The sequence below is a fragment of the Diadema antillarum genome, unplaced genomic scaffold (assembly GCF_040938485.1).
Source record: "Diadema antillarum isolate AM-2024a unplaced genomic scaffold, OU_Dant_1.0 seq00000663_RagTag, whole genome shotgun sequence".
NCBI classification, from domain to species: Eukaryota; Metazoa; Echinodermata; class Echinoidea; order Diadematoida; family Diadematidae; genus Diadema; species Diadema antillarum.
The window spans coordinates 1,125,700-1,197,788 of record NW_027271575.1 but is presented as its reverse complement, the minus strand read 5'-3'; the positions used below and the strand labels follow the sequence as shown (position 1 = coordinate 1,197,788).

General features: G+C 37.3%; 1 protein-coding gene across 1 annotated transcript; it reads left to right on the top strand.

Annotated features, from left to right (window-relative positions):
* Positions 1 to 22,631: 22,631 nt before the first annotated feature.
* LOC139736809 (scavenger receptor cysteine-rich domain-containing protein DMBT1-like) lies at positions 22,632 to 59,026 on the top strand. The gene is made up of 13 exons (XM_071647473.1): positions 22,632 to 22,683; positions 24,403 to 24,711; positions 27,642 to 27,694; positions 28,839 to 28,959; positions 31,749 to 32,071; positions 34,297 to 34,531; positions 35,902 to 35,964; positions 37,767 to 37,907; positions 40,239 to 40,474; positions 41,642 to 41,762; positions 44,819 to 45,136; positions 48,209 to 48,517; positions 58,710 to 59,026. The coding sequence occupies exons 1-13, from the start codon at positions 22,632 to 22,634 to the stop codon at positions 59,024 to 59,026; spliced, it is 2,598 nt and encodes an 865-aa protein (XP_071503574.1).
* Positions 59,027 to 72,089: the final 13,063 nt, after the last annotated feature.

Genomic DNA, 72,089 nt, shown 5'->3' with positions numbered 1-72,089 from the left:
GGCACTAGGATCCTGATAGGTCTTGTGTTAAGTATACAGTGATATTTTGAACTCTCAGGAAACGTCAGAATTCACCTTTAATCATTTATCTTTAGTTTTTAACAGAGAAATATTGATATCTCCTTAAGAGGGGGGGGGGGAAGATTTACAATCATACTCTTTAGTTATAGATCTGTATGCCATGTTATGGCGAAATCATGGCTACGTAACATTCTTATAAGAAAGAAAGTGCCACACCACTTTGCGTTTGTTTGTTTGTTTGTTTTTTTTTTATTACCAGGTCCTCATTGACAATTACACCCAGCCATTCTACATTACCATGGAAGGTGTACGAGGGACTAGCTACACAGGTGACATCGCCATAGATGACATCGTGCTTTCTGAGGGATCCTGCGTACAAGGTATATTATTTATATTCCACATACCAAGAATCTCGCTATATGATTGGTCAAGAGCTCATTAAAGGTAGTTTTACCCATTACCACGTCTGAGAAGAAAAGTTCGTTACACTCATTATTGTGATAGTCCCTTTTATTTCACTGATCTTTTGAGTCCTCACAGCCCTAACGCATGATCAATTGATTTTTGAATACACACCAAATAACCATGCGTTACACTGCGGACTACACCTTTGACCTAGGTCAAGTGATAGTCCGAGTGTTACTCACTTTCATTTCGGTGCAATGGTGCACGATAATTAGGTTTACAAATTTGTTGTATTCGTTAGCTACGTCTAATGTTGACTCGAATTTCACCATGCGTGTAGGTCCTATGTAGTGTAGTTGCCTTGTTGGACTTTGGTGCTTCAAAATGTTCAACGTTTTTAGCAACAACATGATTGATGAGTGAACGTATCCTAAGCCCTAAAGATACCTATAGCAAGCTCTAAAGATATCTATACCTACACTGTCCCTCGAACAGGATATAAAATGGAGGTCCCGTGTATGAGAGAGTAACAACTCATGCACGTAAAAGATCCCGCTTCATTCATTCATCGCAAAGAGCAGGGTGTTTAACCGGTGAAGTGGTCCCGCCTCACATCCAACTGGACTTCATGGAAGACCAGCTTCTGGGTGAGGCGAGGATTTAGCTTTGAACGGTTTGCGAGATATTGGGAAACAACTAAATGAGATGTCAAAGAACATGCAATTCTAAGCGATATCAAACGTTTATTTGTTGACAATCGGTTTTGGAATTGCTGAGGTATCCAAAAACAAGGTGAAACAAAAAGATCGTAATAAAAGGTGTGGCCTGTAGTCTTTTATTATTATCACTTTTTTGTTGATATCTCAGCTATTTGAAAACCAATTTTTATCAAATAAGTGTTCAATCCTTCTTAAATGACATGCTCTTTCATATTTCATAAAATTATTTAGGTTTCTCATTATCTGCGCGTCGGAAAGATAGCTACATCCTGATCGCCTCAGAAATGTCAGTTTGTCCCATCACCTCTACCAGCGTTGATTATTAGCTGAATATGTGAATATATATTTTTTGTGAACAATATTGTACAGTAGGCATATCAAATGCTGTCGTTTGATTGCACTCCCCAGATTGTAAGTTCAATTAAAGGTTGTGTACAGTTCTGGTCGAGGTGAGGATTTAGCTTTTAACATCTTGCGATATATTCAGAAACCAGTCTAAGAGATGTCAAGGAGCATGCAATTCTAAGGGGTATCAAAAGTTTATTTGATGGAAATCGGTTTTGAAGTGGCCGAGATATCCCAAAACAAGGTGAAACAAAAAGATCCTAATAAAGTTGTGGCCTGTAGTCTTTTATTATCGTATTATCTTCATTATCGAAAGTTTTAGAAAAAATAATATACACCAGAATTACCAAATTTTTAAATGTGCACAAAATATTCACAAATTCCCAGTTTGGTTTCCGAGAAAAACATAGTACCATTCATGCAGTTCTTCATTTTATTGATAAAGTCGTTAATGCAACTGACAATCATTCTCATTTATTTAGTATATTCTTGGACTTCTCCAAGGCAAGGCCTTCGATACAATTAATCACAACATTTTACTCCACAAGTTATCGCACTACGGAATACGTGGGAAGGCCTTGGAGTGGTTCAAGACTTATTTAGCTGACAGAAAACAGTTTGTTTCCATTAAAGATAACAATTCAGTTATAAGAGATATAAAGTGTGGTGTTCCACAGGGAAGTCTTTTAGGGCCGCTGCTATTAATAATATATATCAATGATTTTTCGTCTGTTTCAGAGGTACTTTCCTTTATACACTATGCTGATGACACCAGTGTTTTTCTTGCCCATAACGATATCGATGTTCTTGTTCAACAAGTTAATACAGAATTGAAAAAAGTGACCAACTGGGTCAGAGCTAACAAGTTGTCATTGAAAGTTCAAAAAACAAAATATATGCTTTTCAGCAATACTGTTGATTCTTTGAATTCAGAAATAGTTCTGGATGATTGTAATTTAGAAAGTGTGTCATTTTTCAAATTTCTTGGTATTTTTGTAGATAATAAACTTTCTTGGAAAATACATATTGATCATATTTGCAAAATCATTTCTTGTAATATAGGTGTTATGAACAGACTAAAATTTTATATTCCTGAAAAGACATTACTTGTGTTATACTCCTCTTTGATACTCCCTTACCTTCATTATGGAATTTTAGCTTGGGGCAATACACATCAGACGCTGCTGAATAGAGTGTTATTACTGCAAAAGAAAGCCCTCCGTATCATTTCCAATTCTCCCACTCGTTCACATACAAATGTATTGTTTAACTGTAATAAGCTACTAAAAATTAACGAATTATTTTTATACAACTTAGGCCAATTTATGTATATGTATGATAACAGTTTACTGCCACCTATCTTTGGTTCTATGTTCCAAAAAAATAAATCATTCCATAATTACCCCACCTGACGCTCTAATGAGTTTCATTTACCACTTCTTCGAACGATTCTAGCAAAGAATACACTTATTTACACTGGACCTAATTATTGGAATTCCCTGAACCACGATATAATATCTGCTCCCTCTATATACTCCTTTAAAAGGAGATTGAAGTTTTTTCTTTTGCAATCCTATAATGACGACCCCCTGAATCAGATTAATTCATAGGCTTATTTTGTTACCCGTCCGCAAAATCTTTATTGCCGTTCTTTTTATCATTGTTACTTTTGCCTTAGCTTTGATTGTGATAAGATCTTTTTTAACTTATACCTCGCAGTTGAAGGGTTTGTTGTATATTCTTCTTTTCTTCTTCTTCTCTTTCTTCCTCAAACCTCCGAGGATCGTTGTCTCTGTTGCATACTCCTGTCTATTTTGTTACCTCTTCGTCGCGCTGTAGTCTTGTTTCCTGTCGTGTCGTCAAGTCAGTTTTCTTCCCTATAAGTAGTCTTGTTGCTGTCCCAGTCTTGTCTCATGCTCATTATTTTGTTTGTTATTGTTTTGTGTGTAACTGTTTGTCCGTCTGTCTCTTAGTGGGCTGCTAAACTTTTTATGCCAAACTTTTCTTGCTGCTTTGTTGCTATATTTAGTCAAATTTTGCATCGAGTTTTTAAGAGGGGCCCACACTCCACAAGCATTGTCTTTTTAGTGGGTCCCTTCGTTTTTTCACACAGTGCGTACTGACAATTCTTTCATTTTCGTTACCTCTGCAACAATTGCAATGTATTGATACTGTTAGTTTTTCCCATTATTGTTGTTTTCTTTGTACGAATTTACATGCATTGTTACTGTCACTCAAGAAAGTGAGATTTATGTTTGTATAACTTTATTGTGGAAAAACGAATAAATTCGAACTTGAACTTGAAAAATTATTATCACTTTTTTGAATATCTCAGCCATTTGAAAACCAATTTTCATCAAATAAACTCTGAATCCTTCTTAAAATTACATGCTCTTTCATACTTCATAAGAGGTTTCTCATTATGTCACTTACATGTAGGAATGTAAAAAACATGAATCCCCACCTCAACCAGTACTGTACAGCCCCTTTAAGCTTTCTTATTCATGGGACTTTTTTTTTATTTGCAGGTACACCAAATCAATAAAAAAAAGAGAGGGGATAATGCATATGCTACCAATACACATAATTTCTCTTTTTCCGACTAAATCATTAAAACACAATGTAGTCTTGTCAAAACCTTTTCAGTTTTCTTCGGAAACATTAAAAACAATTATTTTTTCTTTCTTTCTTTCTTTTTTCATTGACCACAGACATCCAGGATCTATTCTCTTTAAATAATTGAATAATTTCTCAGATTTTGAGTAATGTTAGAAAGTAAAAGTACATATTGAGGATTTGTTTTTTGTCCTCGTCTCTTTTCAAATAGCATTGACTGATTCGGTTACCACAGTGGACGGAAGTACTGGAATATCAACTACACCCCCGCTTAATGGTAAGATATATTGCATCATGATCAGCATGGAAAGATTATAAATATATGACACTCACTTTGAAATCACTTGAACGTCCGTGCCAACTGGACGCCATCTAGTTACCTGCAATTAGGAAGCCTAGAAAACTTTAAAGAAATTAAACATCTTTGTCGCTATGTTTTGTTGTCTTCAAAAACCATTTTTCGGTTTTATCAAGTATGTAAGTCGTATAAGTAAAGCTAGCAATTATGTGTGTCGAGAGGAAGTTCTTTACAGTGCATGAAGGCAAGTAAAAAAAAAAATCTGATAAATCCTGGTTTTTACAATATCCTTCACGTCTATAGCAAATTCATTATCTTGAAAAGAAAGGAAATCACCTAGCAGGAATTTATCACATTTGAGGCTAAACCGAAGGTGGCTCACGAACGTGATTTTTGTGTACACAGAACGGCTATAAAAGCCCGGCATGGTTCAGGTTTAAAAACATTTCACAGTGAGTGCAACCAAATAGCTGTAAAGCTAAATGCAGAAATTCTGATAGCCCACAAGGATAATAGTGAAATAGACACACGCACTGTCACTCACATAATTATACAAGTGTCATTCTCGCTGATATGTTTTGATGTCTCCAACATAAAGTGATCTCCGCTGCTGTTATAGATTAATGTATTTCGTTTCTGAAAACAGAGAAAAAAAAACTAAAGATTTTTCAGTGATGCATGATATTTGTAGCAAGAAAGTCATTATTTGGTTAAAGCTTGGTATTTTGTTGTGGTTTTCTTTCTTTCATCCTACTTCAAGGATCGAATTGCAATTATCCATATTCATTTAGACTAGAATTATGTTTATCGTAGATTTCCATCAGGAATATGTATTATGCTAGTATTCGTTTTCAGATGAAGGGAGACAGGTCTTTTCAAAACTACTACGGCACGACATGGACTTATACCTTGGTACTTCTTTTCAGAAACAGTGACGTTTTGTATTTTTTTTTTTCTCCCTTGTGGCCACAAATATCATGACGATAGCTTCATGCCAAGGGCATTGTTGTGATGTGGATTACAGCTTGAATTGCTACTCAGGTGGCTGTTGGTGCGACGAGATTTGTACAAGCATAGGGGACTGCTGTCCTGACTATAACGACATATGTGTGAATGAAGTTACCACAGTGTATGAAGGTAGGACCAGTTAATTTTTTTTCAAGGTCTTTACAATTATGAACACAATTATATCCACTTATATATCTTCTTTGACGCCAAACAAATCATCGAGTTTAGAATAATTGCACAAGAGACTAAGGGAAAACCAACTAGGTATTCTTATCGAACGAATGTTTTATTACTGCAACGTGTTGAAATAAGCTTTTACAAAATGTTGATTCATATATAGCTCGTTTTCATTCTATTGTCCTAAAACTGTCTGTTGTTAATTGTTTATATTTAATTGCATTCTTACAAAACCGATATCTCTTATCTATTAAGCTGTGCAAGAGTAAAGTGATTCAGTATTTTTTTTTACAAGCAAATGGTGTGAAAAATGTTTAATGTCATCGTCTATTCTCACATAGAACTAACTCAATGGATTGCCACAATCGACAGTGATAATGAAGCAACAATACCACCAATCGACGGTAAGATTTGATTTGATCAAAGCAAAAGATGATTGAGCGCGCTTTCCGTTGTAATTCAATTAACATAAGTACCAAACGGCACAATGTATCCTTGATACGTTTATCAGAAAACCTAGAATGGTAAATAAATTGAAGACTTCATCTGTGTCACGTATGCGCTGGCAATCAACACGTAATTGTCTTTTATAAGATGTCCATTCAAAATGTCATAATCATGTGACTTTGAAAATGAGTATTTCAGCTTATTTCTAAAAGAAAAAGACAAGGATATCACGAGGGTGTTTATTAATAGATTACATTAAGATAGCAATGCATGTTTGAGGACATTAACTTTTCCCTCTTTGTTGTGTTCTATTAAGACAAAGATATGTTACTTCTGAAGTGAGCAAAGAGAAGAATTCTAGTGTACACAATAATAGGAGGAAAGGTATGTTTTTGTTTATGGTTGGAAAAAAAGTGTTCAGTACCTATCAATGCAAAATCAAAAGGCAAGTTTCAGATTTCATGTTTCTTTTTGTTAATCTCGAAGAAAATTGTTCATTGAAAAAAAAACCAGCAATACACCAAATGAATCAACATTTGAAATAATTGGATCGTAGGTTTAAACTCTTCTTGATGGAAAATACATAGGCAAATGTTCGACCGAGGAAAATAGTTCGGGTCCAATACCTGACTTGATTTTAGGTCAACCCTGACTTGTAGGAGAGAAAGACGACACCGACGGGTGTGTGAAATGCTACCATACAACTACAAATGTTGTATCACCCCTAAATGTAATATCAACGCTAAATGTAATATCGACCCTAAATGTAATACGCCTTAACCCTAAATGTAATAACAACCCTAAATGTAATACATTTTAACGCTAAATGTAATAATCGAGTCAACCCTAAATGTAATACATTTTAACCCTAAATGTAATAACCGGAGACAACCCTAAATGTAATACACCTCAACCCTAAATGTAATATTGACCCTAAATGTAATACTTTTCAACCCTAAATGTAATATCGACCCTAAATGTAATACATCTTAACCCTAAAAATAATATCGACCCTAAATGTAATACACCTCAACACTAAATGTAATACACCTCAACCCTAAATGTAATAACAACCCAAAATGTAATACATTTCAACCCTAAATGTAATATCGACCCTAAATGTAATACATCTTAACGCTAAATGTAATACCGACCCTAAATGTAATACATTTTAACGCTAAATGTAATAACAATCCTAAATGCAATTCATGTCAACCCTATCATTCAACGCTTAAAGGGACATTCCAGACGATTTTCATAATTTCACATCATGTAATACATAAATCAACAACTCCATGTATAGATTTGTGGAATTTGTTGTTGTTATTGAGCAGAAAAACAATATTTTGAAAAACCTTAAACAAATTACACTGAACAAGGATGATGACATAGGAGGTTCACATATTTCAGAAATGTAGCAGTGTAATTCCATTACAATACCGCTTGCTTGCGAGTTCACCAGTGTATAATTTATGCATGCCTTCTTCTTTTGTTCTGCTTCCTTGAGCCCCAACTCATGCATTCTTATGGTGACTCTGCCATGTCATCATCCTTGTTCATTGCAATTTGTTCTAAATGTTGTAAATATTCTTATTCTTCATCCCAATTATCACAAATTCTGTAACTCTGTCCTCAGTATAACTAATTTATAGTTGTTCAAATGTAAAAATCTGAAAATCATCCGGTGGTCTCCTTTAATGTAATTACGACCTTAAATGTAATACACCTGCTTATAGAGAGCAGAGGGTAAGCAATATCGGGCAAAAGGTCAGGGGGTGTACGAAGAAGATATGACACAACTTTCTCTGGCACTCTTGAAAGAACGACAGCAGTTCCTTAGACTTGTTTTTTGTTGTTTACCCAGGTAAAAATCACACAGTCTTATTACATCCATTGTTTGCTGCAAAGTTAATTAGGTCCATGTGACATAGTTCTTAAATCTATTACCTTTATCATACAATCACATAAACATTTTGTATTCCAATCTTTATTCAGTGTTCATTATTGCTTAGAGTTTTGTTGAAAAAGAGAAAAAAAATGGGCAAAAGTTAAGTCAGTTTACCTTACTCATACATTAACATATCATAGGAAAGTCAATATATAAATGCTGACTCAAAGATGATAAAAAGACATCTACATGTATTTCTTTTTACTTTACTGACATTTTTCAATTTATTTCGTGTACCCTCCCCACGACCAATTGTCCCAGTTTCTTGTCACTAAATATAGTAGTGATTACTAGTAGTGAACAATGTCATGAGGCTAATATTTCGGACAGTGCTGCCATGTCAATGTGTGACAGATATTTCGTCATTGAAACATTACATAGATAATGATGGTTAGTAAAAAAATTGCGAAATCTTTCTAAATCTTTTTAATTTCTAATTTTCTCAATCTACTCGCTCTATCATCCCTGTTCATCAGTAGGTATATGTTTTTTTTTTCTTGCGCTATTATTCATTATCAAAATTTCCTTGCAAAGAATTTTTGCCCATTTGTTTTCATCAAAACTTTAAACAAACATGAATACTGAATGAAGATTGGAATACAAAATGTTTATGTGATTGTATGATAGAGGTATAGATTAAAAAAAAAAAAACCTATGTTGAATGTACCTAATTAACTTTGCAGCAAACAAAGGAATTAATAAGACTGTGTGATCTTTACCTGGGTAAACAACAAAAACAAATCTAAGCAACTATTGCTGCTCTTTCAAGAGTGCTGTAAAAAGTTGCGTCATATCCCCTTCATATACCCCCTGACCTGTTGCCCGATATTCTGCGTTGGTTACACTCTCTATAATGAGGTTTTTAAATGTAGGGTCGTAATATTACATTAAGCGTCAAGATGTGTCACATTTATAGGGTTGACATGAATTACATTTAGGATTGTTATTACATTTAGCGTTAAGATGTATTACATTTAGGGTTCTTATTACATTTAGCGTTAAGATGTATTACATTTAGGGTTGTTATTACATTTAAGGTTGACATGTATTACATTTAGGGTCGATATTACATTTAGGGTTGACATGTATTACATTTAGGGTTGTCTCCGGTTATTACATTTAGGGTTAAAATGTATTACATTTAGGGTTGACTCGATTATTACATTTAGCGTTAAAATGTATTACATTTAGGGTTATTATTACATTTAGGGTTAAGGTGTATTACATTTAGGGTTAAGGTGTATTACATTTAGGGTCGATATTACATTTAGCGTTGATATTACATTTAGGGGCGATACAAATGTTACTGTGATGCGTTTATGATTACAAAACTGATTTGTGAATTCAAGTTTGTTAAGTCGTTGGAGTATCCATGCCTTTGTTAATATGACAAGAGAAGTAGCACTTGGGGACTATTCTGACTTTCATTTGTGTAAAGGATACAGGATATCTAGCGAATGAGGTCAGATGAAATATTCTTCGTCGAGCCTTCTTTGATATCTTGAGAGACCGACTGTTTTGTTTAGCATGAAAGGTAATTAGATGTAATGTCTGACAGAGGAAATGGTTCGAGACATCTTAGCTGTTCTTGTCTTTTCTCATTTAGAAGTAACTGATTTAAATCCTACAACAGACGGGTATCATCAACCAACAACATCACCGTTGAACGGTAAGATATGTCTGAGATCTCTTGCATGGTAACAATTTTGACAATTTCTGTTATTATCACCTTAACAAAAAATCCAACTACCCACTGTTTTGTAATATGCAGTAATTATGTTAGCCTGCAAAAAATGTAAGTAAAATTAGAAAGTGTATATTACTGATATGTTGTGTTGTCTTACAAATCCTTAATAATACTTTTCCTGTGAGTGTTTAATGTATCAATGTCACTTTATATGTCCAGATATATATGAAGAAAAAAAATACCAATATTGCACTACGTTACTATCTCCCATGGTCAGGCAACATTGACTGTGACTTTGAATACGGTACCTGTGGCTGGCAGCAGTCATATAATGATGACTTTGACTGGTCCCGTAAGAGTGGAGGTACCCCCTCGTCAAGCACCGGACCAAGTGAGGACCATACAACCGGCTGTAAGCACTTGGAGTATCTACTGACTTTTTTGTAGTTACATTTTTTCTAATGTCCATTGCACTTTGGACAGAAGTGGCTGATCTGTTTGTTTGTTTGTTTGTTTGTTTTCTAAAAAAAAAATAAAACGCTGTCTCATTTTTTTTTTTGCATTTTCTGTTGCCTATATATTCCTTGCACTCGTAGAATAGTTTTACGTACATGAAAAAAAATAAACAAATACTATTTTTTTTTTATAATGAATAATATTCCAGGGCTCGGCATTGGCCCCGACCGACGCCAAAATCAACTCAAGATAGATTTCGGGCCGCCTAAAGCATAATGATGCACGATCCATATTGAAGTATCGTATGTTCCATAGCACCATCAAGTCACTGAATCTTGAAATCAGTATCATCTTTATTTTACGAATTGATAAGAAATCAAAATAACGGACTTCGGTTATAGGTCAGGATAAACTAATCTTCAGAATAAAGAGCCTTGTCTTATTTTGAATGTCAAAAATCCTTCGGGTAGTCGAACCATCGAAGTAATGATTTTTCGAAATATTGGACTGCATTCTCATATCTTGCTCTAACTATGTTCGTTTTAGTGTATTTATGTTGTGTTATAAACTTCCTTTGAATTGTAGTCGGATATTACATGTACATCGAAACATCTCCACGTTCTCATGGAGAAGACGCACGCCTAACGAGTCCAGCTCAGTATCGTTACGGGCCCCAATGTCTTATATTCTGGTATCATATGTACGGTAGCACGATTAATTCACTGAATGTCTACAAGTCAGCATCAACGACACCACGTTCAAATGACGTGTTATTCTCACTGACCGGAGCTAGCGGAAACGCGTGGTATGAAGCACAGGTGAGTTATGACAGGGATATTTATCAGGACGTTATACTAACGGTATTGTACTTTCACGGATAAAAGAAGATGTTTCATTCAGTTCCAATGCTGACACTATCGATGCAGCCCAGAAATAATAGTCTGTGTGAGAGAGAGAGAGAGAGAGAGAGAGAGAGAGAGAATGAAGTAGATATTAGCAAATGTGTCCGTGCATTGCAAAACCAACAAAAGGTCGTACACACTGATTTTAGTGTAAGGACTGCAAATAGGTGAAATGGGTCAACGCAGCCAATTTTAGTTTTTCATATTTTTTTGAAAGAGGAAATCTTTTTCTATAATATATCCAAAAGTTTGAGATTATAGAACGAACAGAAAATTGTGTATTTTGCCATTTTTTTTTCTAACACTTTCTTGGTGCAATAGTGCAATCAAATGTTCCTCGTAGATTCCTCACAAAGCATGTTTAATTTAATCAAAGCTTAATCTTATATTCCATTATTTTTGTCGCTCAAGTGGTTTTCATCCTATTTTATGTTTTGATTGTTTGTTTTTTCGCTTTTGGTGTTCCATTCATCGCACAGCTACCACAGGTTGGTTAAGTCTAAGCGCTTGAACAGACTCTGTACGTCAGAGCCTCTTTCTTTGTTCACAGTTTTCAGCGAGTGTGTGCTTTCTTTCCAATATTAGGATAAGCTGGGAGAGTCCATTTGAACTGAGTTATAAAGTTCAAGGTCTGTTCTTTTAGAATCTACACTTAACTAAAAACCCATGTCTGGCGACTTTTTGTTGGTGTTTTGATGCAGAGTCACATATTATGTCACAAATAACAGTCGTCTTTTGCTAGCAACCGCTGCTAACATACATTAAAACAATTCAATCTCTCTTATAAAGTATAAATGCGTCACTTGTTTGATAGTCTATGTGTTACAAACCTGACTGGTCATTCCTCTTCTTTAAATTTTTGGCAATGGAATCCTTATAGGTCATGTGTCAAGTATGTGGAGGTATGGGGAACTCCCGGAAAACGTCATAATTCACCTTTTAATCTTTTTTTTTTTCCAGAGAAATAATGTTAGCTCCTTATGAGGTGAAGATTTACAGAACAATGATACCCTTAGGTTATAAATGTGTGAGTGATGTCATGGAGAAATCATTGCTTGTTAAAAGAAAGAACGTGCAACATCACTTTGTGTTTGTTTGTTTGGTTTTTCATTACCAGGTGCCCATTGACAATTACACCCAGCCATTTTACATAACCTTGGAAGGTGTATGTGGGAGTGGCTACCAAGGCGACATTGCCATAGATGACATTGTGCTTTCTCAGGGATCCTGTCAACAAGGTATATCGTTTATCTTCCACATACCAAGAATCTTGCCAAGAGGATTAGTCAAGCGCTGATTAAGGGTAGTTTTTGCCAATCACATTGCCTGAGAAGAAAAATTCGCTACACTCGATATGGTGATAGTCCCTTCTGTTTCGCTAATCTCTTCAGTCCACACAATCCTAACGTGTAATCACTTATAGTTACTGTTTTGAGTATGCACGAGATAAAAGTGTGTAACACTGTGGACTATACCTTTGACCGAGGTCAAGTGATAGTCCGAGAGTAACGCACTTTTATTTCGTTGCCGCAGTGCGCGGTAAGTAGGTCTATGTATCGATTATTTGTTGTAATTGCCAGCTTCGTCTAATGTTGACTCGTGTAATGTACATGTACGTTACCGTGCGTGCTCGTAGCCTAGCTGCCTTGTTGGAGTTTTGCCTTGTTAGTGTTTCAGAATATTCAACGTTCTTACCAAGAACACGATTGTTCAGGGAACACAAAATAACCCTAAAGACACCCAGACCTACCTAGGATAGGTCTTGAATCTGTAGCTAGACCTAAACGTTAGATCTACAGTTTCCATGTTTTTTTTTTTGTTGTACTTAGTTTAACTGCATTGTAACCTCGTTAGCTGTGTTGTTCGTCCCCATTCTGTCCTGTTTCATATGTGTTTTTTTTTCTCTATAGACAGTTAAAATGGTTTCATTTATGGAATAAAAAGGGATATAGATGTGGAATGTAAGGCAAATTGTCAATTTTTGTTTTCGGGCAATGAGACAAAATAACTATCAAGTATCACTTCCTCGGCAATCAGAATGTGTACGCTATCTTTCCTCAGCTGCGCTTCGGAAAGATAGCTATTAGTACACACAGATCGCCTCGGAAGTGATAGTTTGTCCAATCACCTTTACTGCATACTAACCTTAACTATTTGCTTAATATGTACGAATTTTGGGAACTATTAAATATTGTACAGTAGGCATCAAATGCAGTCGTGTGATTGCATTTGTACTATCGCCAAGATTATTCCACAGATTGTAACATAAACAGTATATCTAAAAATTGTACATATACAAGCCTGTCGGGATGTCATAGATTAAAATTTACGTTTTTACATTGTACATGGTTGTTTTGACAATGGTAAATTGATCTGTGTAATCACACAGTCGTACTTCACAGTACGCTTCTATTAAGCGTATTCTACAAATCAATTTCGTTATAACAATGTCAAACCACACTCAAATTCAAGCTCATTCATTCCATGGTTTTATCTAAAATGATAAGAAATATTAAATTTCAGTTATATTTGATATGAACTGATTTATTGGTTCATGCGTTATCATTGTATATGCACAAAAATTACATGTATGTGTACACTGTTGCATATAATTATGCATAATCTTGCGAGGTAGAGATATGATAGAAGAAAGGAAAAAAGTTAAGGAGAGGTTTGTCTGCTTTCACTATAGGTTTACACAAAGTTAGATCATCTGGATCACTGCTCATTAAAGCATTTTGATATGAACTGATTTATTAGTTCATGCGTTATCATATATGTACAAAATAAATGTATTTGTAAACTGTTGCATATAATATGCATAAACTTGCGAGGTAGAGATATAGCAAAAAGGAAAAAAAGTTAAGGAGAGGTTTTTCTGCTTTCACTATAGTTTTATCATGTTTATCATAGTAACATCATGTGGATCACTGCTCATCAAAGCATGAAAAAATACTTTCTCAACGATGTACAGGTTAACAGCTGTACATTGGTGGTTCGTATGTCGGTGCATGAGCATATGACATAACATATTTTACAACAAAGCAGGCATAACATAACATTTCATAAAAGAATAACTAGTATGTCGTGTTGCGTCAGAAATGCTTTAACACTATTTGATTTTACTAAGGTTTTTGCTGTTGTAAATTATTTTATTTTATTTTGCTACAAAACTTATATGTATAATGATGTGCTAAAGGCCCTCCTCTCAAATCTGTAGGCAGTTGTTTCAAAGATCGTCAACAGTTAGCTGTAATTAATAGAATTGAAACTTGTGCCACAATGATCGATTTTAGGCCCTCTTATTTTTTATGTATATCTATGAATGATTTTCTTTCTCAACCTAACATGCAGTTAAGGTATAGTTTATTTGCAGATAAATAATCTGTCGTCAGAACTTTTGTATTCTTCTACAATTTCCGTTATCATTACCTTCATATAAGTATCTAATTACTCACTGTTTTGTAAAATGCAGTAATTCTTTAAGCCTACATAAAGAAAGGAAAATATAAAAGTCGATATTGCTGGTATGTTTTGTTGTTATAGAATTTCGTAGACATACGTTTCCTGTAAGTTTTTGATATATCAATTACTGTCACTTAAGATTACGTCCAGATAATTAAAAAAAAATACCGTTATTGTTTTTCGTCAGAACTTTTTTATTCTTCTACTGAACACCAAGCCCTGCTAGGATTGTGTATTTCAGTAATGTCAGATAAAAGCAACTTGTTTGAGAAATCGTATTTGTTCCTGTCTCTGTTCAAGTAGCAGTAACTGATATGGCAACCACAGCGGACGCAACTAATGGACCAACTACACCCCCGCTTAACGGTAAGTTATGATGTGATCAGTTTGCAAAGAAAGCAAATAAATCATGAATATCTCCTTAGAATCACTTAAACGTAAACGTACGAACTAACTATACTACCTGGATACATGAACGTATACAAACCAAATTAATAAGTACATGCAGTTACTTAGGAAGCCTAGAAAAGTAACGAGAAAGCAAATCATTGTCGCTGGTATGTTTTTCTGTCTTGAAAAACCGTAACCATGTTTTTTTTTTTTTTCTTTTCTTTAACAGTGTTGTATCAAATCTTTAAAGATCTTGATGCAAATATATGCGACAGGTGATATTTTGTCAGAATAGTTTTATCATACCTTGGAAAATATGGAAAGATATTGGCTGGTCATCATCAAAGCTGGTCATCAATTTGCCTATCACTTTTATTTTTTCTTTTTCATGCCTCCGCCATGGAGTGTCGGAGGCATTATGTTTCCAGGTTTTCCGTCCGTCTTTCCGTCAGGTCCGTATGTCCGTCTTCGGCCAGGCTGTCTGTTATCAATTTTTGTCGAGAGCTGCTTAACTAAACAAACTGTTATGGTATCCTAATGAAACTTAGCATGCACATATGTGTGAATGCGCGGCGTTGTGCTTATATATCGACTTTTCGGTGCATATGCTCCAGTTCAAAGGGAGAAAGATCAATGTCAAATGCTCACAATCTTACTATTTTCCAGGCATCTCCACAATGTATTTTCTTGAAACTTAGTGTGGTATACATCTACTACACCCTAAATAATCTCTAGAGGTCAGGTGAATATGTTAAAATTTCACTTTTATCTCCATATATATGAAATTATTCAAAGTATCTTCATGGAACTTGGTACATATGGATATAAAGATTGGCAGTGACTGTCTTGGGAATAAGGGGGTCAAAGGTCAAAGGTCAACTATCAAAGGTCAAGATCAAATCCTCAAAGTTTCACTATTTCCATCATATGTATGCAATGCCTGCAGGATTTTTATTGAAACTTAGTGTATACATGTACTGTATTATCTAATAAAGATTTGCTGCGAAAGATTTTTGGCAAAAGGTCAAAGGTAACGCTTCACAGGTCAAATGAAAATGCTTAATTCCAGTTCTTCCTCCACATCTCCACGGCTCAAGGTATCATCATGAAGCTTATAGTACATATATTTATGCATGTACTGCCTGACAGTGTTCCTCTTGAGAATTTTAGGGTCATAGGATCAATGGTCATGTGCCAAATGTCACGTTAAATGCTAAACTTTACTATTGAAAACTGAAATTACGCTTTTTTCCTTCCATACACTGAAATTACAGAATGTGCAAAGTTATACAGGGGTCAAAAGTCAAGTAAAAATCCTAAACCACTCAAATACTTGCACTCTTCGATAGTATAGCCATTAATCAAAGTAAACCTATAGTTCGAGGAATGTGAACAATCAACACATTTGTGACTAATATGTCATGTTGATATGTAGGCAATTCTGTGAATCTCTGGTCACACATTGTCAAGACGTATACCTATTAGGAGAACCATGCATTATGGCGGGGCATACCAGTCGCCATAGCGACATTTCTAGTTTCATGGATCAAATTTCAATAATCGATCTTTATTTACTAGGCCTATCAAATTTCCTCATTAATCTTCTACTTAAAAGAAAATCTAGTTTTCCTTTTAGATGTATGCAGGCATGTCTCTGCAGAGCTGCTAAGGCACAGCATCATTGATTTTTAGCGTCAGATATATGCTTTTCTCATTTTCCTTGTGGACACAATTATCGTCATAGGTTCATGTCAAGAGAGTTGTTGTGTGGATCCTGGCTTGAGTTGCTACGTATCCTCAGGATTCTGCTACTGTGACAATGTTTGTACATACTGGAGAGACTGCTGTCCTGACTATAACGACGTATGTGAGGTCGAAGTTACCACTGTGTATGAAGGTAGGACCATTTAAAAAAAAAGGATATTTTGTTTTTCAAATGGTTTTTTACAATTATGAACATATTATCTCTACTTATATTGCTTCTTGAGAACAAAGCGTATTACCGAATCTAGCATATTACAGAAGAGGCTTAGAGAAATTCAACAAGGCATTGTTATTAATTGAAAATTTATTAAATTACTTTAACGTACAATGTATCAAAGTAAGATATAACAAAATGCTCCTTCCACAATATTTATAATTCATTTTTATGCCTCCGCCACGAAGTGGTGCCGGAGGCATTATGTTTTCGGGTTGTCCGTCCGTCCGTACGTCCGTCCGTACGTCCGTACGTCTGTACGTCCGTCCGTCCGTCCGCTTTCGTTTACGCGATAACTTCAGTAATATTTACTGGAATTTTACCAAAATTGGTCCAAGTATGAAGTATGATGGGGCAATTATTTGATTAGATTTTGGGTGAAATTGGCTAAAGGTCAAAGGTCAAAGGTCAAGGTCAAATCATGAAATTGTATCCATTTACGCGATAACTCAGGACTGGATAGAGCAAATTTCACCAAACTTTGTTGGAGGATGATGTATGATGGGAAAATTACTTGATTAGTTTTTCAGTGAAACCAGACAGAGGTCAAAGGTCAAAGATCAAGGTCAAATCCTAAAATTTATCTGTTTACGTGATAACTCAACACTGGATGAAGCAGCTTTCACCAAACTTGGTCCAAGGATGATGTATGATGGGACATTTAGTTGAGTAGATTTTAGTGACATTGGCAAGAGTTAAAGGTCAAAAGGTCAAGGTCAAATGCTTCAAATGTTGCAATTTCCCCCATATCTATGCAATGCCCAAAGGTATTTTCTTGAAACTTGGTGTGGACATGTACTACTGCGTAAAGATTCTCCAGAGAGAGTTTCAAGTCATAAGGTCAAAGGTCAAAAGGTCAAAGGTTAGGTGAAAATGTTGCAATATCACTTTTCTCGCAAATGGTTCAATGCATCTTTGTGGAACTTGGTACATAGGCATGTACTGACTGGCAGAGATTATCTAGGGAACTTAGGGGTCATGGGTCAGTAGTCAGGGGTCAAATGTCAAGGTGAACTCCTCAAAATTTTACTATTTCCCTCTGATATATACTAGTATTATGCAATGCTTGCATTATTAGTTTCAAAACTTAATACATGCATTACCTAATGGGAAATTTCCAGCCAGAAGGTCAAAGGTCAAAGGTTAAGGATCAAAGGCCAGACAGGTTTCAATGCCCCCCCCCCAAAAAAAAAAATCCATTTTGTACCGTTATTACACTCTTTCTTCATACCTTGGAAATTACTCAATGCATAAACTTATAAAAAGGTCTGTCAGAATTCAAGTAAAAATTCTCAATTCCCCAAATATGTATACCTGCACTCTTAGAAAATTAAAGCAAACCTAGTTCAAGACATTTCTGACAAACCTGTCATTTCAATATTTTGCCACTTATGTGAAACTGTCATGGATCACACATTGTGAAAACATTGTACTATACGCCTATTGGGAGAATCATGCATTATGGCGGAGGCATCAGTCGCCATAGCGACATTTCTAGTCATTCTTTTATAATAAAACAGTATTTCGTTTAGCCTTCTGTGTTGCAGTCTTATATGACCGATTTCTACTACCTTTCGAGTTCTACCAGGGTAAAAAAAAAAACAAAAAAACAAAATAAGTAATCAAATGGTTTGGGAAATCGTATCTGCTACCATCTCTTCTCACATAGAACAAACCGATTGGATTACTTTTAACGACGGAGATAATGAAGCAGCAATACGACCACTTAACGCTGAGATATGTAGTTTTCAGCGCGAGAGATAATTGTACATTTTCAATTGCAATTGAATTAAACTTTTAAGTCCTAAACTAGACAATTTGGACGTAGATGCCGTTATCAGAAAACCCAGAATGATAAAGAAATAGAAGACAAAATCTTTTGTCACCTATGATTGCAATCAACACGTAATTATCTTTTCTAAGAAGTCTGTTCAACTTTTCGTAATGTGACTTTTATTAATGCTCATTTCAACCTATTTCTTTCTTTTACATTACAACACGATGATTTGATGTTGATAGTGAGATCTGTCTTTGTGGCCATTAAGCTTCACATCTATTATTTTTCGTCCTAGGACAAAGATGTACTTGTGATGTGTGCAACGAGTCTACACTATGAAATATTAGCAAGAATTTTATGTTTATGCTTATGATTGGAATGTAGCGTTCAGTGCTTATCAATGGGAAATTAAAAGACAAATTGAAGTCTCTGTTTCTTTTTATAAATCTCAAACAAAAGTGTTCAGAAAGAAAATGCAATATACCAATGAATCAACGTTTGAAATCATTGGATCGTATGATGAACAATTCATAGGCGAATACTTGATAGAGGAAAATAGTTTAGGTTCAACTTGACTTGATTCTAGGTCAAGCCTAACTTGTATTGAAAGACGACACCGCCAAGGGTGTGTGGAATGCTACCATATAGCTACAAAATTACTGCTTAGTGTTTATGCCAACAAATTTGTTATTTTTTTTTCAATTCATGTTTATTAGGTTGTAAGAGTATCCATGCCACCATGTGTTAATGTGACAAGGATTGTTGACTGCTGTATTGACTGCCATGTGTGTATTAGGGTATAGGCCCTTTAGCGTAAGAAGTCAAATGAAAAATACTTCGTTGAACCTTCTGTACTATCTTAAGATATCAAGTTTTCTCTTTCTCCTATTTTCAAAGCCTGTAAGGATGGTTAGATTCAGTAATATCTGACAAAGGAACTGATTCGAGACATCGTATTTGTCCTTGTTTTTTTTTCCTCACATAGAAGTAACTGATTTAGTTAACACTGCAACGGACGGAAGTTATGACCCAACAACATCACCGTTCAACGGTAAGGATCTGTTTCATGATAACAATTTTCACAATTTCCGTTACTATCACCTTCATATAAGTATCTAATTACTCATTTTTTTTTGGGTAAAATGCAGTAATTTTTTAAGCCCCCAAAAAGAAAGGAAAATGTAAAAGTCGATATTGCTGATATGTTTTGTTGTCTTAGAAATTCGTAGACATACGTTTCCTGTAAATTTTTGATGTATTAATTACTGTCACTTAAGATTACGTCCAGATAATAAAAAAATGACCGTTATTGCACTATACGTTATTATCTCTCAGGGCAAAACAACATTGACTGTGACTTTGAATACGGTATCTGTGGCTGGCAGCAGTCATATTATGATGACTTTGACTGGTCCCGTAATAGTGGTGGTACCTCGTCGACCAACACAGGACCAAGTGGGGACCATACAACTGGTTGTAAGCATTTACACTATTTGTTGCCTTTTCGCAGGATACATCTGTTTTTTCTCTCTCTCTGAAAAACGCTAGTAGCTCACCTCTCTCTTTAACTTCGATTTTGATTATCTTTCTTGTTTATCTTGCTAGTGGAAGGACGTAGTTTATATGTGCCTTGGAGGCTGATGACTTGAAGCTACTTTTGAATTTATTCAAAACTTATTTCTTTTACAGATTAAAAGTATTAACTTTTGGGAAAACGAGCTGTTCTTTGTTTCTAGGATTAATAAACCTTCGAAACTGCGAACCTTTTATCATTTGATGGGATAAACTTTCGGAAGAACGAATGACCCTCGGAGTGAAGGACCATGACCGTATATATTCTTTTCTCACTGTGTTGGTTCTTTTTTTTTTTGTTACATTGATTTTTCTGTGCAGACGGATATTACATGTACATCGATACGTCTTCTCCACGTTATTACGGCCAAAACGCTCGCCTAACCAGCCCTGCCCAATACCGCAATGGGCCCCAGTGTCTGACATTTTGGTATCATATGTACGGCAGCACAATCCATTCACTGAATATCTACAAGTCACCATCAATGTCCCCAAGTTCAGATGACATGGTTTTCTATCTTAATGGAACAAGTGGCAACGGGTGGTATAAAGCAGAGGTTAGTTATTGCAGAGGTATTTTTAAAAAGTCACATTTTCTTTGACATTATGATTAAAAAAAATGTAGTATGGACCTATCAGTCATTGTAATCATAAAATGACAGTTACAGAGAGAGAGAGAGAGAGAGAGAGAGCAATTAGATATGAAAATTATGTCATACATAACAGTTTCCATTTTTGCCAACAACCGTTGTTGACATATAGCAAGACAAAAATATCTCCGATGGAATATCGAACTATCACTTGTTTGATAGTCTCTCTGTTAATAATATAAACGTTTATTATATAAATCTGTCTGGTCATTTTTCCTCCTCGTTGAACTATACACAACAACATTCTAGCAGGTCTTGTGTAAAGTCTTTGGAGATATAGGTAATTCGCGGGAAACGGGATAATTCTCATTCCAGTTTTATGGAGAAATAATCGTGCTCGGCATGAAGTGGAATGGATTTAGAGTTAAGCACGCAAAAACCCTGTTTGGAACAAAAATATGTGTTTGATATCATGGCGAAATCATGTCGACATAATATTTCAAAATGTTTTCAGCTCACCTGAGCCGAAGGCTCAAGTGAGCTATTACGATCGCTCTTCGTCCGGCGTCCGGCGTCCGTCGTCCGTTGTTCGTCGTGCGTCGTGCGTCGTGCGTCGTGCGTAAACTTTTTACATTTTCATCTTCTTCTTGAGAACCCCATGCCCAATTTTCGCCAAACTTGGCAGGTAGCATCCCTAGCGGGATAGGATCTCAGTTTGTTTAAATGGGCACCATGCCCCACCCAGGGGCCCCCCAGAGGGGCCCAAACGCCCCAAATTAAGGAATCTTAAAAATATTCTTCTCTAGAAACAGAAGTGATAGAGCAAAGTTAATACTATGATTTGGTACATTGATGATTGTAGTTTCAAGTTTGTTCGTGGCGGAATCTGAGGTGCCCCCCTTGGGACCCAGGGGAGGGGTCCTAACGAAGCCCAAATTGTACATTTTCATCTTTTTATTGAAAATGCCGTGATGAATTTTCACCAAACTTTGCAGGTAGCATCCCTAGGGGGATAGAATCTCATTCCTATAATATGGGCACCATGGTCCACCTGGGGGCTCCAGGGGGACCGAACCCACCCACCCCACGTTGTGAAAGCTTTAAAGATTTTCTCTAGAACCAAAAGTGATTGAGCTAAGTTAATACAATGAACTAGTATATTGATGACTGTTGTTTCAAGTTAGTTCATTGCAAAATCAGGGGTGCCCCCCTCCCCTTGGAACCCAAGGGAGTGGGATGGGATGGGTCCAAATGGTGATTTAAATTGTGCATGTTCATACTCGTTGAAAACCCCTTGATGAATATTCACCAAACTTGGCAGGTACATTTGTAGCATGCCAGGGAGTTTAGATATCTCACTTTGTTCAACAGGGCATCTTGTTCATCTTGGGGGACCCGAGGGGGCCTAATTCCCTCCCCCCCCCACACACACACATTGAGGAACAGTTCTTCTCTAGTACCAGAAGTGATAAAGTAAAATTACTTTGAGTTTGTACAGTGTACATTGATGACTGTAGTTCCAAGTGGATCCAAATTCAGACCTAAATTTTCATCTTTTTGCTGAAAACAACATACTGGATTTTCACCAAGCAAGTACCATTTCTTGGGGGATAGACTTTCAAAGTGTTTGAATGGGCACCGTGCTTTCCGTAGGGGCCCCAGGGGTCTAAACCTCCTAAATTAAGGAATATTCAACAATATTCTTCTGTAAAATCAAAAGTGATAGGGCTTTAAGTTTTTTTTTCCATACTGCATAGTCCAACATTTTATAAAGTACAGTGTACTTGACAGGTATTTTTACCAGTGTGATGGTATATGCAAATAGACACCATGCCCCCGACTCTTAAAGCTAACCCCCACCACAAGTTTCCAATATTCTCAGGTAAGAGTCTGCTAGAATGCATGGATGGTGAGCGCGAGACCCCCGGGTCTCTTGGTTTTTTTTTATCACACTAGATCTCCATCGACAATTACACTCAGCCATTCTACATTACCATGGAAGGTATACGTGGGAGTAGCTTCACAGGTGACATCGCTATAGATGACATTGTGCTTTCTCAAGACCCCTGCCAGCAAGGTACTCAATTTATATTATGATATATTATACGCTCATGAAAAAAAAAAACATATTGTTCATAATATAATTATCTCTACATGTGACCCTGCACCTCAAAACAAACAAAAAGTCGCCAGACATGAATTTTTAGTTAAGACCATATTCTGAAAGAGCAGACTTTAAGCTTTAAGATGATGTATAGCTCAAATCAAATGGACTCTTCTAACCTATCTAAATATTAGAAAGAAAGCACAAACTCAGGAAAAGTGTGAACTGAGAAAAGAGGCTCTGAAGTACAGTGTCTATTCAAGCGCGTAATCTTTACCAAACCGCGCTGGCTGAAATTAAGCATGCCCCATTAACATATTCTGTTCATAATCAATGCCAACTTTCAAAGCAGTAACACTATCCTTTCAAAAGTTATTAGAGTTGAAAGTGAAGAGTGTGGACAAAGGGATTCTAAAGACACACCTAATCACACTATTCTACCAAAAATGTTCGAGATAAACTGCTAAAAAAACACATTTTCCTGCCCGATTTATGATACCAAATTTTAGCATAATGTAAAAGAAGACACGCTCTTTCAGAAAATATGAAAAAGTCAAGTTTGGCTAGGTTGACCCATATCACTTATTTTCAGTCCTCACGCAAAATCAGTGTGTGCAACTTTATGTTCGTTTTGAGGTGCACGGTCACATATAATCAGACAAAAAGAAAGAGATAGACAGTAGTCGAAGTTGACATAGCTCCCCCGTAAAAAACAATATATATATATATATATATATATATATAAATCTACATCTGTGTGTATATATATATACATAATATACATAGAGAGAAATAATTGGGAAATAAAAAGCAGAAACAAAACAAAATAGTAACTGATCAGTGGGAATCAGTAGGAATACTAGGGGATAATTGTTCCAATGTTCAAATGAGATTCATTTAAGAGTGCATTATGTACCTATTGTGTGAACATTTTTTGCTTCAGAATGGTCTCCTATTCAAGTAATGTGCAGTTGAATGTTTCCAGGTTAGCATGCCTGTACAGTGACGGGGCGATCGTTAAAGGGCCGTTAACGATCACCCCGTCACTACACAGGCATGTTAATCAGGGAAAATTCAACTGCACATTACGTGAATATGAGACCATTCTGAAGAAAGTAATTTTCACACAACAATAGATTTTTAATGTACTCTTAAATGAATTCCACAAGGATTGGAACAGTTATCCCCCAGCATTCCCAATGATTACCACTGATCAGTTACTACATCCCCTTTAACGAATAAACAGGACGCAAGAGTGAAGAAGAAAGAAACCATTTTTTCTTCATTTGCATAAAGACTGTGTTTCCGTCCCGAATTGATATGATTTGCTCTTCCAATAAATGGATAATCTTCAAATATTAATCCAAATATGAAATAAGGAAGAATTGAAGTATTTAATAAGATTCCGTTTGGCATTATCTAAAATGAAAAGTCGTTGAACAGTTTTGTATAATTACTGCAAGGTAGTCATGTCCAATATTTTCTTTTTATGTCAAGTCCGACTTGTTGGAGGGGCAGACGACACTCAGGGGAGAGTGGAAATGTACTACAATGGTCGTTGGGGGACTGTTTGTGATGACTATTGGAACATGGAAGAAGCCAACGTGGTGTGTCGGATGATGGGCTTTGAGGGTGCCTTAAGTTATTCTTGCTGTGCTGTATACGGCAAGGGATCTGGCCCGATTCTGTTGGACGACGTCCAATGCACAGGCACAGAGAGCAAGTTGGCAGATTGCAGACACAACGGATACGGAATGCACAACTGTTGGCATGGTGAAGACGCTGGTGTTGAGTGCATACCGACAGGTAAATGCTTGACGTTTTACAGTCCTAATGCACGTATTTATGCACTGAACAGTTTTTGCTGTACAAATTTGACTGTCGGAATGAGGAGATTGAGCTGAACCAAATAAATTCCTATTAGGGACTACACTTCCTCAGAGTAACGTTGATGTATTGACTTATAGGAAGAACTTTGTGAAAACATGTAATCAGAACTTTGCGGCTGTACAACATATGTATATATCTGAAGCATTGGAGGAAACTTAGTGGCTACATGCTGAGATCAACCTGATCATATTTAAATCAACATGATCAAAGTAATGTTTCACAATCAACAGATTAGAATTGTCGAATGCAACTAAGATTTACGACATTTCATACTGACAGTGAAAAAAACCCCCAGACTTTTCACAAATCGCGTGTGCTAACACTTCTCAACTGAATAAATTATAGCTGGGACAAATTTGAGTATTGGAATGATGATTAGAGTCAATGAAATAAAAAAGCGGTCGAGTGTGAAAAGAAAAGTAACTTCTTCGTCAGAGTCACGTCACTTTAAGTTTTGTTTTTGCTGTAATGGTGAAAGATAAAGGATGTGACATCGAAGAGTTTCGTGGTTGTAAAAGTGTAGTTGTGTAGAAATGGTTGCAAAATGTAAAGCTGTCGCTTGGCGGAAATCTAAACGGTAACTTTTCAACCTGATCAAGTTGAAATTCAATGTGATGCTCATAATCCGTTCCTGTAAAGCAGATCAAATTCATAAAGCAAATCGAATTGATACTGTAGAAATATAATCCGTTGGTATTGGATCTATGAGATACTATATCTGCATATGACATGCATGTCTTTGATACTACTATGAACATAATCTGATATCTGTTTATTTGTTGTTGTTTTTTAACTTTATGACGCCTCGTGAACAGCGTGCCGCAAAAATATCCCTTCATTTAGCATATATACTAACAAAAGTAATAAGAAGAAAAGAATATATGCTTCAAACAATTTCTATACTAATCAATAATTATGCGCGACATGCTTTGGAAAAGTGATACATCATCAAACCCCAATAGACCTTTTATAGTCCACCATACATTGTAGGTTTATGCTAAACAGCACTGAAAGACATTATTGATGGGGCGGGGAGTATTCAAACAATCACATTTGTATATGAATTATGTTACAAATAATATTTCTACATTTATTTCATCATTACATTATTCATCCATGGCAGTGCATCAATCCAAGGCTGGTTATTTTGTCTGTTCAAAATACACACACAAAATCACTACCGTAAAATACATCGTGCCAAATCTTTTCTGGACCTTAAATACGCTAATACATTACTGGCAAGTGCTATCATGTGTTTTTCATTTCAAGAAAAGAGAATATAGAAAAAGACTACTCGGTAGCTGATAATTGAATATAGCAAACTTTAGGACCTATCGTCGACCTTGTTGGTCATGTTGAGTTTTCCCAATTCGAATTCACTCAAAAGGCTTATGTAGCAAAGTGCTTCCTTTATACGATCATTAGCATTCAATAATCAGTTCCCTGTTGTTGTTTTTTTTTTATCTCAAGGAAAATTATTTACTGAAAGGAACAAAGGGTATATATGCCGATGATTCATCTTTAGGAAATGATTTGAAAGCTGCTTTGGGTGTTTGTAGGAAATTTTTCTATTTTCTAGTCTTGTCCTATGTTGTTCACGTCTATGATAGTAAGTGTATTTATCTGTGAATCTAATTCTCAGTGGGCTTCCAGACTTCTTCCTCTTTTTTTTTTCTCATTTTGTATTTATGATGCTTCAATTAATCTTTCCATTGATGCTACTATTCCAGAGGGGCCCACATTCTACAAGCTCTGCCTTTTTAGTGGGTTTCTCCATTTTTCGCACTTAAAGCAAAGTTAATTTATTTCGATCACTTCTGTTTTTTTTTTACTATAATGTATAATTACTATAAGATCCTCCTCAATTGTTCTACATTCTTTTCGATACATAAGGTTCTGTTTACCTTATTCTCTGTTGTCAAAAGAAGTGTTACTTATATGTTTTGTCGAAAAATGAAATAAACTTTGAATTGAAATCGAAATTGAATTGAACTTGAATTTAGGTCAAATCCAACTTGAAGTAGGGAAAGACGACACCCAAGGAGTTTTGAATTCTACCATAATCAATCAATACAGATACCACTGTGATGTATTTATGCCAAAAAAATGCTTTGTGAATTCATGTTTGTTGACTGGTGAGAGCATCCATCCTTTGTTAATATGACAAGAATTTTAACAACTCGGGGCCACAGCTAAATTTCTTGACTATCATGTCTGTGTTAAGGAGTGAGGCCATTTAGCGTATGAAATCAGATGAAGTATACTTCGTCAAACTTTCTGTACTGTATTAAGAGACCGTTTTCTCTTATTTTCTTAACCTGCAAGGGTGATTAGCTTCAGTAATGTCTGACAAAGGATCTGGTTGACACGTTTTATCTCTCCTTGCCTTTTCTCACATACAAGTGACTGATTTACTTACAACAACGGACGGAAGTTATGAACCAACAACATCACTGCCCTACGGTAAGATATGTGGGGATCACTTCCATGATAACAATTCTTTAAGCTATTTTATTACCACTTTAAATAGAGGGCCTAACTATCCAAGTGTTCCCTGTTTTGTGACATCGGACCTACACTAATCATTTAAGCCTAAAAACGAAAGTCAAATTGAACAAAAAATCTTACTGATATGTTATGTTGGCAAAACTATTCAGAATCCTACCTTATTTCTGAGTGACTGATGCATCAATGTTGCGAAGTATGCTAAGATTACCAAATAAAATTACCGTTATTTCAACATCCTACTATCTCTCAGGGCAAAGCAACATTGACTGTGACTTTGAATACGGTACCTGTGGCTGGCAGCAGTCATATTATGATGACTTTGACTGGTCCCGTAAAAGTGGAGGCACTTCGTCGTGGTACACCGGACCTGGCGGGGATCATACAACCGGCTGTAAGCGCTTTAAGTATCAATTTCATTTTCTTACCTTAAGTATTTCTTTATGTTTTTCAAATTGTACCTTCTCCATTTTCAGATTACAGAACAATAAAAACAACACACCTCACTATGTTTGTGGATAGATGAGACTTTTTAATAACGAGCCTCATTTCATTTTGAAATTCAACACACCTTCGGATTGTCAAACCATCCATATAATGAAATTTGGGATTAACGAACGTTCTGTGTATTAAAGAGACTGTATCCATATTTTGTTCTTTCTTTTATTGAGTGAACTGTATGATATCATTCATTTCCTGTGACATTTTCTTTTCCTCGTAGACGGATATTACATGTACATCGAGACATCTTCAGGTTCTTACGGACGAGACGCACGCCTTATCAGCCCCGCCCAGTATCGTAACGGGCCCTTGTGCTTCACATTTTGGTATCATATGCACGGTAGCACAGTCCATTCACTTAATGTATACAAGTCAGCATCAACAACACCAAGTTCAAGTGACGTATTATTCTCACTTAATGGAACTATCGGAAACGCGTGGTATAAAGCACATGTAAGTTATGTCAGAGATATTTCTATATAATTTGTACGTAAATACAGTAAATAATAGATAACGTCACAGAGGGATGTGTATTAAGAAAGTGTATCATCACAATTGAATGGCAACATTTACGCAGCCTTTAATAATCAAGACAGAGATAATGACACGGGGCAGGGGAGAAAGAGATCAATGTTAATCACTCAAATGGACAATATAAACCTTGATTTTATTAGCTGTGTGCTACAAACTGGTCTGGTGAGTAATTTCTCCTCTTTAACCTCATGACAACAGGATCCTGATAGGTCTTGATTTAAGCCCTATAAGGGGGAAATTGGAAACTCGGGAAACATCATCCTTAGGTTGAAATCTCTTTAATCATGACGAAATCGTTCATAGAACATTGTTATCGTACATGCCACATGAAATAACTCATTTCACACTTATCAAAAATTATTATGCCACTTAAAAAAAAAATCGTCTAAGCAACCCACTGATAACTACACTAAACAAATACATTAATTATCTTGTGATTTCTCTGGCTGCATGGAATTGTTATGGGAATTTGCACATCACATTTTTTTTGTGTTCATCACCAGGTCTCCATTGACAATTACACCCAGCCATTCTACATTACCATGGAAGGGGTACGTGGGAGTAGCTTCACAGGTGACATCGCTATAGATGACACTCGGCTTTCTCATGGATCCTGCCAGCAAGGTACATTATAAGGCCCATGAAAAGCAAAACATACGGGTGCTCGTATTCATTTCAGTCAAGGTTCACCTGAATTCCAGATCAACATATGAAATGCATAGGTGACTGTAACCACCTATATAACTGGGAGATAAATACGGGAGAGAAACCAATGGATATTTTTTTTTTTTTATCATGGCTACTGCTAACACACTGATCAATTCAGTGCTTATTTACGTCGATGTAGGCAGGCCTGATGTAGGGCAATTTGTCAATCAGTTGCAATGGAAACATCTCGACGGAAGAATTTCATGAATTTGGATAATAAAGCAGTACCCGCTGCATGCTATAAGGATTAGAACCAACACTTGCTGCCGCGCGAAAGCTCGCTGGTTTAGTGGAGATGACGCCTGTCCGGTGATCAGGAGGTCGTAGGTTCGAATCCTGCTCGAGTATGTACGCCCAGGATTTTTTTTTTGTTATCATGGCTACTCCTAAAACACTGATCAATTCAGGGCTTATTTACGTCGATGTAGGGAAATTTGTCTATCAGTTGCCATGAAAACATCTCAATAGAAGAATTTCATGAATTTGACTAACAAAGCAGCACCCGCTGCATGCTATAAGGATTAGAACCAACACTTGCTGTCGGGCGAAAGCTCGCTGGTCTAGCTGGAGATGACGCCTGTCCGGTGATCAGGAGGTCGTAGGTTCGAATCCTGCTCGAGTATGGCATTGTACGCCCAGGATTTTTTTTTTCATGGCTACTACTAAAACACTGATCAATTCAGTGCTCATTTACGTCGATGTAGGGAAATTTGTCAATCAGTTGGAAGTAAATTGTTCTTGGCTTCCACGAATACTTTGATGGCCCTCGCTGGTTTATAAGAATTCCTTCTTCTCTTGATGCCATTGACAATTGTCATCAGGTAGAATATGGCAGAACATAACATTTCTATTGACAATTGAAAAGTCGTGTACAATTGAATTAATGTGCACTCATGTAAGCTAGTCACACCAAACGTTGTCATTAGATTGCAATGGCACGTGTATTATCATCCATACTATTTTCCAGAGGGTTAGCGTGAACGAAATGTTTTAGCAGCTTAATACACATACGTACAAAACTGTCTGAATCCAACGTTTTTCATTTTTATACGTGGATAGAATTTTTCTCGCAATTTCTTTCATCTTTATGATTAAATAGGCCTTTATAGCTGCTGTTTAATCGAAATTGATTCGCCATCCTTCGCTATCATATTTTGTAACGGTGCATCGCTAAACCAACAATAGTCACACCACTCCTGATTTTACGTGGGGACACAAAAAAAGTAAAATGGGTCAACAAATTTAATCTTGAGTTTTGTAAAAGAGCTACCCTTTTTCTACATTATTCTTAAAGGGATGGTACAGTATTGGTGGAGATGAGAATTGGGCTTTTAACTTTTTTGCAAAATATCAAGAAAGCACTTATAATATAGTACAGAGGATACCATTTTAAGAGGAATTCAAAGTTTATTTGATGGAAATCGGGTTTAGAATGACTGAAACATCCAAAAAGAAAATAAAACAAAGCGATCGTAATAAAGTGGATGGGTCCCACACTTTATTAGAATCGCTCTTTTTTGGATATCTCAGCCATTTCAAAACCAATTTTCATCAAATAGGCGTTGAATTCCTCAAAGAATTACATTCCCTTTCACATTTCATAAGACATGTAAGAGGTTTCGCATTATTTCACCAAAAAATATTAGAAAACTGAAATTAGGTCTCAACCAAAACTGTACGATCCCTTTAAGTTTGGGATCATGAAATGAATGGGAAAGTGTTTTTTCAGCCATTTTTCGACAACCCCTCTGTAGCATAGTGTGATCAGGTATGTCTTAGAGGTCTTTCATATCTTGAAAATCCTTTGCACACTTTTCACTTTCAATTCTAATAAAAAGACTATGCCACAGCTTTGAATGTTGGCATATATCAGAATCTGCCCTTAACTAAAAACCATGTTTTGCGACTTTTTTGTTGGTTTAGTGATGCAGGGTCACATTGAATTCTTAATTCAGATCAGATGCAATGTAAATTACATCATGTTTTCATCGTAATACAATAAATATCCATTGTACATTTAAGCACGCAACTGAAGTGAATCAGAACATGGAGATTTTCAAAAATCCTAAAAGTACGCAAAGATCAAAACAGAAACCTTGACGCTGATCCGTCATGTTAAAAATTCTATATTCATCCTGGGTTTTTTTCCATGACAAAATATACCACTAAATGTTAGAGAAACTATTAAGAAACAGATTTGTGCTAAACGAATTGGCAGTTGGAATTGAAGGCTAAAAAAGTCGGTTCCGCTGAAGCAGAAAAATAGATGTAAATACTTCCTTGGCGCAGATTATTGAAAGAATGCTATTTCACGTCAAAATGAATATGATAGTGTGGGAACAAGGTTTCGCGTTGTAAAGCCATATAGCTGTTATTTTGTAGAAATCTCAACGGTAACATCATAACATCATATTAAGTACATGTTACCGCGACATCCAAGGAACTGCTAATGTCAACCGATTTACGAAGCGATCAAACGGCGAAAATACAAATTCCTTTAAAGTGGAATCTATGAATCATGGTTGCCAGCATTTTTTTTAAAGCAAAAAAAGACCAATATACTCATCAGTCACCTAATTGAAAAAAAAAATGGAAATTTGCTTCAAAATCTTGTCGACTAGGAGATCCACAGGCGTATAAAATAGTGTTCTATCAAGGAACATTAGAAGGGTCCATGTCTTTTTTCTTTTTTTTTTTCATTTTAGAGCCCAAAGTCCGACTTGTTGGAGGGGAAGACGACACCCAAGGGAGAGTGGAGTTCTACTACAACGGTGAATGGGGGACTGTCTGTGATGACTGGTGGGATATCGAAGACGCCAACGTGGTGTGTCGAATGCTGGGCTTTGAGGGGGCCTCAAATTATTCTTGCTGCGCCGAGTACGGACAGGGATCTGGCCTGATTCTGCTGGACGACGTTGAATGCAATGGCACGGAGAGTAACCTGGCAGATTGCCCACACAACGGATACGGAATGCACAACTGCGGACACTATGAAGACGTTGGCGTTAAATGTATACCGACAGGTAAACGCTATCACATGTGTGTTACAATATAATCATATTGAACGAATTTGACCGGTGGGATGAGAAAGGTGAATTAGGAAGGAAAGTGCTTAAGGTGAAGCAGAAAAGTAACTACAACTCGCAATGAAGAGAAGGCACGAAGTAGAAGTTGAAAATAAATAAAAATATTTATATTAAAAGCTTGAATAACAATGAGCAAATGGCATTGATAATATTCAAAGAACGGGGAGAGAATTTGGTGAAGACAAAATGCCGACATGCTTATAAGCACACACGTATTCGAGCATATTTATATTTAGTTTCATCACGAATTAAGAGTATGTGAATGGGTGTTATGAGCCTATGGAAGAAAGACACTAAACACAAAAGCAAGCAACTTGAAATTGGATCATTAACGTATTAAGAGAGGATAGTGTAAAACAACAGGCTAGAAGGGTTCGAAAAGGAACGACGACTTACAATAACTAAGTAGATCTGGTAATTTGAGAGTATTGAATAATATCTTGCGGAGGATCATTCCAAAATTTGGGCTCGGTGAAGACAATGTGATTGTTTTCTGAACTAAGAGTGTTCAGGTACGTAGAGGGTAAAACGTAATCATTCAGTCTTGTTGGGTATGCATGAATTGCTTGTTTGTAATGTTTTTCGCATGTGTTTTTTTCCTCGTATGACTTAATGGCAAGCGAGTCGTTGCCAGGTAATTGATGCATTGATATGTTCAAATTATATATAACAATTCAGCGACTTTTAGTAATCTATTTTCATGGAATGAATTATAGGTGTTAGAAAACACAACAACTGACCAGGTTGCCTGATCGAAGAGGCCATTTTGATACTTTGTAAAGTTATTTTCTTGAAATCTTATAAATCTTCTAAGGTGTTCAATTGGGAGAAAATGTTTCAGGTTATGTAAAATTCTGGCTATTATCCAGATCTAAAAATTCGGATGATTCCACTTGAAATGAATAATTATTACTCTTTTCTAGATAAAAAGGCAAATGACTGACTCGATTACTTGATTAAACAATTAGATCTGGTTTTCTTTTCATTGAAAGACAACTTGACGTTTGCTTTTATCTACTTCTGAGCTTACTTTACTTTAATATCCTCAACTTGTTTGGATGTTGGGTTCCGATGTGATTTTTTTTTTCAATCGTCGGTTAACAGAAAAAAGGACAAAACGTTAAATGGATTTCGGATATAAGTTATAAAAGAGTAAACGACAACAAATCGAACGAGAACCTTGTGAGTCTTCGAAATGAATATGTACATATATATATATATATATATATATATATTATATATATATAGATATGTATATACAATATATATAGAATGGATTTTTAAGTTTGATAAAAGGATCAGTCTTTAGCGTATAAACTATCATTCTGTGAAATATTGATAGTAAACATCACAAATTGATTTGTGAAAAAAAATTAGCCCTCTGGCAGTTATTAATTGCAAACAAAAAATGAAGAGTTTGTTCGTAAAAACGTGAAAATCAATCGATATTTTGCTGGGATTTGAGGAATTGTGGGACCACTCTGAAAATAATCATAATCATTTATTTTTACAACAAAACGAAATATATGTCGGATAATTTCAGTCTAGAAGCAGTGTTTTACGGCATAAACCGATAAGTTGACATTAAGCAAATCAGTATGTCGTATATGTGTCACATGATTTCATTGATCACGCTGTGTTATTTTGAACTACATACACGCACGATACGGACTTCCCTATAAGCATGCAGGCTGTAGCGCCAGCGTCGCGGCTACTGCGTGCTGACCTAAATAATCGTGATTGCAGTATGAAGCTTCGAGAGTGTGCCAAAGAGTTTGGTTTATAGCGCCAAAAATCTGCAGCATTGTAGGAAACTGGACATCAAAAGTATAACATCAACATGATTAAATTAACTTCCTGTTTCAACAACACACTCAGGATCTGCTTATGTACAAGGGAACATAGAGAAGGTTAATGCAGTGAAGATGCACAGCCCTTATGAAGAATGTAAGACATAATGTTGCTTCTAGCCCAAACTGGCATCGGAGCCTGCCAACAGACTTCAATGAAGATCATTTTCTATGACTTCATAACTTCTTGCGGAAATTGTACCGCATTTATCTCTCAGTTGTTTTGGCTCTACCGCAATTAAGGTAACATAGCGTACAAGATAATCCATAATACAAAATTAGCTTCATTTTTGCCTGTTTACCGTTTATATGAAATTGCCGAAATTCAAGTCCGACTTGTAGGAGGCACAGACGACACCCAAGGGAGAGTGGAAATCTACTACAATGGTCAATGGGGGACTGTCTGTGATGATTCTTGGAACATTGGAGAGGCCAACGTGACGTGTCGGATGCTGGGCTTTGAGGGCGCCTCAGATTATTCTTGCTGCGCCGAGTATGGCCAGGGATCTGGCCCGATTCTTCTGGACAACGTCAAATGCCTAGGTACAGAGAGTAAGTTGGCAGATTGCCACCATAGAGGATACGGAGTGCACAACTGCGGACATTCTCACGACGCTGGTGTGAAGTGCATATCACAAACAGGTAAATGCTCCTGCACGCATTCGCTGAACAGTTTATGCATAAGAAATTTTAGCGTCAGAATGAAAAGAGTCAGTAAGATTAAGATGGTTGAGCTGATGCAGAAAAGTAACTATTAGGGCTTATTTATCCAGTTTAACGTTACTGTAAGTTGTGTTCATTGATAATGGGGAAAAAAACCCGAATGAAAGCGCGTCATGAGCATTTCGTTGCTGTAAAGCCAGAGTGTCCTCGTAGCCCAGGAGGAAAATGTATGGTTACTTTAAAATAATCAAAGTTGATGTACTTTATGTTCCATAAACATCATGATCAAGAACTCCTTTAATTCATATATATATATATATATATATATATATATATATATATTTATATCGATACGACATTACATGACTTGTCTACATTATCTGGCATAAGAAAATGGAATGTATACAGACTAGCCAACAATAAAGCAAAGTACAGGGAACGTCGTCGACGTATTGCTATTTTTTGCCAATTGAAAATTCAGTCACAAAGCGCTTTCGTCATGTTTCTTAGCATTCAGTTATAAACGATTTCAATGTCACTTCCTGCGGTTTTAAAGAAAAACATCTGTGCTGAACAAAGGGCAATATGGATATGAGTCAACTTAGGAAATGATTGAAAGTTAGCTTTGAGTGTTTTAGGATGGTAAACACATAGACAGAAGGCAATTTACAGATGATCCAACAAAGGGAATGATAGGAAAATAGCGTAAAGTAGCTATCAATGCGAATTCGATCCGAAACTACGAAAAGCAAAGTTGTGAATGGGTCCATTCTTATGTAATTAGATCGTAGCTGGTCTAAATGTCTGTCTTTTTTAATGGAAAATAGTACTCAATCGGCGAGGAATGTAAGGATCGTACTTGATTTGAAGTTAAGTCCGATTAGTAGAAGGCATTTGACCAAATCCAAAGTACATGAAATGTAGAATTCTACCATAATTTACGTAGCTAAAGTATCTTATTTCTGCGACGCATTCGTTCCCAGAGACTTGCTTTGTGAATTCAAGCTTCTTACAGTTGCGCGAGTGCCCATGTTCATGTAAATAAAACTTACATTTTATGACCTCCTCTCCTCACTTTCATAATGTAGAAAGATAACGGTTTTTTGGTGAATAAAGTCACAAGAAACTTACTTCTTCAACCTTTCTGTGCTGATGTAAGAAAGCAAGCCATTTCTCTTGTTTTATTAGCTTGCCAGGTGAAGCTATATAGGAATGTCTGACAAATAAATGGGTATCTGTCTTTGTCTTTTCTCACATAGGTGTAACTGATGTAGTTACCACAACGGACGAAAATTATGAATCAACAACATCACCGCTCAACGGTAAGATACGTCAGGATCAGCTTCACAATAATAATGTCACAATATCTTTTATTATCGTTTCAACAATTAAGTACGCGACTAGACCCATGTACTAATCATGAAAGTGTAAAGAAAGGAAAGTCAAATAAGGTAAAAAATGCTTAATCGCTGTTTAAAGTGTACATTGTATAATGGAAAAAGGGGGACAAATTCATGCTGCAAACAATTGATATGCTCAACGATATATGCGTTACATATCTGGTATTTTTTATTTTTTATTTTGTTATTTATTTATTGATTGAATTATTCATTTTTTTTTTTGGGGGGGGGGGGGCAAGGGAGGGGCCGTGTGAGCTGTGGGGGCGGAGAGAGTGATGCATAATTAAGTCCAGTCTATTGAAGGCCTTATTCGTCCCCACTATTCAAGCCTATACCATAGGCTTGTACTACAAACAAACGCGCTTCAGTATTAAAAAGATGGATACATGAAAAATGTCGCAATTTATCGTTGAACATTAATTTCAGCAAATTATCCGTCCATAGCAGTGTGTCAGTCCCAGGCAGTTGTTTACTCGTGTATTCGCTTGATAAAAGTAAACAAACAAACAAATTTAATAAAGCAACTCTGTAAAGATGCAATAGGTCAAGTAATTTTGAACGTTTACTTAGATTTTTGTCACAAATGATATTTCCATCCTTATAAGAAAAGGGAAAGTCTAAAAGACTGCCCAGCAGAAGTTCAGGACTCGTCCTCGACCTATTGAATATGCTAAATTTTGTCAATTGAAATTCAGTCTCCAGGCTTTTATAACAATGCGCTTTCACTGGTACGATCGTTAGCATGCAATAATCAATTTCCTTGCCATTACTTGAAGTCTCAAAGACACATATATATCCAAAGGAACAAAAAAGGCAATATGAATTTACTAAGGAAATAACTATGAAGTTGATTTGAGTCTTTGCTGACGGAAAATTCATAGCAAAAGGCGATTTGGTGACTGGCCAGCTATTGAAGGGAATTATCGAAAAGTAGAATATTAATGGAAATCCATAGGCATATTGAAAAAATAAAATCGTGTTTCTTTCTGGTAATCTGAAAGATTTTTTTTTTTAACACAACTGAGCAAAAGCGATTTGGACATAATTTTGTCGTATGCTGATAGGTGCTTTTCGATATAAAATTCATATACAAAGTAAATGTCCATGTTAATTGTAAGACTAGAATTGTTGCAACTTGGGGACTGCTGACATGATAGTCGTTTGACTATCATGTATTTAAGGATACAGGTCATTTAGGTTATGAAGTAAGATAGAGTATACTTTCTTAAGAGAAAAAGTTATTTCTCTTGTTTATAAGCTTACAAAGTAATGTCAGAAATGTCTGAAAAAGGAACTAATATTGAGACATCGTTTCTTTCCCTGTCTTATCTCACATAGATGTAACTGATTTAGTTACCATGACGGACGGAAATTATGAATTAACATCACCGTTTAATGGTAAGATACATTGGGATTAGTTTCATTATAGCAATTTCACAATTTCTTTTATTAACAGATGATCATATATATATATATATATATATATATATATATATATATTGTTTGCAGTAATAACTTACTCAAGCCTAAAAAGACAAGTGAAATAAAGATGAAATCTTTTTAGGTGATATGTTGGCCAAGAAATTAATTCTCATAGTTTTTTTATGTGAGCGATTGTCAATCACCAAATATCACTAAAAATATTTTTAAGTGAATCACTAATGTCCCTGAATATGTTCTAATGAAAAAAAAAATGGCCGTTATTGCACCACGTTATCTCTCAGGGTCAAGCACCATTGACTGTGACTTTGAATACGGTACCTGTGGCTGGCAGCAGTCATATTATGATGATTTTGACTGGACCCGCAGACGCGGTAGTACCGCGTCGTTCCACACAGGACCTGGCGGGGACCATACAACCGGCTGTAAGTGCTCTGAGTATCGATTTCCTTTTCTTAGGTTATAGGGGCCCTGAAATCCAAATGCATGTTGATTTGTGTTGATTTATGATCCCTCAACATGACATTTGCGGTAAAACAAATATCTCGAAACATTCCATATATTTTAAACGATTTTTCAAAATATTTTTCTTCAGATTACTTGGGAACGCCCACAGAAAATCCTTCCAAACCAATATTCTTGTGATGATCTCATCTGTCAATCATTGCTAAAGTACTGAAATGTTTAACAAAAGACATTGGAATGCCCCTTCCTCTTGAGTCAGCATAACTTGCATGTACCGTCGCCATGTCTTTTGTTTAATAGTCACATTAATATCACAGAGAGGAAGTTGCATTCCAAGGTCTTTTGTTAAACATTTCAGAACTTAGGCAATGATTGACGGATAAGGTCATCTCAAGAATATCGGTTTGGAATGATTTTTTTTTTTTTTTTTTTGGGCGTTCCCAAGTAATCTGAAGAAAAATAAAAGAAAAAAAATCATTAAAGATATATGGAATGTTTCTAGATATTCGTTTCACCGCAAAAGTGATGTTGAGGGCATCATAAATCAACACAAATCAATGTGCATAAGGATTTCAGGCCTGGCCCCTTTAAGCGTTTACTTTATTTTGATTTTCATTGTACCTTCTTTATTTTCGGAATACAGAACAATTAAGAAATGAACCTTGTTGAAGTTAGTGTATAAATGAGACTCTGTCATAATGAACGTCAATTTATTTTGGATTTCAACACACCTTCGGACTGTAGAACCGTTCAGTCAAAGAACCACTGGAATAATGATCATTCTGTGTATTGAAGGGGATGGTTTGTAACTGATCAGTAGGAATAAGTGGGTATATTGGGGGGGGGGGGGGTGATTGTTTCAGTTCTTGTTGGATTAATTTAAGAATACATTATGTAACTATCGTTGTGTGAAAATTATTTGCTTGAGGACGGTCTCATATTCAAGTAATGTGCAGTTTAATGCCCCGTCACTGCACAGGAATGCTAGCCTGGGGACATTGAATTGCACATTACGTGAATATGAGACCATCCTGAGGCAAATAATTTTCACAAAACAATAGATATATAATGTGCTCATAAATCCCATAAGAATTGGAACAACCATCCCCCAGCGTTCCATTGATTCCCACTAATCAGTTACTAGCCTTTCCCTTTAGAGATACTGTAACTTTAAGGCCGTGTCACACCTATCCGGGCAAGCCTTGCGTGCGACTTGTGAGAACAATTTTACTACCCGGAGTTCCCGCAGATGACAGTACCAATCACTTATCTTACTCGTAGTCGCCCGGAGGTGCGCACGCAAATCTTTTCACCCGCAACCATGTCTTGGCCCTGTCACACCTTTCTTGGCCATGCTACGCGGGCTTGTTGTGTGTGTGGATTTTCCGGCATACCGGACATTTTTTTTAGGGCGGACAAGTCAGAGCATGTGTCTTACTTGCTGGACGCGTTTTACTTAAATTCTACTTGCGGGTATACTGTGTGACCTGTGTACCAGTCGCCTGGGTGCTGACAACTCAGTAAAGGAATTCCTCTGAAGGAATGGCAGAAGTCCCACAGAATGTCATTATCTTGGCTGCATACGGGGACTGCGAAGTATCTGCGTGGGAGTTGCCTGCGAGGTGCTGCCGCCACAGGGCCTCCTACTGGCGTTCTGCGTGGACCTCTCGGGCATCCCCTCGCCTCAACCGGAAAAAAAAAGTTTTGGTCATGCTCAAGTCTTGGCTGCAGTTAAATGGGACTTGCATGCGCACCTCCGGGCAACTACAGGCGAGATACGCGGTGGGTACTGTCAGGTGCGGATCAACTCCGGAGAGCTGCGGGAGCAAATCTGTTTCCTCGCAAGTCAAGCCGTACAACTTCTCCAGACGCTATGACAAGGCCTTAAGCGTGCTCAAAACTTGTTCCGAGTTACTCGTGGGGGATTGCACTCAGAGGTACACGCAGAACACCAGTAGGAGACCCTTACCGGCAGCACCTCTCAGGCAACTCGAACGCAGCTACTTCTCAGTACCTGTAAGTCGCTCGTAACAGCAAACGGATCGGTTTCAAAGCTGCCAGGCAGGTCACACGGAATACATGCAAGTAGAAGATAAGTAGCACGCGCCTAGTAAGTAAGAAACAAGTGCGAAACTCGCAAACATTCTTGTCCGCCCGTGGAAATTATCCTGCGTGCTGGAAAATCCCTCCTCGCAGCAAGCCCGAGTAGCTTGCCCGGAAAGCTGTGACACGGCCTTTTTCCCGTTCTTCCTGAAATTGAGTGTATTGTTTATTTTCTGTTTTCCTCGTAGACGGGCATTACATGTACATCGAGACGTCTTCTCCACGTTATGCCGGGCAAGACGCACGCCTAATCAGCCCCGCCCAGTATCGTTACGGGCCTCAGTGTCTGACATTTTGGTATCATATGTTCGGTGCCACAATCCATTCACTGAATGTATACACGTCTGCATCGACGACACCAAGTCCAAATAAACTCCTTTTCTCACTTACCGGAGCTAGCGGCAACGCGTGGTATGAAGCACAGGTAGGTTATGACAGAGATGTTTTTCCAAGACTTTGTGTATAAATGCAGTAAGTATAGATACAAACATTGCTATGAATGCATAACTAGATGTGTATTTAATAAGTGAATCATCAAGATTGAACGTCAACATTAACTCAGCCTAATCGTGACAGAGGTGATAACATGCGGCGGGATAAAAATACCATATGACCCCCCCCCCCCCTCCCCCCCCCCCCCAAAAAAAAAAATACAACGGTAACCTCGCAACTTTAGCTTTTAAAATAGAGAATCAATCCAAATACAATTGCAGGTTAATGACACTATATCTCATTGCCCACATCATATAAACATACAACCCCCCCAAAAAAAACAAAACAAAAACAAAAACAAAAACAAAAACAAAAACAAAAACAAAAAAAAAAACATTTGATTTGATTTGTTTCAGTGGTCAAAGAGAAATGAAGATTTTCTAGAGCTGCAGCATGTTATGAATCTCTGCCCTTCAAGTTCCGTCTATTGTGTTCACACATTAATGTTCATTTCCAAGAACGTCCATGTGCTAAACTTGGAAGAATCAATCTCATGACGTGCTTTCCAACAATCCACAGTTCTCTGTGACCGGTAAACCAAATTGAATGGAGTTATCTGCAAAATAGAGCTGATATGTTATATTTTAAGACTCTGAAGTAGCACTTAGACGGTTTAATCATATCGAGCGTTATCAGCGTGAAAAGCGGATTTTTTTTTTTTTGACGTACTGTAGAACAATTAAATCAGTCCAGTTAGATTTAGATACATTGCCTCTATGATCTGTGTGCTAAAATTGGTCTGGTGAGTTAATTTTTCTTCTTTAACCTTATGACAACAGGATCCTGATAGGTTTTGATTTAAGCCCACAGGGGAAATCGGAAACTCGAGAGAAACATCACCCATATGTTGAAATCTCTTTGTGATATCATGACGAAATCATCACTTCATTTAACATCGTTATAAGATCGTACGTACTACATGAAATATGTGATTTTAAACTTATCAAATAACAATGTATGTCACAAATACAACTATTAATCCTTTGTTAACAACCACTTTTATCTATACACTAAGTTATGGCATTTCTCGTCAGCTTTCTCTGGCTGCATTAAATTGTTATGAGAAACAATATGCAAATCACCTTTTTTTTATCACCAGGTCCCCATTGACAATTACACCCAGCCATTCTACATTACCATAGAAGGTGTACGTGGGAGTAGCTACACAGGTGACATCGCTGTAGATGACATTGTGCTTTCTCAGGGACCCTGCCGGCGAGGTACAGCTATGATTATGCCTATAAAAAAACAAAACATGAGAGCGCTCGTATTAATTTGAGTCAAGGTCCACTTAACTTGCAAAAGAATGTATGAAATCCTAAAAGTAACAAGTGACTCTTACCCCTTTATAATATTCAGAAATAACTGGCATAGATAAAAAAGAGAAACACGTGTAGAAACCATGAAACGATACATGAAAGCTAAAGAAAAAAAAATCAAACGGCAAGTAAAATTATTCTTGATTGCACCAATATGTTCATGCCCTTGCTGGTTTATAATATTTCTTCCTTGTCTGTATGGAAAATCATCATTGATTATAACATTACAGAATTTCTAGTGACAATTAAATAGGCGTGCCAGATTTGTTTTGAAATTATATGCAGTAATCATATCATTTTTTTTTCTCGTTAGATTGCAATGATACGTGTGTTATCATCCATATTATTTCCCAGAGGGTAATGAACGAAATATTCAACAGTTGAATATATTAACCAAACTCTCGGAAGGTCATTTTCATTTTTTTTTTTTTTTACATTTTTCCATTTTTTTCCTACTTTCATATTCATCTTTATGATAGATTAGGAATAAAAGAGCGTCTGTTACAAGTCAAAGGTAAAATCGTCAGAATTCCCATTATTCTTTTTTCATTCACATATCAAATGTTTTATGATTTCATCAGCATATAGATGAAATAATTAATCCAAATGTACTTTTCAGCACGAAATTAATGTGAATCAGAACATTAATACAAATATCAGAAAAAAACATACAGAGAAATCAGAAACAGAAATCTTGAACGCTGATCCGTCATTTTTTTTTTCTGCGACTGAATATACCTATCATAGATATATTCAGGAGAAAATATTAAAGAAACAAATTTGTGTTAAACGAATTGACAGTTGGAATTTGAGGCTCATAGAAAAATTGGCTTCCCTGAAGCAGAAAAAAAAAGACTACAATATTGAAATTCATGCAATACTCTCGTCGAGATATTTTCATTGCAACTGATAGACAAATTACCCTACATCGACGTAGGATACGGTCACAACCCCAAAAATTATCCTGCTCAGCGAGTTTTTAGCCAATTTCGGTTGGACACCGACGGTTGACCGACCAGGCACAACTGATTTTTAGGGCATCGGTCCGTCGCCGCTGAAGTTTTAACGCGGAGTTAAAATTTCAGCGGCGACCGACCAGTTTTCACTCGCTGCCCAAAATACGTTCGGTGTCCGAGCGGCAACCGCCCAGGCACTGACCTTATCGAGCGGTCGCCGCTGAGCGATGTAGGAAACAAAAATAAAAGAGACAAAAATGACAAAAGCACAAAAGAAAACCAAGGGAATAGATAGAGCGGTCGCCGTCGAGCTATTTAGGGACTAAAGATAATAAAGATGTAATGGCAAAAACATTGAAGGAAACCAGGGACTAGATGCGGAAGAGAAACAAGAGCATTATTTCATTCCAATCCTTGCATTATGCGTATATATCATAAACCTTTGGAAATGAATTTATGTTGTTACTCGTGATCACATGTACGATTTCTTTGCAATTGTTACAAATAATTATGTTCTGTTAATGCATTGTATACAATTTTCCTGTTTATTCAATGGAAATGAAAATAAAGTTGAAAGTTGAAAGTTGAAGCAGGGGGAGGGGTAGAGACAAGGAAACCCCACCAACATCTCAGCATCTCAAAATCTTGGCAACCAACATCAGGGACATGGAAGACAGGGACAACTACTTTGTGGCAAAGGAGATGAAAGCTGACAGTTAGTGTCGATATATAAACTTAGTAAAATACGGTTTGGTTATCTTATCATTTATTGAATTGAATGAAGAAGGATTGAAAGACAAGAGATGGGGAAATGAAAATATGAAATTAGATAGGAAAGGAAAAATACCGTAAAATAAAGAATATATTTAGGGAAATTTTAATCTGTTCTCATCTTTGTTCTATCTTCGGTTTTCCTCCTTTTTGTTTGATTTCCTAATTTCCAATTATCTGTGGTTTCACATAGCTGAGGTTTTGTAGTTGGTAATTCAACTCTTACATCTTTTGCCTCGAATTTTATCTTAATGAATTAATTAGTTATCACACCACAAATGACATACGTACATCAATAAACCCAGGAAGCTTGTGAGTAATTTCCACCAAAGACCGGCGGGCTGCCGCCGTTACGACTACCGGACACCGGTAGATGACCTATCGATCACCCGTCAGTCGCTGAGCGATTTCGTAAAAATCGGCCGGTGGCCGATAAGAGATCGTCCAGTTGCCAATGGGGCACCGCTCGGTGACTGCTCAGCCTCTGCGCGGAGAAGACCCCATATCTCGCAAATTTTTAACCTAAAATCGACCAGTGACCGACGGGAAATCGACATGACATCGCTCGGGCATTGCTAGGATTTTATAGCCTGCTCGACATCTCCAAAAACTGCTGGGCGGTGCCAAGATTTTAGCAGCGAATGAGCAGGCTATAAATCGGTCGGTCGCCGCTCTGAGTTGTGACCGCAGCCTATTTATAAGCACTGAATTGATCCAGGGAGGTGGAAACTTCCAACCGCCCTGATTGATCATCAGTGTTTTAGTAGTAGCTGTGATAGAAAAAAAAAAACATGGGCGTACATACTCGAGCAGGATTCGAACCCACGACCTCCCGATCACCGGACAGGCGTCATCTCCACTATACCACCGAGCTCTCGCCCGACAGCAAGTGTTGGTTCTTATTCTAATAGCATGCAGCAGGTATGTACCGCAATTTGTCAGTCAGTTGCAATAGACTAAAATACTTCACTAGTGCTGATTACAGAAATATCATCTAATTTCATGTCAAAACATTAATATGAAAGTGCCGTAACGAAGATTCATGTCTGTAAGGCCAAAATATATAGATGTCTCCTTGTAGGAAACTCAACGGTAAACTTCAACACATCAAATTAAGTACATGTAACAGCGACGTCCCAGGAACTGCTAATGTCCACCGATTTACGAAGGCGAGTAAACGGTGAAAATACAAATTCCTTTAAAATGGAATCTACGAATCTCTGATTTTAGAGCCCAAAGTGCGACTTGTAGGAGGAGAAGACGACACCCAAGGGAGAGTGGAAATCTACTACAACGGCCAATGGGGGACTGTCTGCGATGACTACTGGGATATCGAAGACGCCGACGTGGTGTGTCGGATGCTGGGCTTTGAGGGCGCCTTACGTTATTCTTGCTGTGCCGGGTATGGCCAGGGATCAGGCCCAATTTATCTGGACAACGTTGAATGCAATGGCACGGAGAGTAACCTGGCAGATTGCAAACATAACGGATACGAAATGCACGACTGCGGACACTCTGAAGACGTTGGTGTTGAGTGTATACCAACAGGTAAGTTCTAGATTTTTGACAAGTATGTTTCAATTTAACAGAATATTCTAAACAAATTTGACCGATTGACCGTTTTGAGTGAAAGTTTTGAATTTGAACATATTTTGACAGGATAACAAGATCAGCAGGTGAGTACTATTTTACATCAAGGTTGGGTACAGCCCAAATATATAAGTATATTGCTTCATAAAATCATATTACATTGATATAAACACTACACAAAAAGTAAGTTCCCCCTAAAACAAACCTCTGTGATTTATTAATCAGGAACCTTTGAGGAAATCGGAATACAGGATCATGTAGCTGTATTTCTCGGCTACCTTTCATGTGAAATTCAGTGGATATCACTTGGTCACGCTTGAGTGAGCATGATTTAAAGTAAAAAATGGTCACATTTTGAAATTCACAAGCCCAATTTTGCAACTTTGATTTGGAGATATGAGAACAAATTTCAGTTTTCCAGGATAAAAAGGCATACAACGTATAATTTATGTGCTACTTATGAGTGTACCATGTGACTTGGGCGCAATTTTCTAATTTTACTCTATTTGAGTAAACTGCTTGAGAAAGTATATTTCTCACAAATTTTATGTTTGTTGTATCTATTCAAACACAGGTAAAAATACTTGCACTCAGCCTTTAGGCTGTTTTTCAGTAAGTGCGTGTGATATACAGTGTACAAAAAAACATAATGTGGTACAATCAACGTATAGGATGATACGTATTATTAATTATGCAATAATCGATATAACGAAACAAAGGATGAGAGAAAAAAAAACAATCATAAACACAACACTCTTTTGCAAAATCAAATACATAAACAATAGAATGCAGAAAGAAAACACCTCGGAAAGAAAGTGATATCAAAAGAAGAGTTATAACTGAGAAAGAGAAAAACTCATAAATTAAGTAATAAAACCGAACCGATATCCTTCAGAAATTGTGCTAACCTTGTACATGTTCTCATGGCTTCCGGTAAATGATTGAATAATGCAGTTGCTATGTAAACAATCCTACTTTTGCAGAAATTGGTCTTTGGTTTTGGTAACAAAACTTTAAATGCCATGCCTACTTCCTGAGATTATAATTAGATACTCTTGATAAGTCAGAAAATCAGGAAGAAGGTTATTTAAGACTTTGTAAAAGAAAACAACAAGATTTTTCTTTTTCACTTTGGCATTGAGTCGGTCAATAGGCAGCCTTCCATACAAATCTCGTCTATCGTGACGATAATCTACTTTTAAAACAATTCGAAATTCTCTGTTCTGAAGTATTTGTAGTCTTTTTATGTTACAAGAATTCGGTTTCATCCACATGGTGATACAGTACTCAAAGTGAGGACGAATCATAGTATTATACAGGGTTAATGCGGTGTCTTGATCAATATGGTCTTGTCCTTCTTAAAGCGTACACATTACATAACATTATACTTTTTACGCTGTCAACCTGTGGTTTCCAAGAGAATTAGAATTCTGTGGGTAATAATGACAACACCTAAATATTTACAACAAGGCGCAGGCTAAGAAACAGCACATGTTAAACAGATGTTTAAAAAAATGAGGTGAATTCTTTGTTTCGAATGTATGGAATAATTGTTAGCCGTTTGAGGCCGCCTACAACCTTCATGAATCTTTTTTGTCTCGCCCACCGGAGGTGAAGGCGAGACTAAGGGATCCAAATGGCGTCCGTCCGTCGTCCGTCGTCCGTCCGTCGTCCGTCCGTCGTCCGTCACAAATGTTAAAGTTTACCTGCAAGACTCTCTTATGATGCATAACTTGGCAACTGTTACAGCAATGGCAGCCACACTTGGGTGATAGAAGCTTTAGGGGTGTCTTCATATTATGGTGTTGTCAGAGGTCATATGATGATGTCAAGGGTCATTTGAGGTCATATATTAAAGAGTATGTGCAAGACTCTCTTTTCTATGTTAAAGTTTACCTGCAAGACTCTCTTTTGACAAATAACTTCACATAAGTTCCTTGGATTACAACCTAACTTCGGTCATAGATGCACTAGGGATACCTTCATGTTATGGTGCCGTTGGAGGTCACAGGATAAGGTCAAAGGTCATTTGAGGTCATTCGTTCAAGTTTACTTGCAAGACTTATCACACGTAACTCGACACATGTTGCTACAATGGCAATCAAACTTGGGTGATGGATGCACTTGGGGTACCTTCATGTTATGGTGCCGTAAGAGGTCACATGATAAGGTCAAAGGTCATTTAAGGTCAAACGTTCAAGTTTACTTGCAAGACTCTTATCACACGTAACTCTACACATGTTGCTACAATGGTAATCAAACTTGGGTGATGGTAGATGTCTCTTGGGAAGTTGAAGGTATCCACAAGGTCAAAGTTTACAAACGGGGGTCAACGAACTTTTAGGGCCCAATGTTAAGTTTTTAGGGCGCATTTTGTTTATGGCTCATAACTTTTGATCCCTTTGTCCGTTTGCGACCAAACTTGGATGGAAGATGTCCCTTGGGGAGGTGAAGGGCATTACAAGGTCAAAGGTCACAGAAAGGGGTCAAGAAATTTTTAGGGCCCAATGTTATGTTTTTAGGGCGCATTTTGATTGTGGCTCATAACTTTTGATCCCTATGTCCGTTTGTGACCAAACTTGGACGGTAGATGTCCATTTGGGAGTTAAAGGGCATTACAAGGTCAAAGGTCACAGAAAGGGGTCAAAAATTTTTAGGGCCCGATGTTAAGTTTTTATGGCGCGTTTCGATTATGGCTCATTACTTTTGATTCCTTTGTCCGTTTGTGACCAAACTTGGATGGTAAATGTCCCTTAGGGTGTTGAAGGTCACCACAAGGTCAAAGGTCATAAGCAGGAAATTAACTTCTGGGAGTTATAGAAAATATTAATTCCTTGTACGTGAGTGGGCGAGACACAATTTGGCGATTGCTTTGTTTCTTTAACTTCATGACTAACTTTTCCTGGAAATGTTCATGTTCTTTTCAGAAACCCCCATGAGTTATATAGTGTACAAAACAAATCGTTGATTCGAAGTTGTGCGTCACCCACTTTTGACTGTTCACCATTTTATTAATTGCCGGAAATCAAGTCCGACTTGTAGGAGGCAAAGACGACACCAAAGGGAGAGTGGAACTCTACTATTATGGTCAATGGGGAACTGTCTGTGATGACTTGTGGGATATCGAAGACGCCAACGTGGTGTGTCGGATGCTGGGCTATGAGGGCGCCATTCGCTCTTCTTGCTGCGCCGAGTACGGCCAGGGTTCTGGCGCGAGTCTGCTGAGCTACGTCCACTGCAGAGGCACAGAGAGTAATTTGGCAGATTGCCGCCATAGCGGATACGGAATACACAACTGCAATCACTATGAAGACGCTGGTGTGGAGTGCACACCGTCAGGTAAATGCTGAACTTTTACAAGTCCTCAAGGCCGTGTCACAACTTTCCGGGCAAGCCCTCCGTTTCTGCATGCGACAAAAAGGGTTTGTACAGTTAGACTGGTTGAGGTGAGGATTTAGCTTTCAGTGTTTTGCGAGATATTCCGAAACCACTCTATGAGATTTTAAAAAGCATACAATTCTAAGGGGTATCAAAAGTTTTGATGAAAATCGGTTTTGAAATGGCTGAGATATCCAAAAACAAGGGAAAACAAAGAGATCCTAATAAAAGGCGTAGCACGTTGCCTTTTATTATTATCACTTTTTTAAATATCTCAGCCATTTGAAAAACAATTTTCATCAAATAAACGTTGAATCCTTTATAAAATCAAATGCTCTTTCATATTTCACAAGAGGTTTCTCATATCACTTTTAGAATAGGAATGTTATAAACCTGAATCCCTACCTCAATCAATACTCACCTTTATAAACATAAGGATTGAGAAAATGCAACAATATTAGTAGAACACATCAGTGAAAGTTTGAGGAAAATTGGACAATCGATGCAAAAGTTATGAGTTTTTTCAATTTTTGTGTTGGAACCGCTGGATGAGGAGACTACTACAGCTTGTAAGTCATAATATGCGTACAACAGTATAAAGAAATGTAAAAGAAAATTCAACATATTTTCACTTTTTTCGCGTAATAAAAGAGCACTTGACTTGCCTCTTTCTAAAGGCAGGGGGAATAATATCACCCATAACATTTGTCGGTAACGAGTCAGGGGAATGTGTACTTTTTTCAAAAGATGTAATTTTGTGAAATTCTTCTTATATTTTCCTTATATTGTATGCATGTGACATCTAAGTTATTCATACACTGCAGTAGTCTTCTCATCCAGCGGGTACTGCACAAAAACTTCAAAAATTCATAACTTTAGTGAACGGAGATTGTCTGATTTTCCTCAAACTTTCAATGATTTGTTCTACTAATATTGCTACATTCTCTCAATCCTTATGTTTATGAAGGTGAACTTGTCCTTTAATTGTGAAGAACAATTTTTGCTACTCGGAGGTCAGGGCTGACAACCCAGTGAAGGAATTCCTCTGAAGGAATGGCAGAAGTCCCACAGAATGTCATTATCTTGGCCACATACGGGGACTGCGAAGTGCGCGTTACAGCTGCGAAGTACCTCCGTAGAAGTTGATTTCGAGGTGCTGCTGCTGCCGCCAAGTCCTCCTACTAGCGTTCTGCGTGGACCTCCCCCCTCCCACGGTGACAATTTTTTGCATTTTGATGTTGTAAATGGTGCAATTTGATGCATGTTTTTGCGCGCTTTATCGACGTGAAACAGTCCCACTTGTTTAAGGTAGCAGCATGTTTTGATGTAGATTATTACTGAATTGAATTGAATTTATTTATTTGTTTAACCACGGTAAAAAAGCCTGCTGTCAGCTATAAGCTGTTTTCAGCAAGGCCGTGAAATGATACGAAAACATACAAATCATACAATGAAGAGAATGCACATAAAAACCACAAAATAATCATTACAAACGAACGCCAGAAAAAAAAAATATAAAAAAGGCACAGAGTATACATTGTGTAAGTACAGAAAAAAAAATGAACATGAAACATGTGACAAGTTATTGGCAGATAGTAGTTACATAAGCATTGTGTGCTTTAATAAATTTGATATAATCAAGTAGAATAATTAGCAAAGGAGATGTGCGAAATTGCTCTTGAGAATGCAGTGATTGAAGTTAAGGATCTTGTTTCTGTTGTTAATGTATTGAATAATTTCGATGCCGAATATAGAATGCTATTTTTAAGAATAGTTGATTTGGGCTTAGGGAGGTTAAGAATATTTTCATGATTACGTAAATTGTAGTGGCTTACTCTTTTCTCGAGACGTTCACATAAACTTTCTGGTAGAAAATTATTCAGCAGTTTGAAGATGAAAATCAATGCCTGCTTTTTCCAACGATCGATTAAACAGTCAACTTTAAGTGTATTATATAATATTTGGCGGTTAAAGGGTGTGTACAGTTCTGGTCGAGGTGTAGATTTAGCTTTTAACATTTTGCGAGATATTCAGAAACCACTCTATGAGATGTAAGGGGGAATGCAGTTCTAAGGGGTATCAAAAGTTTATTCGATGAAAATCGGTGTTGAAATGGCTGAGATATCCAAAATCAAGGTGAAACAAAGAGATCCTAATAAAGTTGTGGCATGTCGCCTTTTATTATTAGCACTTTTTTGGATATCTCAGCCATTTCAAAACCAATTTTCATCAAATAAACGTTGAATCCTTCTTAAAATTACATGCTCTTTCATATTTCAAAAGAAGCTTTTCATCATCTCACTTAGGAATGTTCAAAACATGAATCCCTACCTCAACCAGTACTGTACAGTCCCTTTAAAACGATTATCAACTTGCAACACGATTCTCAGCGCCCTGTTTTGTATTATCTGCAATCGCCTTTCCGAGTGCACTGAATTACCATTCATCCACAGAGTACAACAGTAGTCAAAGTGACTTTGGATTAAAGTGTGGTACAGCGTAAGAGCTGTTGCTTTGTCAGTAAAACCCCTTACCCTTCTGAGTAAATAGAGATTGCGTATGGCCTTAACTCTTACACTTTCAATTTGCTGAGACCAAGTTAGATTACAATCGATAATAACACCGAGGTATTTACATTGATAAACTCTTTCGAGTTCTGTATTACCAATACAAACGTTGAAGTTGCGAAAGGGTCGTAATTTTGCTTTAGATCCCAAGTTCATGTAATTACATTTCTGTACATTTAATATCAGGTGGTTATGCGAAAACCAGTTAGCCATCAGCGAAATGTCATTATTCAAAACGTGTTGTAATTCTTGGGGGTTTTTGGATGCAAAATACACACAGGTGTCATCCGCATATAAAGACAGGCGACACTTTTCAACAACTTTTGCGAGATCGTTTAAGAACAATAACTGAAGAGCGGACCTAATATGCTGCCTTGCGGTACACCACAATGCACAAAAGAACAGGATTCATTTCCATTGACCACAGTCATCTGTCTCCTTTGACTAAGGTAATGTCTAAACCATCTGGTCACATTCTCATCAAAACCATAGTAAACTAATTTCTTTATTAAAATGTCATGCAAAATTAGATCAAACGCTTTTTCAAGATCTAATGAGATTAAACCAACAACATAACCTTTGTCTATGGCACACATAAGGTCTTCAATGACATTGATTACAGCAGTCGAAGTGGAATGTTTTGGTCGAAAACCGTGTTGTTGTGAACATAAAAGACGATTTTCCGTTAGATACGCAGTAACCTGCTGAAATACTATTTTTCCAATACCTTAGAAAGCACAGGTAAAACAGAAATTGGCCTGTAATTGGTTACATTGGTTGGGTCACCATCTTCATAAAGTGGCGTGATACGTGCTAATTTCCATGCGCTTGGTACTACACCTTTCACCAGGGATAAATTGATCAAATTTGCTAAAGGCCGTAACATATGACTTACTGATATCTTAAGTATGCTTGCAGGAATATGATCAAGACCAGTTGCCTTGTTCAAAGGTATTGTATTGACATGCTTTAGAATGTCTTGTTCTGAGATCTCCTGAAAAGTAAACACAGACAATGCTTTTTCCATAAATTTTTCCATGTTATTACCAAACAGTTGTGTTTCTTTACGTTTGTTTGCAATACTTGTGAAATGGTCATTCAAATAAGTTGCAATATTTCTATATCCACTGACATCTTTACCTGAGACAACCAACTTATTAATAGAAGTATTCTTCTTTTTGTTCGGCAAAACACAACGCAAAGATTTCTACATAGCGGAGGGGTTACCCTTGTTGTCTCCGATCATTTTAGAGACGTATAATCGTTTGGCCGTTCTTATCATGGATGTAACTCTATTTCGTAGTTTTTTATAAATGTCCCAATGAAGGATCCAGACTTTTTAGCTTGCTTTTTTATCTGGTCCCTTTCTCGAATCTTACTTAATACATCATTATTCATCCATGGTGTCTCTTTTTGTTTGACGCGCCAGCCCTTTTCCGAAGTGGAACATGTTTGTCGAGAATGGAATTGAATTTAGAGACCAATAATTCATAATGCTTTTTCTACATCACTTTCCGCAAGCACGTCAAACCAAGACACCTGCTGTAAGTCTTCAATGAATTCGTCTTCACATAACTTCTTAACAATTCGGCTGACTACATATCTATGGTTACCTGGCGATGGTTTGGTATTACCCCAAGTAGCCATGACCATAAAGTGATCGCTTAAACTAAGGGGTATTACATCACAAAATGATATTTTGTCATGATTTGAGGAAAAGAGAACATCAATTGTGACCCTGCACCTCAAAACAAACAAAAAGTCGCCAGACATGAATTTTTAGTTAAGGCTATATTCTAAAAGAGCAGACTTTAAGCTTTAGAATGATGTATAACTCAAGTCAAATGGACTCTCCTAACCTATCTATATATTGGAAAGAAAGCACAAACTCAGGAAAAGTGTGAACTGAGAAAAGAGGCTGTGAAGTACGGTGTTTATTCAAGCGCTTAATCTTTACCAAACCGTGCTAGCTGTGCGATGAATGGGACAAAAAAAAATAGGAAGTAAACCACCAGAGTAACAACAATGAAGGGATTATCAGATTAAACTGAAATTAAGCATGCCTCATTAACACATTCTGTACATAATTAATGCCAACTTTCAGAGCAGTAGCACTATCCTTTCAAACGTTATTAGAGTTGAAAGTGAAGAGTGTGGACAAGATTTTTCAGATATGAAAAAGGGATTCGAAAGACACCTAATCACACTATTCTACCAAAAATGTTCGAGATAAACTGCTAAAAAAAAATACACTATCATGCCCGTTTTATACCAAATTTTAGCATAATGTAAAAGAAGACCCGCTCTTTCAGAAAATATGAAAAAGTCAAGTTCGACTAGGTTGACCCATTTCACTTATTTTCAGTCCTCACGCAGAATTAGTGTGTGCAACTTTATGTTCGTTTAGAGGTGCACGGTCACAAGTAGAGTTGAGGTTTTAGATGTAATCCGAGTAGGCAATTCAACGAATTGCTTCAGCTCGTGCTCTTCCGCTATTTGCAATAAACGTTTGGTGTGATGTGCTGAGAGCACTTTGTTAAGATCACAATTCATGTCACCCCCAAAGACATAATCAATGCTCTGGGTTTCAATATTCTCTAAGAGATTTTCTATCTTATCAAACATATCGATATAAGAATCTGGGGGTCTAAAGTAGTAAAGCACAAGAAATGGTTTTTGTTTTGGTAGACAAATTTCGATACACAATAAATCCAGTTTATCATCAAATATATCCTGTCTCTTTTTGTATATTACAGACTTATGAATATATATCAAGATACCTCCACCATTTCTTTTTCTGTCCATTCTGATGCTTGCATATCCTTCAATAAAAATTTCATTATCAGTAATAGATTGGTCTAATCTTGTTTCAGAAAGACACAAAACATGGATTTTATTTGTTTTTACTACGTGTGTTATTTCATCAAAATTTTTCAAAAGAGAGCATACATTCAAATGTGCAATATTAAAACCAGGATGCGAGTTTACGTGCTGAAATATAACTTCAGGTTTTTGATGACTGATAAATGTATCTGGAGACAGTTTATCAAAACTTTCCTGACTGATACTTACATGTTCATGGTCATTATCATTCAACTTATCTATATTTCGAGGCAGTTCATTCATTAAACATGCATTGCACATCCAATCTACATCAGAATTGAAAAGTTCATGAGAAGCTCCTGAGCAGCGAAAGTGTGCCCATTTTAAACAGGAGACACAAAGTATACCTTTTTGGATAGACCTGACTGACTTGTCACATGATAAACACGGAAATTTAACAGCCATCTATATAACAATATACAAAAATAATAACTATGTACAAGTGTTCTGATACCTCACAGCTTTTCAAGATCTGCTCGATGTCGAATGTTCACTATCTTGCTATCCCTTGTCAGTGCACGAATTCTGCCGTCATTGGTCCACACCCTGGTGATCGAGTCGCATCTCAGAGCCTCACGGACGAGTTCCATTGCCTAGACGATGTCAGGTCTTCGCGAATGTATATATATCGGGGTTTTTTTTCAGCTTCATTCTGGCGGCATACACTTTCTGACGAACATTGTACCGTGCAAACTTGACAATCAGTGGCCGTGGTTGATCAGCTCTTCCTGTCTGAGGTCTTTTCGGTGGAATCCGGTGTGTTCTGTCCAGGTCGCCTTCCCCCACGTTGAAACCGAGGTCGAGTTTGGAGTTGAGAAGTTCGAGCACAACGTCATCGCTGATTTCGTCCTTCTTCTCCGGCACGCCGTATATTCGAGTACTGCTCTTGTTCCTCCTGGTAGTTTTCGCTGTCAGAGAGCTTTTTCTCCAGTTGTTTGTTTCTCAAGTTCATTCACTTCTTGTTGCTTTTTCTCGACGTCCAGGTTGACTGCTGCATACACACTTTGAGATACCCGGTCTATCAGAGCCGCTGCGAGGAGGTCAACCAACTTTGAAAGGATGGGCTCGGCACAAAGCATTTCTTTTATCTGGTCTTTGAGTTTCAATTGTCACTCTCGATTTTTATATAAGATGGTATGATTTAAATACACTTCTTGTATTAATTCTTTTCACTGAATATCATGAACGCGACTGAACCCGAGCGAGCGGAGCGACGAAGGGGGAGGGGAGGGGGTGGGAGGGGGAGTCCTGTTTATTAACCTGTAATTTGACTACTCACTGTCACTTACATTCTCTTTATTCAAATACCGGGGTGCGGCCTTTATTTATAACCAAATGAATCATACCAAAATTCGCGGGAAACCCAGCCAAGCATTTCTTACCGCGCTGCGAGAAGGATGCAGCTGGCAACCTCGATCTCGCCAGCTGTTGGCCTAAAAATTCTTTCTACCTAGACAGTAGCCCACCGTAAACAAGAGGGTAGGAGCAAAGGGAAAAAATAACCCTTCCGTGCCGTTTATCTCTGACACCCTCCCACGTGAGATCATTTTGCATAATGATGTTGAAAATGGTGCAATTTGATGCATGTTTTTGCGTGTTTTAACGAGTTGAAACTGTCCAACTTGTTAAAGGTCGCAGTATATTCTAGTGTAGATTATTATTGCATAATTTGCCTATAATACAATTATATAAAATGTGACCGTGCACCTCAAAATGTAACATAAAGTCGCACACACTGATTTTGCGTGAGGACTGAAAATAAGTGAAATGGGTCAACCTAGTCGAACTTGACTTTTTCATATTTTCTGAAAGAGCGGGTCTTCTTTTACATTATGCCAAAATTTGGTATCATAAAACGGGCAGGAAAGTGTGTTTTTTTAGCAGTTTATCTCGCACGGTAGAATTTTTTCGGTAGAATAGTGTGATTAGGTGTGTCTTTAGAATCCCTTTTTCATTTCTAAAAAACCTTGTCCACACTCTTCACTTTCAACTATAATAACTTTTGAAATTATGATACTGCTTTGAAAGTTGGCATTAATAATGTACAGAATGTGTTAATGAGGCATGCCTAATTTCAGTTTAATCTGATAATCCCTTCATTGTTGTTACTCTGGTGGTTTACTTCCTGTTTGTTGTCCCATTCATCGCACAGCCAACACGGTTTGGTAATCTTTATTATTATATTCTTTATTCACTTCCTACAAAGCACATAATACAGTAAAATATTCCTGAAAACATGCAGATACAATGTATAAACATGGATACAGAAATGAAATATAAAAAAAAAAATAAACAGACACACACATAAGTCCTCAGTGAGATCCAACAGACATCCACATTTAAAAGATTAGGCGCTTGAATAGACACTGTACTTCAGAGCCTCTTTTCTGAGTTCAAACTTTTCCTGAGTTTGTGCTTTCTTTCCAATATTTAGATAGGTTAGGACTGTCCATTTGATTTGAGTTATACATCATTGTAAAGCTTAAAGTCTGCTCTTTCAGAATATGGTCTTAACTAAAGATTCATGTCTGGCGACTTTTTGTTTGTTTTGAGGTGCAGGGTCACAAATGGTATCATTTAAATAAACTTTTTGTATTCATTCTTACTCTGAATATCATGAACGCGACTGAGCCCGAGCGAGCGAAGCGAGCGAGGGGAAAGGGGAGGGTGTGGTCCCCCCCCCCCCCTCCCACGGTGAGAACTTTTTGCATAATGATGTGAAAATGGTGCAGTTTGTTGCATGTTTTTGCGTGTTTTAACGAGTTGAAACAGTCCCACTTGTTTGAGGTTGCATTATATTCTAGTGTAGCTTATTATTGCACAATTTGCCTATTATAATTTGAATAAGAATTTGTATTAATTCTTACTCTGAATATCATGAACGCGACTGAGCCCGAGCGAGGAAGAAGGGGAGGGTGTTGGAGGGGGATTCCCCCTCCCACGGTGAGAACTTTTTGCATTTTGACGTTGCAAATGGTGCAATTTGATGCACGTTTTTGCGTGTTTCATCGACTTGAAACAGACCCACTTGTTTAAGGTAGCAATTTATTTTCATGTCGATTATTATCGAACATCATGGCTATAAGATGGTTTTATTTAAATGAACGTCTTGTATTAATTCTTTACACTGAATATTATGAATGCTGTCTGTTCAGCAATCAAACAGAAAAAGCATGCACACGAGGGTGTAGATAGGGGCATTTCCCCTCCCACACGAAGGTGATTTTGCATTTTCAGACGTAAAAAAAAAAAATAAATCGGAAATTGTCATTCCCAGAAATGTACTAAGTCTAAAATGGGTAACGAGCAATGGAATGGTGGCAAGATACCTGCCCTATATTCAAGGGAGCTTTTTATTTTCAGTTTTAAGCTTTTAGAATTGAGTTGGAATATCTGGAAATTTTTCAATCAGAAGAGAAGTGTAGCAAGTCTGTGGAAGGAGATTCTGTATAATTTTCTGATTGCAGTTAAATGTTCTGGTGCACACATTTTGTGTCATATTTGGAAAAAAAATGTTCAAAGTGTAGCCACAGTCTACTTCTATGCATGGGGGGGGGGGGGGAGGGGCGAGCGAGCAGGGAGAAGGCATTGGCGAGTGTTATCTCTACCCTTCCCGTACGATGGAGCTTTTGCCCTTTTAAGGTTGAAATTGAGATATCCCGTATATGTATATTTGATGGAATATAATTATGGGAAATCATAAAACAACAAAACAAAACAAAACAAAACTGATGTGGGGGGGGGGGGGACTGAGGGAGGAAAGGGTCGATTAAAAAGGAAATTCCCCTGTACATCAGGGAACTTTGAGTTTTCGGAATATAAGTTATAAGTCATGTGCACTCAGAATTATTCATAAGTTTTTGTAAATCAACGATCTGGTGTACATGTTTGAGTGAAATATTCAAAACATTATCTTATTTGATGAAAGGTTGAAAAGGAGACCCGTTTCATGTGCATGCATACAGTATACACGCATTTTTTTTTTCCGCCTCGCAAATCCCCGGTCCAAATCTTAGCGGGGGGGGGGGGGGGGGGGGGGCGACCGCCCCCATCGCCCCCCCCCCCCCCCACGCCCGTGTGCTGGAAAATCCTTCCTCGCAATAAGCCCGCGCAGCTTACCCGGAAAGGTGTTACAGGGCCTTAACACATGTAAGCCTAGGGTACATATTAATTGCAATGATTATTCTAAATAAATGTAACCGTCAGAATGAGAAAGTTCAATAGACAATCATAGTTGTTTCTCTGAAGCTGAAAAGTGAGTACCTCTTCATTATAACTGGAGATAGGTTTACTGATGATGAGAAGAACTCTCTGAAGGAGTTTAATCATATTTTCATGGTTGTAAAGCCAAATTGTATATCCTTGGGGGGAAATGAAAACAAACCATTTACAAGATTAACCTGATCAAAAAAAAAAATGCTCAATCTCATGTTTCAATGTCACAATCGGCGACTACTCATGTAAAACACATACAAGACGGCGGCCTTTGAGGCCGCACACGGTTGTAAATTATTATTCTTGACTTCATGCTTGTTCCTACTCACTGAAATGCGCCTCCTTTTTATTCCCTACTTTTAGCACACCCCAAGATTTAAGCCCTGCATTATTTGCAAAATAATAATCCAACAATTGTAGCTGTTTTTTTTTTCATCTGCATAATGTTATAGTTGTTCACCATTTGATTATAATTTCCCGATTTCAAGTGCGACTAGTAGATGGCGAAGATAACTCCAAAGGGAGAGTTGAATACTACTACGGTGGTCAGTGGGGGACTGTCTGCGATGACTACTGGGATATCGAAGACGCAAACGTGGTGTGTCGGATGCTGGGCTTTGAGGGCGCCTCAAATTATTCCTGCTGCGCCGAGTATGGCCAGGGATCTGGCCTGATTCTGCTGGACGACGTCCAATGCAATGGCACGGAGAGTAACCTGGCAGATTGCCAACACAGCGGACACGGCATGAACGACTGCGGGCACCATGAAGACGTTGGTGTGGAGTGCATACCAAAAGGTAACTAGACTTGGAATTTGTAAACACTGACAAATTAGGTGATCCGATCTGTTCGGAAATCAATTATATGAGTCCTGATCCAAATAAGCATGACCATACAGGTTTCATCGGTGTTGAGGGGACATTTGCCGTGTGATGTTTGGATTCTCATTTAGAAAAGGGAGTCAGACCTGCCATCGTTGGTACAGAATTCCGTATACACTAACGACGATACAGAATGAAGTATATTTGACCTCTGACCCCACTTTGCACACTCAAGATGACGTCTGAGCAAAAAGTAATTACGTTATGAAATGATCCTTGTAACATGGTCTTTGCGTGTGCAAAACATGGGAAAGATAGGGAATGTATATACCAAGATACAGGATGAACCATTTATGACCCTAATTTACATACCGAAGATGGTGTCCGATGAAGTAGTTGTTATTTTGTGAAATAATGTACGTGACATGAACTAAGCATGTGCAAATAATGGGGGTGATAGGGGCTGTTTTTCCTGAGTTATTGCAAAGAAAGTTGCAGAAAGAAAGAAATATCTCAGTACATCGAAGATAAGCTTTAAATTTCAACCAAGTTTTTCGACGTGATGTCTACGTCGTATGAAAGTATTGAGGGTACATTACCGATAGCCCAAAGTCTCAGCTACAACATGTTAAAATCTGGGAGAAATTCAACGAAGCATACGTGAGCTAGCGCTCGATAAAAACAATCATGTCAATTTTCACATCTAGAAAAATTTCCTCCCATAGAGATAACACGTCATAACGAAAATAAAGAAAGTAGTACATATGACCTTTGACCCCACTTTGCACAGACAAGATGGCATCTGAGAAAAAAGTGGCTATTTTGTGAAATGATCCTTGTAACATGGTCTTTACGTGTGCAAAATATGGGAAAGACAGGAGATGTATTCACCAGGATACAGGATGAAACATTTATGACATTTGACCCTAATTTACATACCCAAGATGGCGTCTAACGAAGTAGTTGATATTTTATGAAATAATGTACGTGACATGAACTAAACATGTGCAAAATATGGTGGTGATAGCAGCTGTTTTTCTTGAGTTATTGCAAAGAAAGTTGCAGAAAGAAAGAAATATGTCAATACATCGAAGATAAGCTTTAATTTCAACCACGTTTTTTGACGTGATGCCGACATCGTATGAAAAAACGAAGGGCATATCTTCGATAGCCCAAAGTCTCAGCTATAACATATTAAAAACTGGGAGAAATTCAGGGAAGCATAAGTGAGCTAGTGCTCGAAAAAGATAGTCATGTCAATTTTCATTTCCAGAAAAACTGCACTCCCATAGAAATAACACGTAAACTGGTCAAATTTGACAAGGTTACTTTCAATTCATTTTTACGAGATGATGCCGTCATCCAATCAAAATTTTGTAAAAAAAAAAATATGAAAGAACAATAAATAAGCTACAACATACTGAAATTTGGGTGTAAATCGGTTAAGGTTAAGTGAGATACGCTCGAGTGAACTTGAAATTTGATGACGTCATTTTGAAAATTTACTTTTTTTAATTCATTAAGAAATTTGATATCTTTTAATCATTTTGCCAATATCGCCAACCCATGAAATGACATGTACAACTCATCATCAGCTTTCAGAATATGTAAAGAAAATGGGGGGTCACCGTCCATCCTGACGAGTAAAATCGTATTTAAAATTGGCGGTTTTTTGGCATAGTTGCACTTTATATCGCCATTGAAGCGCGCGGAATTTCAACTTTGACGGGCCCGTATGACGTCATATTGAGTCGGATTGACTTGAAACGTACTAGAATTATTCCTTGACACTTCAGACATCTGATGCGCGTGAAAAAAACGTGAAATTTCTATTGCATAATATGAGTTGTGCATGCGTATATGCGCGCGCGCGTACGCGTCCGTCCAATTTTTTTCAATTTTTCAAAAAATGCTCCAAATGATCTGAAACGTGTGCAAAAAGATTTGAGCTCAATTGGAGCATGTCAACATTTTAACGTGCGCGTACGCGCACGTTTTAAGTGCAAACTGAAATTTGAGAATATGAGTAGAATGGGTTTGACTTGAGATATATGTGACATAAATTTCATTGAAAAATTCCATTCCAGTAATGAGATATGAATGAAAATGTGTTTTCATATAATGACGTCATAGTGACGTCACGGTCGATTGATCACTATGATGTTATAGAATCTGTCGTCTTTGCGACATGATACATATGTGGTATAATTTTGAATTTGATAGGGCGAGGACTTTCTGAGCTAACCTGTGCACAACTTTTGGGGAGAAATAAAGAATCAGTACAGATACAGAAGATGATCCGAAGGATACTCGGATCACCAATGTTTGACATTTTACATCCACGTTTTTACTGAAAAATATGTTGAACGAAATTGACAATCGGAACATGGACCTTATATACATGGACTATGAACGGAGGTGTTTCTTTGATCCCATTGTCACCACTGCCACCTGATTATGTGCATCTTAATGAGTCCACTCAGGCGTCTGGACAATATCGATTTTGTGATCATGTGTCGTCACTAACAAAAGAATTGTTTTTCTCATTTTAGTCTTGTTTCGCTGATGTGCCTTTTTTCAGACGGAAATGTCTTTGACTCAGTGCAGATGATCAGGAGCAGCAAAACCTGAGAGCATGACAAATTTTGTGTCAAAAGTTGGGTAATTGCTGATGCGCACCATTTCGCACACGCATAAGACCTTGTCTAATGGCAAGATTTGCCTGTTTTCTGCCATTACCTTATCCCATCCCTTTTTGCTATGGAATGAGCTTGAGAGAAGTGAAATATTGAGATCACAAATGACAATCATTCTGACAAAATTCTAGCTTTCTTTTGAAAACTGCCTGCTTCTCCCAAGCGAAATTGTTTAAGGCATGATTTCCTATTAAACATACACATCAACTGCACATTCACTTTACCTGATTTTTGTGAGTTTTTTTTTCTTCTGCGCATGTAGTTTTAGATTTTTCGAATCTCCGTCTTGTTCTTCTCCCGGTTCGCTGGTGGTGACGACGATGGGATCAAAGTTGTGAAGCATGTACAAAAAAAAAAATATCTTTGTGGCGCTTTCGAGATGTACAGGAGCATGAATGTCTTTGTATATTAGGTCCATGATCGGATTGAGAAGGGTCAACAAAAAGAAGGGTGATTGGGTTGAAGCTGATAAATACTACTTCAGTCTTTGCATTGTTATATTATACTATATGTGACAGTGCACCTCAAAACGAACATAAAGTCGCACACACTGATTTTGCGTGAGGACTACAAACAAGTGAAATGGGTCAACCTAGCCGAACTTGACTTTTTCATGTTTTCTGAAAGAGCAGGTCGTCTTTTACATTATGCTAAAATTTAGTATAAACGGGCAGGAAAGTGTGTTTTTTAGCAGTTTATCTCGAACATTTTTGATAGAATAGTATGATTACGTGTGTCTTCAGAATCCCTTTTTCATTTTTGAAAAACCTTGTCCACACTCTTCACTTTCAACTCTAATAACTTTTGAAAGGATAGTGCTACTGCTTTGAAAGTTGGCATTAATTATGGACAGAATGTTTTAATGAGGAATCTTTAATTTCAGTTTAATCTAATAATCCCTTCATTGTTGTTACTCCAGTGGTTTACTTCCTGTTTTTTGTCTCATTCATCGCACAGCAAGCACGGTTTGGTAAAGATTAAGCGCTTGAATAGACACTGTACTTCAGAGCCTCTTTTCTCAGTTCACACTTTTCCTGAGGTTGTGCTTTCTTTCCAATATTTAGATAGGTTAGGAGAGTCCATTTGATTTGAGTTATACATCATTTTAAAGCTGAAAGTCTGCTCTTTCAGAATATGGTCTTAACTAAAAATTCATGTCTGGCGACTTTTTGTTTGTTTTGAGGTGCACTGTCACATATACTTATATATATACTATAAATTCATATATATATATATATATATATATATATATATGACCGTGCACCTCAAAACGAACATAAAGTCGCACATACTGATTTTGCGTGAGGACTGAAAATAAGTGAAATGGGTCAACCAAGCCGAACTTGACATTTTCATATTTTCTGAAAGAGCGGGTCTTCTTTTACATTATGCTAAAATTTGGGGTCATAAAACGGGCAGGAAAGTGTGTTTTTTTAGCAGTTTATCTCGAACATTTTTGGTAGAATAGTGTGATTAGGTGTGTCTTTAGAATCCCATTTTCATTTCCGTAAAACCTTGTCCACACTCTTCACTTTCAACTCTAATAACTTTTGAAAAGATAGTGCTACTGCTTTGAAAGTTGGCATTAAATATGGGCAGAATGTGTTAATGAGGCATGCTCAATTTCAGTTTAATCTAATTATCCCTTCATTGTTGTTACTCTGGTGGTTTACCTCCTGTTTTTTGTCCCATTCATCGCACAGCCAGCACGGTTTGGTAAAGATTAAATAGACACTTTACTTCAGAGCCTCTTTTCTCAGGTCACACTTTTCCTGAGTTTGTGCTTTCTTTCCAATATTTAGATAGGTTAGGAGAGTCCATTTGATTTGAGTTATACCTCATTTCAAAGCTTAAAGTCTACTCTTTCAGAATATTGTCTTAACTAAAAATTCATGTCTGGCGATTTTTTGTTTGTTTTGAGGTGCAGGGTCACACACACACACACACACACACACACACATATATATATATATATATATATATATATATATATATATATTTATACATACATTTATTCATTCATGTTTTTATTTTAATTTCCAATCCATATACATAGGTAATACAAACGTCAACATGATTATAATACATATTGTTTCATAAATGACTTGGTGGAAATGAAAACTGAGGGGATGCTAAAAAGGGAACTTGTATAGTACAGTCCCCTCATATACGTTTAATACTGTAGTACATTAAATACAAAGCTTACAATACAACAATACATGAACCGTACAAGTTAGTCATTGAAAGTATACACTTTTCATAACATCGATGGTAAGATGAAGCATACGCATTCACACACACACACACACACACACACACATACGCACACACATACGCGCACGTACACACACACGCATACATAGGCCCTATATACACACAGAAAGAGAGGGAGGGAGGGAGAGAAGGGGGAATAGAGAGAGCGAAGGGCAGGTCAGTATTCTCGACGCAGGGCGAAGAAAAAAGAACAACAATTCCAAATAGTCAAACTAATTATGGGGTACAATATTTCTAGTAGAATCTGTTATATATTTCTCGAGAGAATTCCATAGTTTTGGGCCACTGTAGATTTTATAAATAGAGTTCGAGTAAGGGGCAAATGATACTCATCTGTTTGACGAGTGGGGTATTTATATTTTTATTCTTATTAAACATATTTTCAAAAACAGAAGGAAGTGAATTATTATGTAAGCTATACATAGATTGACCAAGATAATAATAATACAAATTCCTAACTTTCAAAACCTTATTCTCCGCAAATAAACCGTCAGTATTGGAATATCTGGAGGTATTACATATTACTCAAAGTGCTTTCTCTTTGGAGCAAAAATAATCTATCCAAAAGTTGAATGTGTATTTTCCCATACGCTAGTTCATTACGTTAAAAAAAGGTGAAATTAAAGTTGAATATACCATTAACCTTTTAACGGGAAAACAAAACTTTACTTCAATAATTACACCTATAATACTAGAAATTGTACGGCATATACAATCTATATGGCGACTTTTTGTTTGTTTTGAGGTGCAGGGTCACATAATTATGTTGTTTCCAAGAGAGCTTACTATCTACAGTTACACCGAGAAATCTAAAAGAATAAATTGTCTATGACTTCAATTTCAAAAATTATATCATGTTGCAATTTATCAAGGGCAATTATCTATTTGATCTTAGCCATTGCATTATCTTGTTCAATTCTTCATTTATGATATCAACTAATGTATGACGATTTGAATGAGAAAAGAAAAGATTAGAATCATCTGCAAATAATAAGAAGGAGAGAACATTTGATGATTTTGGAAAATCATTGATGTAGATAATAAAAAGTAACGGCCCTAGTATTCTTCCTTGTGGAACTCCACAATCAACTGAACGCAAAGAACAATATTTTTTTTCATTGTTTATAAAAACAAATTGTTTTCTGTCTGTCAAATAGCTTATGAACCACTTCAAGGCCTTCCCACGTATACCATAATGATTAAGTTTATAAAAAAGAGTGCCGTGGTTAATCGTGTCGAAGGCACTGGGGAGGTCAAGGAAGATTCCTGCAGTATGTTGAAACTTATCAATGGCCCGAGATACTTTTTCAGTGAAAGATGATATTCCATGTGCTGTGCTAGATTGTTTTTTTTTTTTGGCGAAATCCAAATTGATATTTGACAAAATATCATTTTTATTTAAAAATTATATAATTCGAGAATAGTATCTTTTCTAATATTTTAGATATACTAAGCAAAAGTGAAATAGGCCTGTAATTATTCAAATCTTCCCTAGTACCCTTTTTAAAGATTGGAATCATTTTCTATGTTTCCATAGCATCTGGTACCTGCCCTTGTGATATTGATAAATTAAAAATGTAAGATAGCGGATCAACAATATAGAATATCATATTTTTTAACAGTATATTATCAATGTCATCATAACCATAACTTCTTTTGGAAGGTATATTATGAACACTATCTAAAATCTCATATACTGTTACAGGGGAAAAAAAAATTGAATTTTGATTATGTTGTACCTACATCCAAGTAATCTTTGAATTTATTACTAGACAACGGGGGTATTTTCACAAAGATTTCGGCCAACACTCGAAAAATGTGAATTGAATATTTCTGACAGCTATCATACGTAAATCTTTTATTCCAGATCCATCATTCTTAATTCTAGATATAACATTTCTTTCCTTATGCTTATTCAATGTTTCATTAATCAATTTCCAAGTATTACGCATATTATTTTTAAACAAATCTAAGTTTCTTGTATAGTAATTTCTTTTTTCTTTACGCAATACCATTGTGAGAGTATTTTTATAAGCAGTATACTTATCACGGGAGTACTGTGGTGTTTTTTAGCCTCATATACATAATAAAAGTTGTTTTTACGATTGATTGGACGTAATAGTGACTTTGACACCCATGGCAATCTTGGATCACGTTTGTAATTACGCAACTTCTTTCTAACTAATGGAATATGTATAGCTAACAAAGTAATAATCTTATTTATAACTATATATATCGCTACGGCGACTGATATGCCTCCGCCATAATGCATGGTTCTCCTAATAGGTCTATAGTACAATGTCTTGACAATGTGTGATGACAGTTTCAAACAATTGGCAAAATATTAAAATGACAGGTTTGACACAAATGTGCTGAATGTTCACTTTCCTAGAACTAGGTTCAATTGGATGAATGATTAAAATGTCAGAGTGCAGGTATTTGGGGAACTGATGATTTTTACTTGCCTTTTGACCCTTTTATAAGTTTATGCATTGAGTAATTTTTCAAGGTATTGAGAAAAAGTATAATTTCAGTATCAAATGGGAAAATAGCATTATCTAAACCTGGCCTTTGACCTTTGACCTCACAGTTCCAAAGAGAATCACTGTTAGGTTGAACATGCATAAATATGTAAGTTTCATGATGATACCTTGAGTTACTTTTGAGATATGGAGGAAAAAGTGCAATTCAGCACTTTCACTTGACCTTTGACTTTTTGACCTTTGACCTTTTGGCAAGAAACTTCCCACAGAATATATATTGGGTAATACATGTATACATCAAGTTTAAAAAAAAAAAACCTTCATTGCATAAATATCAGGAAAGTAGTGATATTTTGAGGAGTTGACCTTGACCTTTGACCCCCTGACCTTTGACCCATGACCCCCAACTTCCCTAGATAATCACTGCTCATCGGTACAAGCATATACTAAGTTCCATGAAGATACCTTGAACCATTTGCGAGATATGGAGAAAAACATGAAATTTCAATTTTTTTTCACAAAATAACCTGTGACCTTTGACCTTTGACCCTGTGACCCTAAAATCCACACAAAGTATTATCCCCCAAGTATATACCCTCATACCAAGTTTGATGTAAAACCACCACACGGTTCTTGAGATATCGACAAAAACAAAACGGAACGGACGGACGTACGGACGGACGGACGGACGGACGGACGACCCCGAAAACATAATGCCTCCGGCCACTTCGTTGCGGAGGCATACAAATATCATAAGCTACATTCGTATCTTGCAACACATATGAATCAGACCAGTCAATTTCAATCAAAGACTCTTGAAACCGGGCTATATTCAGAGGTGTAAACTTACGCCTTCTTTCATAATTCTGAACATTTTTGGTCTTTAAATGTACAGGATGAGCACATATAAATTGCACATACACATATTTGAAGCTGATAAATACTACTTCAGTCTTTGCAACGTTGCCATAACATATATATATATATATATATATATATCGTCGGGTGCCCGTGCATTGGCCGCTAACGCAATACAATTTGTATTGCGTTAGCGGCCAATGCACGGGCACCCGACGATATATATATACATATATAAAGAGTTTGTTTGCAAAAAACCGATAAGTCCATATTTGCCGAACTGAGATATTTGCGATTAAAGGTCAAGAAAAATAAAGAGAATAATAATAATCGACCATAATTTCAAAAATGTACCTTTATCTGTAGTGATCAATATATCATTTAAAAGGTATTATTTTGTACTTTATTACAGAGACCGTACTTCAAATTCTTTAAAAATGGACTTATCGGTTTTTGCGAACAATCTCTTCACATATATATAATTAGTGAGAAGAACGATGTGACTAATATAACTTTTTTTTTTTGGGGGGGGGGGGGTGGCTGGAAAAGCAATGTGTATAGTTTTGGCTACTGCCTGGGAGGAAACTGGATGGTAACTTTACGAGATCTACCTGATCCAAGTTAGATAATATTTCATGTTTCAATGTCACCATCAGGAACTACTTATGTAGAACAGATAAAAAAGAGCGAATGCAGTGAAAATATACGGCATTGCATTGCAAGAGGTAAATTCTAGACGTTACAGATCGCCTGTATCAACATGCGCATACATTTACTGAACATGTTAACATGATGAGTGAACATGACTTTTTAATTATTATTGGACAGGTCAAGAAAAAAAACAAAGATTAAATAAAAACAGTAATTAAACAGAAGGGTAAATGTTGAGGGATTTGTTAGAAGGAAACAAATTTAGAAAAAAAAAATCACATCTCAAAAATAAAAATGTTTGAGTAGAAGCAGAAAGTAACTCCTTCCTCCGCGTAAAGTCACTCTGTGCTGTGTTGTTTCTTTTCTGGTGAAAAGGAATGGTGTCAACGTGAGCTTCATAGTTGCAAAGACAAAGGGTACATCGATGTCGCCTAGCAGGAAGTATGACGGTCACGGTACATACCTGAACAGACTACCGGATTATGTGTCATCAATAAAACGCTCAGGAACTGCTCGTGTAAAAACAGATGAAAAGGGCAGTGCTGTTAGAATGTGAATCCGTTTACATGCTATACAAGAAATATTTTTACAATAGTAGCTGGTCTCTGATGCCACATAATGAATAAATCAGATCTTTGTATTAAAACTTCATTGACTCCTTGGGAATACTGTGCCGCATTCATAGTCTCCTTTTTTAGCCCTTCCTGAGAGTTACAGAGTGTCTTCAATATATCCACACTTAATCCAAGCCGTGATTTTGAACCCCTTTCAGCGGGGCATTGCACATGCGAACGGGCGACATGAGAGGGCGTCGTGTCAGCTGCAGCCGTACTTCAAAATGTGTCCTGGATTTGTCTTGGTTATCACCTAATATCCAACTTTCTGATACGCAACTTGTGGATGTTATAGTTATGTGTTGTTCCTCAGATCTCGTCGTTTCACGTTTAAGTCATCAAAATTTTGTTTTCTGACGACTTTTGTGGAAAACTATGTCTCCGCTCATCACAGCACTAACATTGCTAACTACATACGGATGCCTGATGTTCAGCCTGCCCGAGAGCTCCCGGTACTCAGGCCGTTTAGGAACAGTGATGGTCACCCAGCACTGGGGTCATTCGATTTCAATAGGCCCCCCGACACCTATAAGATACACAGTAGACCAATTGCACCTATTACGTAACGCATCAAAGCCAAGGCTACCCAATGATGCGTATATAGCAGCGAAGGAATGCGGGATCTTTAGATACCGTGGCCGCCGTGGCGGCTCGAACACAAAGAGACCAATCAAGGTTATACATCGGGACAGACCTCAAAGGATCGCCACAGCGAACAATGATCATGGCCTTCGCTCTTCCTTAATACGTGTCGTGACAAATCGAAACCGGTGTCAGCATGATCTAACATTCCCGTCGGTGTACTTGTGTAACCCGCGGTCACTGAATAACAAACTTGATGAATTCGAGGCTGTTATCAAGGACCTGGATGTGGATTTGTGCGCCGTCACAGAGACATGGTTCAAAGGTGATCAACCGGAACACTCCTTTACGATAGATGGTTATGCTGTCTTCACGAAATCAAGAAATAGCAGACGAGGCGGAGGAGTAGCGATTTACGCGAAGCCTGAATTTAAGCCAGATTCTATCGGTTTCCTATCAGTCCCACCGGAACATGAGGTGGTTTGGATACAACTCCGCCCAAGACGCTTGCCTCGTACAGTGTCGTCCATTTTCGTGGCAGCCGTATATTCACCACCGGCAAATGAAAATGCAGAGGAGCTTGTCCGATACCTGACAGATTCAGTGGATGACATAAAGACAAAACATCCCGACGCCGGAGTCATCATATTGGGTGACCTTAATAGACTTGATATCTCGCCACTCGTCCTTGGAGAACTGCGCCAAGTCGTCAACAAGCCCACTCGTGGAGACGCTATATTGGATCAGATCATTACCAATATCTATCAGTGGTACAAGGAACCTCAAATATCATCTCCTCTTGGGCGCGGAATGGAAATTCTTCCTGCATTCCTGCATATTCGAAGTGCATTCTAAAAATTCTGATGACATTCTGAGTGGGTTCCATACATTCGGGCGCATTCTTGTGGCCAACCCGAATGTTTTACCCATGCTTAAAACATTCGAGGAGCATTCGAGGTGGAAAAATATATCGATCTGCATTCGAAGGGTATTCAAATTGGACTGTGATTGCATTCTAAATATTCCTACGGCATTCTAAATACTCCTACGGCATTCTAACAGCATTTGAACCAATCTGACTTCATTTGAGGAAGAATCGGTACAGGGTTGCCCCTTAAATTTTGCCAAAATATTTGTAATGCTCATACAATTACGTCAGTCAAATACTGGTTGGTGAAAAGGTTAGAGTAAGGATTAGGGTCAGGATTAGGAGTAGGGTTAGGGTCACGGTAAGGGTCTAGGGTAATTGCCCAGAGGGTAATTGGCCTAGGCACCCTCTTTCAAAGAGGTCTTGCTGAAGGACAGCAATCTTTAGCAAAGCAACATGGTCCAAGGATGATCGGGTTGAGATTGGTGAAAATCACCATTTTATGCGCTATCGGAGACCATTTCGGCGGCATTCTTGACACGCACGGAACATTCGTGTTCCATTCAAAGTACAGTACATTCCAAGTGTATTCTTAATTTTTCGGGTTGCATCTGTTTGAATTCGTGAACATTCAAAGCATATTTCGTGGCCATTCCAGGAACGTTCTGACCGCATTCGATAGTGAGTTTGTACTGCATTCGAGGCGCTTACCGACCATCAGACTTCGGGCAGCAATCGAACCGCGCTCGTGCGGCATTCGAAGTGCTTTCTAAAAATTCTGACCGCATTCTAACAGCATTCTGAATATTCTTACACTGTTTCAAGTACATTCAAGCAGGATTCGAGAGCTATTAAATTCATCCGGAATGTCCAACAATGATTTGAGAAGGGTTCGAAGTGCATTCCAATCCAATTATTCGAACAGCATTCCCTACCAAGCTGTAAGAATTTGAATTTTTCTTCCGAATGTGGCGCGAATTTTGAAAATCCTTAATCCCGGCTGGTTCTGTTGATTCGTGCTGATTCGGAATTAGTGTGATGGGGGTATTATTTTCAGGGAGAACCGAGATGTCATGCTACTTCAATAATCCTGCCAGAATATCCCAAATGCTCATTGAATGGGCCGGAATACACCTCGAAGGCATATTCTCAATTGCTCCTGAAATCTAATTCGAAATTGAAAGAATATTAAGTTGAATGCACTTGGAATCTTTCGCTTGCCACTCCAGTACGTCTTGAATGTGTGCGGAACGTCCTGATTGCCTTTCGAATAAGTTCAGACGCAATTCCGAACACTGTCAAATTGCATCAATATGTGGCAACGTCGGTTCGCATTGAGGAGTCGCCAGGTCAACATCACGTAATACCAACCAGGTACAATGACAATGGAGCCAAGGTCATTAGTAACACAACTGGCCGCTGCCATGGACAGGGCAGAGGTGCATCCCAAGAAGCCTCTGAAGAACGAGTTGTGCAGGCAGACACAGCATAGGGTTATGTCCTGCAGAATGGAAGGGCTTGACTGCATGGTGGCGAGGAGGGCTACCTGTCCTGGGCCAGGATTCCAAATGCATTCGTCACCACACGTCGACCTCTAGGTTAAAAATCTTCTCATACCTGCGAAGACTCGTGTATGGCTTCATGAAGAAGGTCTTTATTCAAAAGGTATATCTCGGGATGAAGTGTGACCGGTAGGCTTGTTATTGTGGAGCAAGGGGAATGGATCAGGAAATCCTGTTTTTCCGTGTTCAAGGCAGTCCCTGAGTTCTGAGCCGTTGAAGACCAGAGTTTCAGACACACTTCCATGTACATTGGTGATGTCCACCCTCGGGAACTTGTATAGTGTCCTTCCAGAGGATTCCTGTGCCAGCCATGGTCAAGACTGGTAACTTCTGGGCATTCTCCTCCTGTTTCTTGTTCTGATCTTCTCCATATCTCTTATAGGTAGGTTGTGCTGGAGGACAACAATCTCTTGCAACATGGTCCAAAGAGCCCACAATATTTCATGGTTGGATCGAGAT

What these genes read in the sequence shown, in the direction of transcription:
- LOC139736809 (XM_071647473.1), top strand. Translation starts at nt 22,632, where the DNA reads ATGCCCCCGACTCTTAAAGCTAACCCCCACCACAAGTTTCCAATATTC. An exon ending in CGGGGACCATACAACCGGCT is followed by an intron (nt 37,908 to 40,238) that starts GTAAGTGCTCTG and finishes TTTTCCTCGTAG; the next exon opens with ACGGGCATTACATGTACATC. An exon ending in TGTGGAGTGCACACCGTCAG is followed by an intron (nt 48,518 to 58,709) that starts GTAAATGCTGAA and finishes CCCGATTTCAAG; the next exon opens with TGCGACTAGTAGATGGCGAA.